The sequence below is a fragment of the Cervus elaphus genome, chromosome 12, assembly GCF_910594005.1.
Source record: "Cervus elaphus chromosome 12, mCerEla1.1, whole genome shotgun sequence".
NCBI classification, from domain to species: domain Eukaryota; kingdom Metazoa; phylum Chordata; class Mammalia; order Artiodactyla; family Cervidae; genus Cervus; species Cervus elaphus.
Window position 1 is genome coordinate 79,850,919 of NC_057826.1, and position 60,948 is coordinate 79,911,866.

At 52.3% G+C, this 60,948-nt stretch overlaps 1 protein-coding gene, 1 long non-coding RNA gene and 1 other non-coding gene across 4 annotated transcripts; 2 read left to right on the forward strand and 1 right to left on the reverse strand.

Annotated features, from left to right (window-relative positions):
- Positions 1-29,545: 29,545 nt before the first annotated feature.
- On the reverse strand, positions 29,546-40,141 carry LOC122705329. Its single transcript, XR_006344079.1, has 3 exons — positions 39,861-40,141; positions 39,647-39,782; positions 29,546-29,737 (listed from the first exon to the last, which is right to left on the reverse strand). It is a non-coding gene; the product is annotated as an uncharacterized LOC122705329 (long non-coding RNA).
- Positions 40,142-44,962: 4,821 nt separating this feature from the next.
- On the forward strand, positions 44,963-45,035 carry TRNAE-CUC. Its single transcript has one exon. It is a non-coding gene; the product is annotated as a tRNA-Glu (tRNA).
- A 1,726-nt stretch (positions 45,036-46,761) lies between these two features.
- Positions 46,762-60,345, forward strand: INSYN1 (inhibitory synaptic factor 1). 2 transcript variants are annotated; one of them, XM_043920686.1, is made up of 3 exons: positions 46,762-47,984; positions 48,416-49,122; positions 59,557-60,345. In XM_043920686.1, exons 2-3 carry the CDS (start codon positions 48,967-48,969, stop codon positions 60,277-60,279), a joined length of 879 nt encoding a protein of 292 aa, XP_043776621.1. In that variant the 5' UTR covers positions 46,762-47,984; positions 48,416-48,966; the 3' UTR covers positions 60,280-60,345. The 2 variants fall into 2 exon arrangements, with proteins under 2 accessions (XP_043776621.1, XP_043776622.1); XM_043920687.1 differs by having other exon boundaries at positions 46,855-47,965.
- The last annotated feature ends 603 nt before the right edge of the window (positions 60,346-60,948 follow it).

The following is a 60,948-nucleotide window of genomic DNA, read 5'->3' on the forward strand; positions in this document are numbered from 1 at the left end:
ATCCAAGCTGGCAATGGAGGAGGCACTGGTCAGAACCCTGGAGATGTAGCACTAGCTGGCACAACCATGCCATCCCTTGTCAAAAATGCAGGATGTGAAAAATCCAGGATGATGATGTTGGGGGCTTCCATCAGCCCTGGACTCTCTTTGAGTAAAGGGAAAAAATTGGCTTCCACTCTGAGCCCTACTGCATTCGACATCTGGCAGCTCAAAGTGAAGTGACTCATGCAATCCTTAGATACAAGGAAGTGGGGGGAGAAGGAGAAGAAAATCACACAGAGCAAGGAGGGAGGGAGGGAGGGCAGACGGGTGATGCGATGCTGCCCAGACAAAAGACTCAAGAGCCCGGGAGGAGAGCAAAGGCTGGTCCTGTTTCTATGTGCCAACGATGAGTTGTCCAGCCTTTATTCTGCTCAGCTTTGGACCTGGTGTCAGAATCTCTGGCACCAGGCACTGCTGACTTAAAGAGACACAGATGCTGACCGGCCCAGGCGAGATATGGAGTGATGCTACAGGTAGTGAGCAGCCTGTCACTGGAGGCATGTAAGAGAAACTGGATGAGCCCTGGTAGGGTTGTGTTACAGACTCTGGGCTAATAGCCACATGTGCCTGTCTGACCCTGAAGTGATCCATGAAGAGCTGGGGAGGGGGCTGATCTGGGGAGTGAATGAAGTGGAGGTTAAAGTCACCTAATCTCATGCCTAAAGCCTAGTGGTCCCACTGCAGGAGCAGCGGCCATCTCTCTGCCATGCAGGTGACAAGGGCAGGCAGGATGGAGCCGAGGGGGCCTGCTTTGGCTTTTCCTGCAGACCAGGGCTTGACGGCCTTCTTTCCAGCATGACTGCTCTGGGGGGATAGGGGAGGAGGAAGATCAGCCTGTGATAAACTCATCACCTTGGGGAGTTCAGGGCATAGCAGGAGAGGAGTGTAGGCCTGTGGAAGGACAGAGGAAGAAATCCTGATTTCACACCATCCCATTCCTTTCAGCAGAACAGACTCAGGCTGAAAATCAAGGAAGTGAGAGGTTGGCAGGTGGCGGCGATCTTGGGAGAATTCTTGGAGAAAGTAGAGCCTGGGGCTACGTCCAACCACAGATAAAGGTCCAGCCAATCCAAGGGACATTTGGAGAGACGGAGAGGAACAGGGAGGTCATCCCTGGTGCCAGGGCTGCTGAGCCAAGATGTGGACTGAAAAAAAGAGTCTGGCCTTCAAGGGGCCAAAGCAGGCAGTCAGGGGCCAGGAAGTCTGCCTCTGTCCTTTCTAGGCCTTAGTTTGTGCCTCTCTGCCAAGGACTTATCTTTTCAGGCTTCTTCCTGGATGGTTGGAAACCTCAGTGTTTCCTCCTGCTGTTGCCCTGGAACCGCCACACACCAGCAGAAGGAGGTAGGGAGGCCTGCAAGCTGCCCTTCCCTCCCCAGGCCTCCTATTTCCCAGGAGCACAAGATGTGTTGGGCCACCTGATCTGGGAAGGCTCTGTTAGCCCAACTATTCCCAGATTCTCAGGTCTGTGGACTCAAATCAGGCCAAAGCAGAGGTCGCTACTCGGCTGGCTTAGTGGCCTGACTGCCAGCATCTCCCTTGGCCTCAGCCAAACCAGTTCAACTTGACCCTGGTTTGTGGGTCTTGAGCACCCCTCCCCACCAAGTCAGTCCTTCTCTTCCTCTCTAGGAAGGCCCCAGCAGTCACCCTCACCTGCAGGCCTTAGTTCATGTTGTCCCCCTTCCTGGTAATGCCCTTGCTCTTCATCTCTGAGCAAACTACACACCCTGGAAGGGCCAGTGGCAGATCCACGTCGTGTTCTTTTGTTCAGCCTTTGAGAGAGAGCAGAGGCTCTGCAGGACCCCACCTGGGAACAGGTCACAGGCAGGGGTCTGCTCAGGGTGTGCCCATGGGAAGGATCCTCTCTCCCCTAGGAGCCTTTGCTGATTACCCCGTCCACAGGACCCCTGCCCTGCAAGCACTGAGGAGCTCACCTGCTTTCCTCCCCACCTTGCCCTGTTGCTGCCAACCTGCCTCTCAGGAGAGCACAATGTGGGCCTTAGGAGCGTGGGCTCCACAGTGAGATCCCTGGGCTTGTGAGCAAGCTCCCTGCCCCTAACTGAAGAATCACAGACAAGTCAGCGAACCTCCCTACACCTCAGTGTCTTCATCTGTTAAATGGGGATAGGACAAAACCTACCCCATAGAGTTTTCGTGAGCATGAATAGGTCATCTACATGAAGCGCCAATATTGCACTTGGCATGTCATACGTAGGGGGTCTCTGTTACTCAGGTGCAGTGCTCAAATGGTACCACGTGCATTTGAGGGCCCCAGCCTCTCCCCCCACTTGTCTCTGGGCTCTTCAAGGGCAGGGCTTTGGAGGCACAGAAAGGGGCAGCGTGCATCGTTGAGGAGTCCATCGTGAATGTGTACTTGATTGTTTCATCAAGCCCTTGAGCCCCATGGACTCCCAGGGGCCACCTGAGGGGAAGGGCCCAGGACAGGTAAGTTTTGACTGTATGGAGTAGGGCACTTGAGGCATCCCAGAGGGGTTCCTAGATAGTTGGGGTGCCTTGTTAGCTCTGGGGGTCAGGGCTACTGCTGAGGTTGAAGCAGCTTTGGCTATATAGGGCCTCATTCGGGACCAAGGAGATGCAAGGCATGACATCCACGGAGAGACAAGCCCCATCGCCCTCCTCAGGCTTAAAAGCCCCAGCATCTGCCTTACTGCAGACCTGAACCACAGATGGAAAGTTAGGGGTGCTGCTGGGGGGGAAGCCTGGCCAAGGGGGTCTGGGAACCACACTCTAGGGGAGACTGTCACCTGCTCCAAGGACAGGAATTCTGACTTTGGTCTGTTTCTTTCCTGAGATTCCCCCAACACCCAGAATGGGGCCTGCACGTGGTAGCTGCTCAGTAAGCTTCTGTTGAGTGAATGAGTGAATGAAGGGGAGGAGGAGTTATCTGGCAGAGCAGGCTTGTCAGACCCTCCCCCAAGTCTCCAAAAAAGCCAATGTTTCTCAATACTCTCACCCCTCTAGTCCCCGCCCCTACTCCAGCTGCTACCCCTAGCCCAGCTCCTCCCCAGGCCAGCGTCTGACCCCTTCCTGCCCAGCCCCCACTCCTGCCCGGCAGCCCCACGCAGGCTTCCAGGCAAACCCAGGGAGGAAGCCAAGTTGCAGGCTTTCTGTTGTCATTAACTGTCAGGTCTCAGGTAATAGCTCCCGTGGAGAACCAACTGCCTTCTCCGAAGAGTCTGCAAAGGCAGCCTGGGAGGGGCAGCAGGCACACATCGCAGTCAGCTCCATCTCTGGACACCCTGCCCCCATCGCCGTCTGGGTGGGGTGGGGGCTCTCTCCCGCATCCTGAGAGCTCTTCCCTCTCGACAGGCTTTGAGGCCCAGGCAGCACATCCCTGGCCTCCAACTGGCCTGGAGCTCCTCTGCCCAGCCACACCCCTACCTGGTCCTGGCCACTCCTGGGCAAGGGGGAAGGCAGATGGGGAAACTGAGGCTCAGCCCAGGCACGTGCCTTCCTCCTGATAAATGCGGGGCTGTTTGTGAAGCAGCAGGTCCAGAGCTCACGTCTGTCTCCTGCTCCGGGTGGATGAAGTGTAGGCAGTGGGTGAAATGCCCAGGATACTAGTGGCACTGACAGCCTCTGTGGGTCACGGTGTTGGCCGCTACAGGTCAAGGGGCCCCGGCAGGAGAAGGAGCGGCCCCTCCCTCCTATAGTTAGGAGGTCCCACCACCCAGAAGGAGCCACAGCGCAGCTACTCACCCCCCAAAACTAGTGCTGTCAAAGGCGCTAATTGTGTCCAACTAGGGTGACCACTCATCATAGCTTGCCTGAGGCTTTCCTTGTTTTAGCACCAAAAATCCCACATTCCAGGAAACCCCTCAGTTTCAGGTAAACCTGGACAACTGCTCAGCCCACTTCCAAGTTGCCCTGCATCCACCCACCCCACTGAGTACACTTTGGGCTCTAATCTCTAATCAGACACCTCCACCACCTCTGCAGGGTCTGGGTCTCCCTGGAAACAGCCTTGGTCTACTATGGAGCCCTTGAAGGCCTTCCACCCCAGAGAGTTTCTGCTTCTGGGTGCTGCTCCAGTAGAGGCCTCTAACTGGCCTGATGGAGCTTGCAGCTCTTTCCTGTTAGGACCCTCGACAGCCATAATGAGATACTGATAAAGGGGACTTTTCAGGTAGCCCTCAACAGAGGACAGGTCAAAGTGCCTGCCTCTAGCCACCAGGGGGCAGTCCAGGGCACTGGGGTACTACACAGCCACACCATCCTGCCAGGCTCAACCTGCCCTCTGGCCCCCTCCTCTGCTGGCTCAGCACCCAGTGTCCAGTGCAGCAGGGGCCGAGCATCTTTAACTGGGTCACCCCCGCCTCCATCCCCACCATCACGCTTTCACCAGTGATAGCATTTCAGCTGCAATTAAGAATTTCAAGTTGCAATTAAAAATTAATTGGAAACCATGGGTTGTTTATGTCTCTCTGACCTCCACCTGGCTGGGGAGGAGGGCTGCGGAGGAGGGAAGGACAGGTGAGAGGAGGAGGGTTTTTTAGAGGGCTCAGATGGTATAAAGAATCTGCCTGCAATGCGGGAGACCCGGGTTTGATCCCTGGCTCAGGAAGATCCCCTGGAGAAGGGAATGGCCTTCTGCTCAGTTCCCTGTAGACGCAGAGGTCAAGGTCTCTTTAGCATTGTTTTCTTAGCCTCTGCCTTCAGGTGGCCTCTGTCTCTCTCCATCTCTCCTCCTCAAGTCTTGCTGCTTGCAGGTGGCCCTTCCAGGCCCAGGGTTCCCTCTTCCTCCAGGAAATCCCTTTTAATTCCTTCAGGCTACTGCCTCCTCTGAGTCCCAGAGCACCTCCTGGCTCCATGGACCTAGATTATATCCCCTCTATACTGGTGATATAGGACTTCCCTAGTGGCTCAGATGGTAAAGAATCTGTCAGCAATGCAGGAGACCTGGTTTTGATCCTCTTAGCTGAGTTTATAGCCATGCAGGAGAGAGTGGGAGGAAGATTGGCCAGGTGAGGCCTGGGCCCTGACATAGGGAGACAGATCAGGGACTTAAGAGACACGACTGAGTGACTCTTTTACTTTCACTTTTGTACTGGTAATAAACCAGGCTGTGTGAGTCTATTTTCCCCCCAGGTCTTGGAAAGGGCAGGTCCTGGGTTCTCTTCTATTTCATGATACAGAAATTTGATCTAACAGCACTAAAAGCAAAAAGGCTGTCAATAAAGCAAATTATAGATGCCAGATCATGGGTTTATACCCCCAAGGCCCCATGAGCCACAGTGACTAAAACCTGGGGTGGTGGACTGAGGAGATGGTTGAACTCCTTGCTTAGAGAATGTTTGTGACTGCTTCTCCCCCACTAAAATTGTATGTGTGTGTATGTACACATATGTGTCCATGCCTTCTTGCAGATATATGTGCTTGTGGAGTGGGGTCCATTTATCACATTTTCAAAGGAGTCAGTGCATCAGTTAGGATTTGCATTCAGCTGCTAATAACAGAAACAGTGGCTTAAGCAAATTAGAGGTTCAGTCTGTCAAATGAGAAGTCTGGATTTAAGCAGTCCAAGGTGTTACTGTAGGTCCATGATGATTAAGGATCTGTGTTCCTTCTATCTTTTGACCCACTATCCTTAGCAGACAGCATTCATCCTCAAGAGTCCAAAATGGCTGCTTGAGCTCCAACCATCACTTCCACATCCCAGGCAAGGAGCAGAAATCAGGAAGATAGTGTAAAAGAGCACATGTCATCTGTCTATCTTCCCCTTAAGGAATATTTCCAAACATCCACACTACTGCTAATATGTCATTGGTTACTTCTAGGTGTAAGGAAGCCTGGGAAATGTAGTTTCAGCTGGATATATTGCTACTGAGAATAAAACTGAGATTCTGTTACTAAGAGAAAATGGAGAGAACAGGTATTGGAATGTAATAAGTGGGCCATGTCACATTCAGCAACCCAAACATGCCAAAGAAGTCCCAAGACCTTGAAGCTGGTGTGGGCCAAGATGTTATGTCTTTCTGGAAGTAAAGAGACTCCACATAGTCCCAGGGCCACCCCTGAGTCACCACCTTCCTGTCCGCAGAGAGTAGGAAGTCAAAGTTCACCTGAGCAGGCACTGGGCAGAGCTTCCTCTTAGTTGAGTTTATAGCCATGCAGGAGAGAGTGGGAGGAAGATTGGCCAGGTGAGGCCTGGGCCCTGACATAGGGAGACAGATCAGGGACTTAATTATTTTATTCTTGAATTTGCTGTTTCATTTTGCATCTAAATTGCAGGCCTCCAAATTACTTTTCTAGGAGGTAGTGGGCACCATGACTGCCCCCCTTCCTCAATTATTTTCTAATGAAACACCTTTGCCTGCCTCTAGCTCCTGCCAGGAGAGGTGCAGGATACTGCCCAGAGCCTGAAATCACCCTGCTGTTTTAATTAGGAAAGAGGTATCTTCTGAGGATGTCCATAGTGAGGCTGGTAATTAGTGAGCAAACTAACTGCCTGCCTTTTCAAAACAGACTTGGATACCTTGCAGGGACTGGCCTTGACCAGGGCTGTTTGGAGCCTTATTAACAAACTTGTTTTGAGCACCTAAGATGTATTAAGCAGGGGCTAGGTGATGGGGAAGACAGACTCTCCCCACCCCATCCCCCATGACACAAGTAATTATAAATGTGATATAGGGATTTTGAAGGAGAGTGCAGGATGGATAGGGACCAGTCATAACCTGATAGGTGGAACATGGGAGAAATGGAGGAGCAGGAGCCCTAAGCCACTCTTCTGGAGGTCTAGGCCAAGGAGAGACGGGGCTCAGCCTCATGGGACAGTAAAAGAAGCACATTTATTCAACCAGTGTTTACTAGGCCTGGGCATACCTCAGCGTATAAAGCAAAAACCTGCCCTTGTGGAACATACACTCTAGCTTGCAAAGACAGCAAACAATTGAGCAATTCAATACAAGTGCTATAGAGAAATAAAGCAGACTAAGGAAATATGGAAGAATGCAGGAGGGAGCAGGGCGGTTGGTCAGGAACTGTGCCATTTGCGATGAGATGGAAAAGCAGTCACAGAGTAAGTCTTCAGAGTCATCTAAGCGTAAGGGCTATAATCGGCAGAAGAAACCACAAGTGCAAAGGCCCAGAGATGGGGATATGTATGCCCAGCATTTGTTGAGAAGCAGCAAAGAAGTCAGTGTGGCTGTAACAGAATGAGGGAAGAGGAAAGGAACAGGAGGGGAGATCAGGTTGGTAATCAGGCAGGTCATCGAGGGCCTTAAAGGCCACAGTGAGGACACAGGGTAAAGTTGAGCCTGCTGCAGTGTGGAGAGAAGGCTGGAGAGAGCAAGGGGAGGAACAGGGAGATCAGTTGGGAAAATATTACAACAATCACAGGAGGTAGTAAGTGTTTGGGTCAAAATTGTCAGGATATATTTGATTTTTTAAAAAACCACACACACAAAAATAAATAAATAATAAAAAAACCCCACACAAAATGGTCTAGTTTCCAATTTATCAGCTCAGCAATTGCAGTGGAGGGCACCGTTTTTTCAGTGGTTCCGGCAAGAGTCCCAGAGCAGGATCTCATTGGCCTAGGATGGATCACGTGACCCCCATCGTGACTCTAAGTGGCTCGGCCTGAGTGATGTGCTCATTCTTATAAGGACAGGGATGAGGTAAACCCTACCCACATCTCAGACTGAAAGGAAAAAGAAGGGATGTTTAACAAAAGGAAAAGATGGTTATGATTTCCAGAAGAAGAGGGGAACTGATGGTGGGAGAGCAGAAACAACAGGTTTGCTTTACATGGCATATACAGAACAGCCAGGCTGGGTGCACCGCTGTTATTAGAGGAAAGAAAGGGAAGGAAAGAGGAGGAGAGGGAGGGAGGATGATTCAAACCTAGAGGACTTGTTCCAGGGGGTGATTAAGGAGAAAAGGGGTATCAGTGAGGATGTCCTGGAAGAGTAGAACTGATTCACAGGCAGGAGAAGACTGTGCATTTGGGCACGAAAGGGCCAGACTGACCCACTGCAGGGGCAGGCAGAGAGCCTGGCAGGCTAACTGCAGCAAGAAGACACAGTAGCGAGGGTGAGCCTGCCTGTGTCTACCCCATGCCCTTGGAATATGTCCCACCAACAGCCTCCCTGGCCACCTTTCTATTTGTGGAGCAGTCATCACGCCCCATGTTAGACACGGCTGCTGTTCCAAATGGATTATTGCGAATGATTTAATCACCCACATTAGCACTCCCTGGCTCCCACATGGGGGCCCCGGAGCATCTCCTCTCACATCAGCCCTGGCACAAGCTTTTCTGAAGGGGCTCCTGCCCAGATCACTGCAGTTGACACAGGCTGCTAGTACGTGAAGTGGTCTCCAAAGTACTTTCCTGCCCCTGGTGGGGGCACAAAAGGATTCACCAAGGTGTGGGAAGAAGCTTACAGAACCTCTATTTTTGTTTGATTTTTTTAATCTGATCCTGTAAAAATTACTATTTTATATCCATTTTATAATAAATAGAATATATGAGCCCAGAAATACATGCATATAATTTACAAATGAATCAATATCTATATATACTCGTGACATCCTTCAATTTTTTTTTTTCTGATAGGAATGAGCTGTCAGAAATGTTTGGGGTCTACTAGTGCAGAAAATGAGCTTCCCAGGTGGCACTAGAGGTAAAGAACCTGCCTGCCAATAAAGGAGATATAAGAGATATGGGTTCGATGGAATGGCAACCCATTCCAGTATTCTTGCCTGGAGAATCCCATGGACAGAGGAACCTGGTGGGCTACAGTCCATAGGGTCTCAAAGAGTCAGACATGACTGAAAAGATTGCACGCACACGCAGTGCAGATAATAAAGCTAATAATTATGCGAAACTTGCCGTGTTCTAGGTCCTGTGCCCAATGTCATTTTCTCTTCCCAGCAGCCCAGTTTTACAAATAAGGAAACTGGTGTACAGAGAGGTTAAGTAACTTGCTTAAGGCTACTCAGCCTGGAAGATGCAGGGCTGGAATTGTCCCCAGTGGTCTTGCTGGGAATCCATGATGCTTTTCAAATTAGAATGGGATCCTGGGACAGGAAGAGGCAATCTGGGATTATCGAGTATATCTCTTGTTTCTGACAAGATCATCCCTAAGCCATCCAAAATCAGTGACTCCAGTCCCAGAGGAGGCCCCCAGGCCCAGCCCATTCCTGCTTTTCCTAGCCCTTTCTTGCCAACCCACCTGTGCCGTTCTCATCACCCCTATTGGATTTCAACCCTTTTCTCCTCTTGGAAAATGGAGAGCTCATATTAGTTTTGTTGGCTGGAGCAGGGAGTGCTGGCCGGTGACTGGAGTTCTGTCCTCTTAGAAAACATCCAAATGGAGGACAGGGGATGAAAGAGGAAGCCATAAAATATGAATGAATCCTGGAGTCATGTGATGGAGGGACTGCGAAGTGAGCCAAGGGGCTGCTGGAAATGTGAGAAAGAGGATTGTCGAGCCCAGGCTCCAAGTGGGAGACGGCATGGGGGAGGGAACCCAGCTAATTGCCGTCCAGCAGCCTGGGGTCCTCAGCTCAGATGTGGCAACTCAAGGGGTCAGGGCTGCAGGGCTGATCGTCGCCCCCCCCCAGAGAGCACAGGGCCGCCGCCCAGCAGAGTTCCCGAAGCCTCAGAGAAAAATCAAGGTCATCAAAGGAGTGAGACTCCTGCCCTGAAAACTTCCCTACCCCAAGCCTGCCTCTCACTAGTTAAGATCCCCAGGACTCAGTGGCTCTCTTGACCAGGGCTGAGCCGTCAGGCTGGTCCTTTGACTCTCTGACCCTACTCTGAATCAGGAGGGCAGTGCTAGGGCCAGCCATAAAGTGGCGAACCCAGGAGCCTCCTGTTCAATGATGTGGGCATATATGTCCAGACACGTGTATCACAGAGGCTAGCATTTCCTGACAGCGTGTGCCAGGCCCAGAGCCAGCAGCTTTTCATCTCATTCAGCCTTCCCAGGCTATGAAGTCCTTCTCATTTACAGGTGAGCAACTCAAGGTTTAGAAGCCAGGACGTTGCCCAAGTGAAAGTTGGCAAGTGGTGAGCCAGGAATTAGATCAAGCCTATCTGATCCACAGCATCCTCTCTTAAGGATGACCTTACACTGCTCCCAGCAGGCAGTCCCAGACCCCCACTGGACTGGTTCCCCCACCCCACTGGAACCTTGCTCTAAGGAAGTTAAGTCCTAGAAACATTAGCTTCTGATAGCAGCCCCAAGCTGAACTCTGAACATGTTCACACAATGAACCATGGTCACACTGCACCCCACACCTGGTCATCCTCTGAGCCCCGATGGATGTCCACATTCAGAATAGCAGCCAACACCATCATTTTCTGAGCAGATCATTGCCAGTGGACTTGTGAGTGGACTTGGGAGAGTCACAGCCTTCTTAGGAAGAAGTTAGGATGTTCATGCCCTGTGAGATGCTGATGGGATGTTGGGAGTTTAGCTGGGGACTCAGGATTCAGATGGGGTTCTTCTTCCCATCAGGTTCTGAATCTTGGAAGTCAGGCCCTGGGAGACACACCAGGCAGGCAGCTGGCAGGAAGGATAACCAGGCTGGAGGCTTCCAGGATGGCAGTGACTGGCACAGTGGGGACATGGGTGGGAAGGGGGACTGCGTCTGTCCAACTGAGTCCAGGCAACTGGGAGCCTAGCCTATTGATCAGAGAGAGAAGGGTCCCAAGGACCCCTCCTCAGGAACACTGGGCATCTTGAGCAGAGAGAGGTGGTCTCCTGTGCTCCCCACAGGGAATGGCCTTCACCTCTCCCGGATAAACCAAGTGCATTTTCAGGCTTTGTGCTTGCCTGAAACTTCCAAACAGATCTTAATCACTTTCCAGCATACCCTCCAATACTCCTAGACCCTCCTAGAAGGAGGGAGCAGGGCAAGGATGCTTTCTGTTTTCCAGATGAGGCATCTTGGGTTCGGAGAGGGCAAATAGCCCACTCAAGGTCCCACCGCACTTCTCCAGGAAGCCTTTTTGATATCTCTGATCTTCCTCTTTCTTGCAGGTCAAAAAGCAGCAGTTTCCCAAATTGGGAAAGGAGTACGTCAAGGCTATATATTGTCACCCTGCTTATTTAACTTACATGCAGAATATATCATGTGAAATGCTGGACTGGATAAAGCACAAGCTGGAATCAAGATTGCCAGGAAAAATATCAATAACCTCAGATATGCAGATGACACCACCTTTATGGCAGAAAGTGAAGAAGAACTGAAGAGCCTGTTGATCAAAGTGAAAGAGGAGAGTGAAAAAGTTGGCTTAAAGCTCAACATTCAAAAAATGAAGATCATGGCATCCAGTTCCATCACTTCATGCAAATATTTAGGGAAACAATGGAAACAATGAGAGACTTTATCTTCTTGTGCTCCAAAATCACCGCAGATGATGACTGCAGCCATGAAATTAAAAGACGCTTGCTCCTTGGAAGAAAAACTATGACCAATCTAGACAGCTTATTAAAAAGCAGAGACATTACTTTACCAACAAAGGTCCATCTAGTCAAAGCTATGGTTTTTCCAGTAGTCATGTAAGGATGTGAGAGTTGGACTATAAAGAAAGCTGAGCACTGAAGAATTGATGCTTTTGAACTGTGGTGTTGGAGAAGACTCTTGAGAGTCCCTTGGATGCAAGGAGATCAAACCAGTCAATCTTAAAGGAAATCAGTCCTGAATATTCATTGGAAGGACTGATGCTGAAGCTGAAACTCCAATACTTTGGCCTCCTAATGCGAAGAATTGACTCCTTGGAAAAGACCCTGATGCTGGGAAAGATTGAAGGCAGGAGGAGAAGGGGATGACAGAGGATGAGATGGTTGGATGGCATCACTGACTTGATGGACATTAGTTTGAGCAAGCTTCGGGACTTGGTAATGGACAGGGAAGCTTGGCGTGCTGCAGTTCATGGGGTCGCAAAGAGTTGTACATAACTGAGTGAGTGAACTGAACTGACCTTCCTCCAGCTCTCCATCCTCCTCCCACAAGCACCAAGAGCTCAGGGCTTCTCCTTTCACAAGGTCGTATTCTATCTTTACAACTTCGCAGGCCTCAATGTTGGAATAAGTGATGTGTTCATTCCTGGTGACTGCCTTGCTGCGTGGCTACGGTCTGTGTCAACATCACAGATCATCCAAAAGCCTTCTCCATCCGTCATGCTCCATAGAGGTCTGGCCTCTATTCCCCTCTGCCCCTTTACTACAGAGATCAACTCATCCCCAGCTGTTGGTGTACGGGGTCATTCAAACTCTTGTGTGACCCTGGGCAAATCACTTGCCTCTCTGTATAGTTCCATCATGGAAAACTAGGATTCCAATAGTGCCCATCTTACAGATTTGCTGCAAGGGTTACATCTGGCAATGCATGTAGAGCAGCTTACAATGAGTGGGATCCAGGGACGCACCCGGCACTTGCCTGGTTTTAGTTGACAGTCAGTTCAGCCAAGTCTCAGTTCCTGCAGCCTGCCTACCACCTTCTCTATACCCTGGTTGGCAGGAGGTGGGGTAAGGTGTTCTTGCCTGGCCAAGGGATCCTGAAACCCCAAAACCCTATTCCCACTGGAGTCTCAGACCACCCTGCCTGCTAACTCATTCCAGCCATTTTTCCACTCTGTCTGCCCCCACCTCCTGCCTTTGCTCTGGCAGTTGTTGGTTTAATGTGTGCAATACAATTAGGCAAAATGACTTTTCCATCAAACTCCCAACAAATTCCCTACCCTCACCCCACCCCAGCATCACCAGAACCCATTCCCTCCCTCCCCTGGGGACCATGGAGTCTAATTTAAGGAAATCATTCCCTGAGTAACTCTCCTCTATGGAGACCCCCCCCCCACACACACACAGCCCCAGAGAACCCTTAAAAGCCAAGATGGGATTTTGTTGGACAGGAAGTCCCAAGAAACAGGGTCAGAGCCCGGTGAGAGATGGAGTCCACAGGCAAGACGTTTCTACCATGTGGCTCACTGCCTGGAGAAGGGCTTTCTCCAAAATAGAAGCTAAAACCAGAACTTGGAGAGCCAATGGGAAAGAGGAACAGGCGACATGAGGAGCATCCTCAAGGTCCCCATGGTGGAGAGAAGCCGCCATTCTGCCTCCACCCCTGAGAAGTGCACAGACTGTCTCCAGAACTGTCTGCCTGGAAGGCAGGGCTCTGGAGCAGCTACACACTGGCTCCAATCTCCCCTAGGCCGAGGGCTTTCAGGGGAGGTTAGGCTCCCCTGCACTTTAAGCCTGTGTTTGTTCACAGGCCAGGCAGGCTTTTCCCCGGCATTGCACAAGGCCCTGAGGCAGAAAGTGAACCTCTCCAGAGTATGCTGTAGTGGGGACAGTGCGGGCAGGGAGCGAGTCAGAGCTCACCCGAAGCGTGTGCTGCAGCTGTGGCCGAAATCGGAAATGAGCAGAGAAGATGCGCTGAGCACAGAAGATCCGCTATGCTGGGCAATGCCTTCCTGCTTCCTTTCATTGGTGACCCTACAAGAGTGAAGATGACAGCCTTCCTCAACTGGAACCATCTGGCACACTCACTCATTCATTCTACAAACATTTCTGGAGGCATGCTGCATGCCTGACCCTGTGTGGGGTGCTGGAGTCATGGAGGTGAATTGGCTATGGATCCTTCCCTTGAGGACATCTCAGGCCAGGGGAGGAGGTGGACCTAAACTTAAGTGATGCCACAGAGATTTGAGAAAGTGGGAGCACAGAGGAGGGAGTTAGCTAGGAGGAGTCAGGGGGGGCTTCAGTGGGGAGGTGGTGTTTGAATTGGGCTTTGAAGGAGAAGTAAGAGTTGAGCAAGCTGAGAAGGAGACAAGGATTATTTAGGTCTAGGGCCTGCCCACAGCACACCCATAAACAGTCAGCAGATCACCTTTCTAAAATCCACAACGACCCCTTTAAGAGTTCCAGCCCAGCTCTGTCTGCTCTCCTATCCCAGCATGAACTAGTCTGGGATCTGATTCAGCACTGGGGGAGGCTCCTCCTGGACCTGAGCCATCATCTCTGGTCCATCCTAGGGCCTGGATCTCGGGCTGTGCCAACCCTCACATCCATCACCTACCAGACCTCCCTGATGCCACCTTGTGGCTCCCAGCCCTGTGAACCCCATAGGGAGGCAAAAGGCCTTGGCGCTAGAATCCTGGGGTACAGATACCTAGATTTGGATCCTGGCACCAGAGTTGCCAGAGTCTCTCAGGTGGCTCAGGGGTAAAGCATCTGCCTTCCAATGCAGGAGATGCAAGAAATCAGGATTCAATCTCTGAGTCGGGAAGATTCTCCTGGAGAAGGAAATGGCAACCCACTCCAGTATCCTTGCCTGGGAGATCCTATGGACAAAGGAGCCTGGTGGGCCACAGTCCATGGGGTCACAAAGAGTGGGACACGATTGAATAACTAAGCATGCACGCACACCCGTTGCCAGATCTGCGGCAAAGGGCCACTTTCAGTGAGCTCACGTCCATGGGCTGCAGGTGAGGGTTACAGGTGACAACTAGAGGAGGAGGCGGGAAGCACCTCGGGCACGGGAAGACAGAGTGAAGGCAGGTGTTATCCTTAAATGAATTGTTATTTATTTGCCTGGGAAGATTGGGAAGGGGCACTGTCCCACTCCTGGGCCCTGAGCTGTAGGACCCACCCAGCTGCCGGGGGACTGGATACTAGGGGACCAGTCTGGAAAGGACCCTAGGGACCCTGGCCCTGTGCCCAGGGCCCAGGTTAGCGGTGGGTTTCTACTGTGGGCAATTTCCCCTTCAAGCTATTTCCAAACTCTCTCACATTAGCATGTGAATGGGCGCCGGCTGGGATCTGAGGGTTCAAAGGTATTTGCATTCCAGAGCGTTCCCTCTGTTCCCTCAAAACATCACTATCTGTGTTGGGAAGCTGGGCTGGGATCCAGAGGCCACAGCAGGGCGGGCAAAGGGAGAGAGGCGCCAAAGGGAGAGAGGCGCCCGCCAGAGGGGAGCCGCCCTGGGCTCCAGGCCTTCTGCCACTTTCCCTTCCAAAGCCCTTGCCGGCTCCCTCTCAGCTTGGCCCGAGGGCCTTGCAAATCCAGCCTGAGCTATTCGTACCTCTCCCACCCCCAAAGTGAGCCTGGGTTGTGTGTGTGTGTGTGTGTGTGTGTGTGTGTGTGTGTAGGGTGGGGGTGATTTTTAGTTTGTAAAAGTATATTTCATGTAATGAGTGCTTTGATTTGTTTTTGGCTTCAATCTTTTATTTCTTTGACATTTTCCATCCTGTACCATCAACAAGAAGGGTTTGAGGTTGCATGCTTATCACAGGGAAGCCTGGAATTCTTTAAAGTTGAGAAACACTGCCAGTAAGATTAATAATAACAATCATAATAAGAGCTAACAGTTGTGAGCATTTGCCCCTTGCCAGGCATTATGTTAAGCAGTTCACACACATTATCTTTCTAAACCTCATAACAACTCCATGGATACTGTTACAGTCCCCATTTTACTGATGAGGCTGCTTAGGCTCAAGAGTAGAAGTGACTTGCCCAGGACCATCACACCAGTCAATGGCAGAACCCCGTACCCAAGCAGTCCCAAGCCCCGACTCCTCCAGCTGCCTCTCTGGGATGGGGAAGCACTAAGGGCTGGGGGCAGACACTGTCCCAGGCAGAAGTTCTCCCTCAGGCCCCTCTCCACCCATCCTGCTCTGGAGGGGCCCACTGCCAGGAGGACCAGCCGGCCTCCGGCTCATCAACACCCTCCCCACCTGTGTGCAGCACTGGGGCTCAGGGCCCAGTTAGGTCTCTACTTTGGGCTGAACTTGGTGACATGTCCAAGGGAAGGGCAGAAGAGTGGCCCCAGCTCAAGGTACGGCATCCAGTGCCACTCACAAGAAAGAGTCCAGGATGCTGAGTCTGCCCTGCAAGGTTGATCTCTTCTCATAAGCCCAACTCCCTCTCCCTGTCTTCTTGTCATTCTTGTCCAGAGGCCCCTGACACTTTCTCTTCCCCCTTCCTTCACCTCCCCCTTGCCCACTGCGAGCCAAGTGCACAAAGGGTGCTGGGGCCCCTGGACAGCAGAAAGCTGCAGTCCCCACTGAAGGCATGCCCGTGACCCACCCAGACTCTCCCCTGAGAAACCTGTCTCTTGCCTCCTGTTCCAGGATTTAATCACATGAACCGGAAGCCCCCATGTCTGGCTTTGTCACTTCCTCATCCAAAGGGTCCAGGATCTAGGAGATCCTGGCCGCTCCTTCCATATTGGGTAGGGCACCTGTTATGACTCCACAGGAAATGCTAATGGGGAATTCCAGGCACCAGGAAGTCCTTGTGACCTGGGCATCCCACAAGGACCATGACTTCCCAGATCCTACGGCAGACTGGGGTACAAGGTCTTCACTTGTGCCAAAGAAGCTGAAGGTGGGGGTGGGGACAGGCTGGGGGCTGAGGCAGGATCGGGGAGGGACTAGGGAGGTACAGCCTTGCCAGGCTTTTCGTCTGCTCATTATCCTCTGCCTGAGAAGGTAATTAAGTCTTCCTCCCATCAAAGGCTGAGGGCTGGCTTCACCCCAAGGCTAGCTTGTATGGAAGGGAGATAATGAGCCCTCTCCCAGGGCTGGGGAGGGGGCAGGAGCCCAGCGCATCTCTCACACACACACACACACACACACACACACACACACACCCAGGAGGTGGGTTTGCTGCCCAGGGCTGGGGAGGAAGGCCCACTCCCATGGTGTTCTGATGACCAAAGGAGCCAAGCTACATCGTCCTTGGCCTTGGAGTTCAGGAGAAGGCGGTTAAGGGAACCAGGAGGAGAGGGAGATCCCCCAAGTCACTCTTCTAACGCAGCAGAGCTCAGGACAGGGACCAGGGATGCTCTGGGAGCTGGAGAGGGAGAACCAGATTCCCAACCGGAGAACGATGGATGAAGGGGCTGACGCTGCTCCCTCTGCTTGGGCCGGGCATGGTGCTGGGCCCTGGGGAGGTGGGATCTTATTTGGTGAAAGCCACACCACACCCTTTCTGAAGCAGATTCTTGTCATTCCCTCATTTTTCCCCCAATCTGAAGCTTGGAGAGGTTAAATAACTTGCCCCGATCACAGAGGAATTCTTCCTGGTGGAGGGGCCTTTGAAGGATGGGAAGATGACAGGAAGGCCAAGATGAGCTTGGAGGGGAGGGCGTCAGCACACGTGCTGAGATGGTGGAGGGGCTGGTCAGGCTGAGCCTAGTTACAAGGGGAGGGTGAGCAGAGGGAAGGGTGATAGGGAACCCCCAAATGTTTAGGAGCAGAAAATTACCAATAACAGGAATAGGCCTTAGGAACAGTGTCAGGTAGGGAGAACAGGCCAGTCTGTAGCAGTGCCAAGAGCGTGGTCTGACCCCTGACCTCAAAAGCCCGCATTCCTGGGCTTTCCCAGGAATTCCCGAATTTCTGATGGCTGTCCTCCAACAAGGGAGGTGTTTCCCAGAGTCCAACACAGGCTATTCTGACCAGGGATAAGGTGTGTGGGGGGTGGGCTGTGCCATGACCTCGGAGAGCCAGCTGCCCTGACACTTGACCTGGCACAATTGGAATCAACCACACCTCTCTGAGCCTCAGTCTCCTTACCTGTGGGATGAGATAATAATGATGTTCACCTCAGGAGGCTGGAGAGAATTAAGCAGCACAACATTTGTGTCATAACAGACCTGGTCTGGGTTACCACAGGTTTTTTCCAGACAGAGGAGGGCCTGGATATGCTCACTGCCTTGTGAGGGATTTTCAAATCTCGGGGATGTGCACATTTAATAGGAGGGTTTCAGGCCAACCTCCAATTTTCGAGTAGTAAGTGCCTTGCCCAGAATAGCTACTCAATTACCCTTAATCTTGATGATGAGAAGCTGGGCCACTGAGGCCCCAAACAAGTCACCAGACAAGTCCCCAAGCCCTATCCACCAGTTACTCACCCCCCACCACCTCACCACCAAGTCTCCTCTTCACAGTCCCCAGGTGATTGGGTGCCCATGTGGACTGCTCAGGACAGCTTTTCTCTCCTGCCCAAAACCGCCTCCTTGTGCCAGCGGGTCAGACTGCCAGGCTGGAAGAGAAAATGCTTTGGGCCACAGAGACCTGGTTTGAAACTCCACCATTAGCACTTGGCTCTGGGCCTAGAAGGCCCTTCTCAACCTGTCAATCCCCTTCGGGTACCCTTATTAGTCATGAACAGCTGCCTCTAGGAGTGATTTTATTAGATCCCTTCTAACCAGGAGATCTCTAGGTAGGAGCAGGTTTGGATGGTGGGAGAGCACAGTAGAGGGTGTCCACCTCCGGAGGCCGGAAAGGAAGCCAAGAAGGCTCTGAGCCTGATAACCAGCTGGACTGGGGACTCATCTCAAAGGCTGAACACAAGGGGCCCTGCTTCACACAGGATGAAACTATGTTACTACAGGAGCCCCAGAAGGAAGTTCCTTAGGTGTGTGATAACACAACGGCAACTTCTGTGCTGAGTGAGATCCCTTCGGCCCTCAGAAAAGAGAAAGCAAATGGAAGGCTGAGGCTGGTATCTCAGGCAAGGTCCCACTTGGCTATGGACTCACTTTTTATTTCTGGAAAATGGGGAGATTTTCTGACTTCATGTGAGCAGCCTGTGTCCCCCATCCCCTTGTCCAGACCTGATGAAGGTACCACACAGCACTGAGCTCTGGGACCCATAGCTCCAGATGCAAGGACTGAGCTCCAACGGCTCCCTGGAGAAGGTGGTTCATTTAATCATGGATGAGAAGGGCTGGATCAGATGTTTTGAAAGAGGTGAGACAGGCCTGGGCATGGAGGATAAGAATGTTGGGAGGAAAATATGTTGTTTTTTTTTTTCACTCAGTTACTCTGGTTTCAAGAAGATGCTGCCACAAGGTGTCACTAAAGGCCCAGAGAGGTTGCCTGACTTCCCCAAGGTCACACAGGCCTTCGGATGCCCAGTCCTGGGCCTTCCTTGCCAGACCCAGTGTGAATCTCTGCTCTCCCTCTGAGGTTGGGTGAGGGAGCCTTGCAGAGAACCTGTGCTATAACACTGAAGTAGCCTCCTGGGCTCAGGGCTCTGAGGGGTAAGGATGTGTCAGATAATTGGTGGGAAGAAGAGCTCTTGGGTAGGGAAGTGGCCTGGGTCCTCTGACACTGTGGGGGGCTGACATTGCTGAGAGAGCAGTGACCCACCCCTCATGCCACAACCAGTTCATGGGTAACTCTTACCGCCCCCCCACCACGCCGCCCCCCTGCTGGTCTGCACACCTTCTCCAGCCTCCAAAGGAAGCCACTTCATAACTGGCCAGGTGAAGTGGGGTTTTGGACCTGGTGGTATATAGTAGGACCTTATTGTTTATCCTAACCTTTCCATCTTTTTTTCTGCCAGAAAGGTGGACAGAGGTCTGGCACTGCTACAGCCATCTTGCTATTTTGAGGCAAAATTTCTAAGACAAAAGCTTTCACACTAAGAATGGGTGAAGGGGATGATGGAAGGAGCCTAGAGCCTCAACAGCCTAGTGGAGCTTTCACACTGGCCCTGGACTGTCCACCCCTGAACTACGAGTTATATGGAACAAACACCCTCCTGCCTGCCTTATGTGTTAGGACACTATCAGGATTTCTTTTACTTCCAGCCATCCTTAATTGTTGGCTTCCCAGGTGGTGCTTGTGGTAAAGAATCCTTCTGCCAACGCAGGAGATGCAAGAGACACAGGTTCGATCCCTGGGTTGGGAAGATCCCCTGGAGAAGGAAATGGCAATCTACTCCAATATTCTTGCCTGGAGAATCCCATGGACGGAGGAGGCTGGCAGGCTACAGTCCAGGGGGTTGCAGAGAGTTGGACGCGACTGAGCACATCCTTAATTGCTATCCTACCCTCCAATTGAGAAATGCTGAGTCCAGCTAGAAAGGGATCTCTTTCCTCTGAGCTTAGTATTTGCTGGGGAGGTCAGGACCCTGCACTTCCGCTGCACTTTGAGTCTAGGACCCTCCTGGAGCAGGAACTGACCTGGAAATAAGACTGAGTGTTGCGTGTCAGTCACTCCACGAATGGCCTGAGATCAGGGACCACGTGATCTCTTACTCCCCGGTATCATTGCACGTGCATTTCCTGCTGCCTGCACTCTGTCCCAGCTCTGTCAACCTCCTGATAGCTCCTATTCATCTTTCTAAACCCAACCCTTGCTCCCTCTTCCAATGCCGCACCCCCATCCACCGCACCTTTACTGCATCCCCAGACGGATTAGACATTTTCCTTTGTGCCCCCGCAATACCCTGATCCACTCTCAGCACTGCATGTATCACCCAAAGATGTGATGCTACTTGTATATGTTGGCGTCCCTCACCAGACCAGGTGTCTTTTTACCCTTATAGGCCGAGAACATATGGTAGGGGTTCCAGTCATCCAGGGAGCCATGGTGCTTTCGCTTGTGCCCCTGTTCAGGGTTTACTGAGCTCTCTTTGTGATCCTGACGCCACATGGAGCGGCTCTGCTGTGCCAGGCTGTCACAGGGCCTAGAACATCCCTGCGTAGGGGATCCCTGGGAACAGCCCCCAGGGGGCTGGACTGCGGGATGGGTACTCCCAGCAATAAGCCCAGCTGCTTCCAGCTTCACAGAGCAGGGAGGGGATGGAAGCCTGGAGCCGAGAGAGCAAAGCCTGTTCGCATTCTGAGCGTTCTGCCCCACCCCCACTCAGCCCTGCGGTTCAGTGGGGAAGGAGAGCGAGCGCAAAGTGTCAAGGGCGGTATGTTGCAGGGCCCCACCGTGCCTAGGTTCTGGAGCTGGAGGGGTGGTCCTGGGGTGTCTTGCAGGGCCTGCAATTATAATCACTCCTCTAGGATTCAGATTTAGAAGTTAGGGATCAGGGAGGAGGCAGAGGCAGGGGTTTGTGACTGTAACCATCTGGCCCTGAAAGCTTACTGGACAGGGAAGGCCTTAAAACTCACCTCTCACTCCTCTGGACCAAAAACCTTCTGCACCCCTCCCCCGTCTCCTGGTTCCCTTCCTCTCTCCCTATATGCATTACCTGAGTACCTGAGCACCATTCAGCTTTCCAAACCAGAGCTGCTGGGCCCATGGATGTGGAGGTCCTGGGGCCTCTGCTTCCCCTGGCTCCCTGGGGTGGGCAGTGGGGGTGGTCCGAGGCCTTGGACAGCCCCTCCAGCCTCAAGTGCCAGTCTCACAGAGCCTTCCTGCCCTCATTCAAGTCTCTCTGGCATTTTAGAAGATTTCAGGTCCCACATCCAATGGGGAGGCACTGGCCCCCATCCCTGTCCTCTTAGGGTCTGATGGAGGGAGTGGTGGACAGCAGGATGCCCAAGTGCAATGTCAGGAAACCTAATGTTCCAGGCCTAGGTGGGCATGCTGCTCAGTTACTATACACAGGGAGTAAGTAACTCCATCAATATGCCCAATAATCCTGCCCGGTAGGAATTGTTATTATCTTCTTAAGGAGAAGGAAATTTATTAAAACTAATATGAGAAGAAATAGAAAATAGAAATGCTTCTAAAATTCTTAAAGACATTGAATTTGTCTTCAAAAACTCTTATTATAGAGAAAACCCTAAGCCCAGATGATTTTCCTGGTGAATTCTACCTAATATTTAAGAAAAACAAATAAACCTTATTATACAAAATCTTCTGAATAATAGGAAAAGGGGGAATTCTTTCCAAGTTCATTGTAAGAGGCCAGCCTAACCTTGATACCTCAATTCCCACATCTGTAAATTATGCCTGTCTCAGAGGTAGAAAGCAGGAATAGGATTAAAGGAGCTGTATGTACAGCCCTTGGCATGGTCTGGGACACCCAGCACATGTTCAGTGTATGATAGTTGTTTCTACATGGCCAAACCAGGATTCAGATCAAGGCCTGGGTTTTTTCTGTGCCATGCTGAGACCAGAACAGCATTTCCCTTTGACAAAGAAAGAGAGAAGAGAGTTGGGGGACCACCATGAAGAGAACCTGCTGGGTGACAGTCACTTAGCAAACTTGATCTCATTCAACTCACAAAAACTCTTCCAGGTAGGTGTATCAATCCCATTTTACAGACAGGAAAGCTGAGGTTCAGAGACTCTAGGACAGACTGTGTAAAGTCTAACCCAGGTCTGTCTGAAGACAAACCTCATGATTCTCTGAGCCTTGCTAACCAACCAACTCACAGCTGTGGAGCTCTCTAAACTTGGACTAAGCTGACTCTGAACTTCAGGGTCCTGTCTATAAATGGGGGGTGGGGCGGCTCTCCGATTTGTTGAAAGACAGATGAAGCCCAGGGAGTCCCCTGCGCTGCCATGTCTGTTTGAAAAGTTCCCATGAACTAGCCCATCTGGGCTGTCAGGCTCACGCCTACTAACCACAGCCTCCCCCGCAGGTCACCCCTTGCCCCAGTCCTCACACCACACTGCTCCTGGCATGAGCAGACGGGTCACCAAGAGCAGGAGCATTCCTCCGGAGTAGCATGTTTTCACTGCACAAGCAATACACAGAGACACTGTATTAGAAACTGAACCAATTCAGAAATATATTGGATGATGAAGGAACAGGCCCGCGTGCCCCATCTCCGCCCCCCACTACCCAGAGATGAACACGGTTCCAGCAGCAGCAGAGGTCTCCTCCCAGGCCTACTTCTGTGCATTTCCTCTCATACACATGTATACACATTGGCACATGTCATTCGGAGGCTGTTTTGCACACAGCTGCAATCATCCTGTGTGTATGGTTCTGCAACTTGCTGTTTTCACTCCCCAATCCCACGTGCTATTTATATCTTCTCTGCTTCCCGAAGGATTTGAGGAGGTTCACCAGAGTTCCTGAGGGCGGACTGCAGAGCAGCGAGAGAGCCTGGGCCCTGGAGTGACGCTGACCTGAATTGATACCCCAGCTCTGCCACCTGCACCTGGGGCACCTGGGGCCAGTCCCCAAATTCTCTGGGCCACAGTATCCTTCTCTGTGAAATGGGGAGAATGATAGTATTTACCTCCCAGGGTCAGTGTGACTTTGCTCCGGGACAGCAAATTAAGCATCTTGGCTCTCCAGCCTCCCTAGGGCTTAAAGAAAAGGACCTAAAGGGTGTGGAGGCCAGAAGTGGACCAGACAGTCCTTAGAACTCAGGTTCTAGACCTCCAGTCCTCCTGTTTCCCCACAGAGAAAAGACAGAAATGTGGGGTGAGCAGCAGAGGGTGAAGGTTGGGACTGACTTTGCTGCCCCGTGGCTGTGGGTCCCTGGGGTCCGTCCAGTCATGCAGGATGTTCCGAGGGAAAGGGTGAGGCTCCTGCTCCCCTGGAGCCCACAGGAGTGGCCGCTGTGACATCAGCCTGGCCCTGCTTTCCCTAAGCAAGAGGAGAAACAAGCTGTGCTTACTCAATAACTGTCCGTGTCCTTTTTTAAAAAGTATTTGTTTACTTATCTATTTTCGGCTGTGTCGGTCTTAGCTGCGTCATGTAGGATCCTCTGTTGCTTCTCTCTAGTTGCGATGCTTCTCTCTAGTGGGCTTCTCTCTAGTGGGCTTCTCTCTAGTTGCGATGCTCGGGCCTCCAGAACACCTGGGTTCTGCAGTTGAGATGTGCTGGCTTAGCTGCCCCAGGGCATGTAGGGTCTCAGTTCCCTGACCAGGGATTGAACCCGAGTCCCTGTGTTGGAAGGTGGATTCTTAACCACTGGACAACCAGGGAGGTCCGTAGCGATGTCCCTTGAATGATTCCATGACCCTTTCTTTTGCTTCTGAGACCTGGTGGCAACTTTGTTCTCCCTTTTTGGAAAACGGGGAAAGTGAGGACAGGGAAAATCAGAGCTGTTGGGTCTCTGAACATTATCTAGCCCAGCCTCTTCATCTGACACCAGGAAACAGACTCTGAGAGGAAAAAAGTAACTGGTCCGTGGATTGTTCCGTTATCTAATTAGTACAATCAACGTTCACTAGATTGGGGCCAGATGCTTTCTTTAATTCTCGTCCAGCACAGTAAGGTAGATGTTGCGGTTTCCCATTTTAGGGGCCAGAGAGCTTAGGTCGCTTTCTCAAAGGGAAGCTACTAATAGGAGTTACAGTCAGAGGTTCATGTGTGAGTCTCACTAACCCACTGGCCAGGGGTGCCCATCTGCACAGAATGTCCTCTCTGCCTCCTGCCAGCACCTCCCCTACCTGGCCTCATCCTCCTGGCATCACCACGAGCTGCAGCTCCCAAAGGAAGGCTCTCCTGGCCCCAGGGGTGAGCAGGGGAAGCTCTGCCCATCCTCCTGTGCCCCGCCTCTCCAACCTGATGCTTAGGACCCCTGAGCTCAATGACCCGATGCTGAATCTGTCTTCTCCCCCAAGACCGTGAGCCCGCAAGAAGAAGGGTCTGGTTCTGATTCATCTCAGCACAAAGCCTGGCACAGAGGGAGCAAATGTGGATCTTTGTGGAAGGAAAGGAGGGAGGGGGAGGGGCAGAATTCCAAAGCCCACACTTTTTCCTCTGACCCACAACTTCTTTTGAGAGGGTCAAGATCAGGAGACAAGTCCCCCAGGTTTTACACCCAATTTGATCTCTTTCCCAGCTCTCAGCATCACTGCCCCTTCCCCCCTCTTCCATACGCTGGTGCTCCCCACTGCCAAGGGCAGCAGCTCCTCCCTGCCACCCTTACCACACTGCCCACAGCCCCCAGGAACCATCCTGCCACCCCACTCCCATGAGGGCCCAGGTTTCAGTAAGGGACCTTCCCACCAGGCCACTCGCCTTGAACAGACGACAAAGCCTTGACCACAGACCAGCAGGGGAAGGACCTGGACACTTGGCCTTGCCTTGACTTTGGAAGCAGCGCCTCCTCTGTCAGTGGCACCCTCCTGCTCGGTGGGAGCCCTTGTGGTCCACGCTTTTCCTCCAAGGTGGGTGGGGGGCTGGGGAGACTCCCAGTGTTTATCAGCCAGAGTGCTAGAGTGGGGAGGACTGTGTTTCCATGGATACAAGCCATGGGAGCTGCTGGGAGATGGGGCCATGGTGTACACAGACACAGATCCACACGGACCTGCAAGAAAAATAGCAACAGATTTGCTGAGTCATTGGCCCCACATATTTATAGTCTCTGGCAAAGGCAGACCTGCCTATCAGAGGCTAATAATACTGCTGCAGCGTGTTAATTGCAAAGACGGAGTCTTCAAGCCTCCATTCAGACACCTGAAACTGCTCCTTGAATAAAGAGTGGGCCCTCACAATGAGAGCTGGCACACGTGTGAGGATGTGTTTTCAGGAGTGCGTGTGTGTGCAGGTATGTGGAACCAGGGTCTAGCAGATTAAGAAAGTGAAAGTGTCATGACAACTGGTCTGAAACTACCCCACAGCAGTGTCTGTTAAAAAGCATTCTGCAATCCCCTAAGGGATTCTAGGACTCAGCCCAAGTGGAGGGGTGGACAGGAAGAGGAGAGGAGCCTATCGACTGTCTCCCTGGGATGGGGGTGGGGGACAGGATGCTGACATGCAGATCTGAGTCCTTCATCCCACAGCCCGTAGGGATAGCCCTGCTCCTCCCGCTCTGGGCAGTCGGTCAGTTAGAAGAAAGGGAGAAAAAGCCCTCTGCCTTCTGGGAGGTCAGCCCCAGGGGGCCACTTGACACATGTGAGATCACACAGGGGCTCAAATATGGGAAGCAGAGTCAGGGATGATGGGTGCCCAGGAGCCTGTGCGCCGTCTTGAATAAACACCCAAGGGCCAAACTCAACTCGGGAGGAAAGTCTTTGCACTATCACCTCTGGGAACCAGGAAATCAACCCACCTAGCTTTGATTCAGACAAATCAAGCCCTCGCCTCCTACAACTTCCATCTGGACCTGATGGTTCTGCCCCCGAAGCCTTACGGTGGTATGAGTTATGTTCCCGTCCATCACCCCTGCCGCTTTGGCAGCTCCATAGAGACTGGGCCACACGTCCCCAGGGCCTGGCAGAGAAGGGCCTTGCTAAAAATTGTGGGTGAGAAACCAAATCCCTCCCCTTCTTTGAAGGCAGTTCTCAGATCCCCGGAGTCTTCTGAACTCCAAGCCAAATAGTCCCCTGGCAAGGGTTCAGGTCTCCTCTCTGGCTCTGTTCCTCTCTGGATGTGCTACTCCTTACACTACATGCCCCCCCACTGAGCAAAGAGGGCAGAGGATAGGGCCCCATGGGGTCGCAGCTACAGACCCTGCTTTGGCTTGGCTTGGTTTGGCTCCAGCTGGGACATAGCCCCCAGCCTCTGCCCCATCCATCTGAGGATGGATGCCATCCATACTCAGGGGTCTGACAGCGCGGGGCGTGGGGGGCCTCCGGGGACCCACAGAGGAAAAGCAGAGCAAGGCTATGCGGGGAGGAAGGGTAACTGGGTTCGGTATGGGCCCCGATTCCTCCTACTTTAACCCCCCAAACAACTCATTCATTCGTGACGGCGTCTGCAGTTTTCTGAGGGAGGGAGGGAGGAGGGGAGGAAAGAGAAGGGCCATTCTTTCAGTTCTCTAGTCTCTTCAAGAGAAGGTTGACTCAAGAGCTATTATTAATAGTAAATTAAATAGTGTGGTTATTCTGAATAATAAAGAGCTCTCCTGTTCCAAGTTGCTGTCCTCTCTCCAGGGAAATACCTTCTGTGGCCCGAGATGTGGTGTCAGGGATGGGCATCTGTAGGTCAATGCTGAGGCTCTGACTGAACCCAGTCACAGGCAGCCAAGTCGGCCAGGAATGCCTCTGCCAGCCCAGTGTCAGCTGTAGGGGAAGACGTTCTAGGTACTCTCGATGAGTCCACCTTGGAGCCCAAAGTCTCCTCGTCCATGACACCCCTGCTGGCAGAAAGTTAGCCTTCCTGCTTGCTAGCTGGTGACCTCAGGCAAGTCATGAACTGTCAGCTCCCTCATCTATGAAATGGGGATAATGATAGTACTACCTCATGTTGGTTGGAAAAATTAAAGTTATTAACAATATTGCTATCATATATATAAAGTTAATAGACATAAAGGGCTTGTAATTCTGTCGAGCACTCAGTAAGCACAATGTAAATAAATTTGTTTATTTTTTTTATATAATTAAGAACGTGCCAGGATGTTCATGTGGGCTTTCCTGGTGGCTCGGACGGTAAAGAATCCACCTGCAATGCGGGAGACATGGGTTCGCGCCCTGGGTTGGGAAGATCCCCTGGAGGAGGGCATGACCACCCACTCCAGCATTCTTGACTGGAGAATCCCACAGACAGAGGAACCTGGCGGGCTACAGTCAATGGGGTCCCAAAGACTGAGTGGACTAAGTTCAGCACAGGATGGTCAGAGCACCGAAGCTGAGACCCAGGACTGCAGGCATCGAGGTCTTTGTGATTGAAATTATTACTCCTTGCAGCAAGTGTGGGTGCTCCATCACTCAGTTGTGTCTCATTTTTGTAACCCCATGGACGTTAGTCCACCAGGCTCCTTTTTCCATGGGATTTCCCAGGCAAGAATACTGGACTGGGTTGTCATTTCCTCCTCCAGGGGAGATCTTCCCGACCAGACATCGAACCTGCATCTTCTGCGTTGGCAAGGTGAACTCTTTCTCACTGAGCCACCTGGGAAGCCCAATATTCCTTGCAGAGAGCTCCTCAATAGACACAAGTCCAGGCTGAGGAGGGGCTTCAGCAACCTAACGTCTTACGCCTCTCTGGGACCTAGTTTCTCTATCCACTAGTGAGTGAGGTCTCAGTTTATGAGGTCACAGCTACACCCCAGCCTGTTCTGACCTGTAATGTATTGAGTTGGCCAAAAACTTTCATTCGGGAATTCCCAGAACATCATACAAAAACCGGAACAGATTTTTTGGCCAACTCAATATAACATCAGCTAACATTAATGGAGCAAGTACAATGTGTCCGACACTGTGCGTGAGTGCTTTCCAGTCAGTCGGTTTCATTTCATTTAATCTACACCATAGCCCTGCAGGTGGGCACTCTCTGCCTCAGATGAAGAAACGGAGGCCCAGAGAGGTTAAGTAACATGCCCAAGATCACACAGCTAGCAAAGGGTGGAGTCGGAATTGGAACCCAGTCTGCCACCACCGGACCTGACATCCTTTAAGCCATGTCACCTGACTTTTCATCAGATTCTTGTCCAGGACTATGTTATATAACTCAGGATTGCTGGGGAGAGGGGTTGGAGGAAGTTGGGTGCAAGAGAAGAGTCAGGTCTGGGCTGCCCCCACCCCAACCGGGGCTTAGTAGCCAAGCAGTTCTCTACTTGATATCAGTTTGTCCCAAGGGGTAAAAACTCCAGCTGGCCACCTGGTGGCTGAGGGAAGGAGGAGGGTTGAAAATGGATCCTCTAGAGCAACGGGCCTCAACTTTTTTGGCACCAGGGACTGGTTTCATGGAAGACAATTTTTCATGGACCAGGGTGAGGGATGGTTTCCGGATGATCCCAGAGCATTACATTTATTGTGCACTTTCTTTCTATTATTATTACATCAGCTCCACCTCAGATCATCCGGCACTAGATACTGGAGGCTGGGGACCTCTGCTTTGCAGAATGGGCAGAGGAGACCCCAGGAGGATGAGCCTGAGGCCCGGTGGAGAGATAGAGGCAGCACTTTTGCAGAGGCCCAGATTATGTGCCAGCATCTAGGCTGCAAGGAAACCCAGGGGAGGACAGCCCATCAAAGGCCCTCCCGCCCATCTATCCCCAGTCATCTGGTCCCGCCTGGGCCCACTTGGCTTCCCCCGCCTGCATCTCCAATGGCAGCAGCTTTGGGTGGGGGCACTCTCCCCTGGGGCCCTGACGCTCCGCTAAAAGTTGTTGTTTATGAGGAGGAAACAAGGCTGACTGCATTTTCTAAAGAGGCTCCAGGGATCTGCTGCTGCCTGTGAGGCTGACGACCAGGGCCTCTCAATGTTCACTGCTGTCGGAGCTGGGATAGTGAGCCCCGGGACTCACAGGTGGGATGGGGGGCTCAAGCGGTGTGCATTCCTGAGTGTGAGCATATTGAGTGTGTTCCCAGGTGTGCTCACTCTAGGGCTGATGGAGTAGCGCGTAGTGGGGCTCGGGTTTGGGAAGTAGGACCCTAGGTGGAGCAGGTGGGTCTTTGGATTCCTGGAGCTGCCGGAGGTAGCGGTGCACAGAGAAACTACCTTCCACCTGGTGAGCACCGAAGAGCCAGCGAGCTGGGGGCTGTGGCCCTGGGGGCGGGGCCCCTCGCCCAGCCCTCTGGGGCAGGGCGGCTCCCTGGAGGAACTGGATGGGTCTGGCCTGGGGAAGGAAGGTGGGAAGGGCACTTCAGGCAAGGGAACAGCATGTGAGAAGGCCCAGAGGCCCAGGGCACACGGGTTTGCCACCTGCCAGGATTTCCACGTGATTAGCGGGGAGAAGGTGGGGTTATGGAGGGGGTTGGTGGGAGAGGGACAGAGGCTCACTGGAAGAGGCCTGAGCAATGTACCCAGGTTTTCAGCTGAAGGCAACGAGGAGCCGCTGAAGGGAGTCATCTGTTCTGACTGATGACTGGTGTGGGGGACCAAAGCCTGAGCAGGCTCACAGCCATGGGATTCAGGGCATGTATGCTCAATTGCTTCAGTCGTGTCTGACTCTTTGTGACCCCAGGGATTCTCGCCCGCCAGGTTCCTCTGTCCATGGTATTCTCCGGGCAAGAAGACTGGAGTGGGTTGCCATGCCCTCCTCCAAGGGATCTTCCTGAGCCGGGGATCGAAATGGCATCTGTGTCTCTTGCACTGTAGGAGGATTCACAATACAGATCTGCTATTCAACCAGATTTCTTTCAGGCAGTGAATCTCCTCCCCATTCTACAGATGCCTAAGTTAGAAATACAAGGGGGCAAAGATGATTACATATCAGAAAATCAGTCCACATAATTAATTATGTCAATTACCAGAAGGGGATAAGTTATGTGACAATGTTAATGGACACCGAAAATGCATTTGATAAAACTGAGCATCCGTTCTGATGAAAAGCCTTAGGATAATAAAAATAAAAGAACATCTCCTTGACATAATAAAAAATATTCATCTGCAACCAACAGTCAACATGATTTTTAGCAATAAAATACCAGCAAGAGGTATTCATATTTAAGTCAGAGTGGGACAATTACCACAATTAGTTTATATTGTTCTGGAAGTTCTAGCCAACGGAATAGTACTTAAAAAATAAAAAGCATAACGTTTAGGAAGGAGGGGAAATTGCTATCATTATTTGTTCATGATATGATTGTTTATCCAGAAAACTCAAGAGAATAAACTGAAAAACTAATAAGAGACTATGAGAGAGGTCAGTAAGATGGCCAGAATCAAAACAAATACAGCTAGCAAAATCCAGTTAGAAAATGTAAAAGAAAAGAAAAGAGAAGTCCCCAACACGAGTTCTTTTGTGACTTCCCATGTCCTGAGAAAATGGAGTGAGGAAGCAGCCCAAGGGTACTCAAAGGCCCCCGGTGGGGTGGAAGGAAAGGGGGCACACTGGGTGGAGCTGGAGAGGCTGGGGAAAGGAGGAGGAGGGAAGCAACAGTTAGGCTGGAGCTGGAGCTGCCCAGCCCTTGGGCCTGGTTTCCAGCAGCCCTGGGACAATGAGACCTGGCAGTTCCCAATGGGTCAGTGAGCCTGGATTCTCCTGGGGGCAGGACCTGCCCACTGGTGGCTCCAGGCTGCACTGGGTATGGAGGAGGAAGGTGCAGTCCCTGATGGAGAATTTTCATCTACTACAGGGTACAGACTCCCAGCAAGTGAGATTCTAGCGGAAAAGAGTGTGTCTGAACATTTGATGGGCTGAATTGCAAATTGCTCCTCTGAATTCATTAAAGCAGATTTCTCAGAAAAACCTCTCTGGGGCAAAGAGAGAGACCCAGCCAATGTCCAAGCTCCACTCCAATGTCGGGGGTTCACTCCCAGCTCTCTGCCTCCAGACTCCCAGCCTCGTGGCACTGTCTTGCCTGGAGTGGCATGATTCACCTGGAGGCAGCCACCAACCAGGACTGTTGGTGTGAGGGGACTGGCTACTTTGCTCCCAGGGGCCATCTTCAAAAGGTAAAACTTGTTGATTTCTCCTCCTTTTCCATGGTATGAGTATGCCAAGATATGCATATGTGGCTTCTCTCAGATGATGAATAATCTCTGGGTTGCATCACTCACCATGAGGGAAACCCCTCAGCCAATGGCATGACAGCTGGCCAGCATTTCAGTGTAACAAACTCTTTTGTCCCCACCCCCTTACTTTTCTGCCCTCACTCCCTTTCTCTTCTGTCCTCACTCACAGGCTCTATCTGCACTAAAAAATAATCACTGCTCCCACCTCCCAGCACTACTGCCCTTGCCTGGAGATGGGACAGTTATGTCCCCAGTGAGATGTTACTAGGTAAAAAGAGGTTTTGTGCAAAGCAGTGGTGCTTCCATGCTAGGATTTTAGGCACTGGGACAATGTACAGTGGCCTTTAAGCCACCAAGGATGTGAGGATCAAATTATTCAGTGCCTGAAAGCACTGAAAACTAATGAGGGGCAGTGTGGTGCTTCAGATGCCTTTAGGAAGCTGTGGTGGCCGCGTGGTGTGGGGGAGGGAAGGGCAGGAGTGAGGAAATGCACACTTTTCGAGCACCTACTACAGGCTTTACCCATGAAAGTGAACGTGAAAGTGTTAACTCTTTAGTCATGTCTGACTGTTTGCGACCCCATGGGCTGTAGCCTGTCCCCAGAATTCTCTAGGCAAGAATACTTGAGTGAGTAGCCACTCCCTTCTCCAGGGTATCTCCCCAACCCAGGGGTCAAACCTGGGTTTCCTGCACTGCGGGTAGATTTTTTACCGTCTGAGCCACAAGTGGAGCCCACATGCTTTACCCATGTGTCCCATGACATCTACAACCACAGGGCACAGGTGTTATTTACACCTGGATTGAAGCCCTGGTCACGTGGATTCCACAGCCCATGTTCTCAGGCGCTGGCCCCTGGCTGATCCTTAGAGGACCAAGCTTCACAAGGCAGATAAACCCCTGATTCCTCACCAGATGATAATCTCCTTCTCCTTGCAAACTCAGCCCTCTGCTCTATTGCCCACCTACTTCCGTCTCCTCACCTGCCTTGGTGCCTAGAGTTAGGAGTTTCCTACCCTTAGGATCAGAACACCTCCCTGTGGGTGCTCTGCGACCATTTAGATCTCCCTGTGAGGGGCCACACTCAGCACCATGACCTCCAGTGAAGGAAGCTTTTCAGGAAGGACAAGGGTTGGGACACAGAAAGGAAAGAGGATCACAGATTTCTTTTTCAGGCTCCAAAAAGAGCCTGAAAAAGAGTCTTCGTGCCCCTTTATTTTCTTGGAATCCAAAATAACTGTGGACAGTGACTACAGCCATGAAATTAAAAGATGCTTGCTCCTTAGAAGAAAAGCAATGACAAACCTAGACAGCATATCAAAAAGCAGAGACATTACTTTGCCTACAAAGGTTCATCTAGTCAAAGATACGGTTTTTCCAGTAGTCATGTATAGATGCGAGAGTTGGACTATAAAGAAAACTGAGCACCGAAGAATCGATGCTTTTGAACTGTGGTGCTGGAGAAAACTCTTCAAAGTCCCTTGAACAGCAAGGAGATCAAACCAGTCACTCCTGAAGGAAATCAACCCTAAATATTCATTGGAAGGACTGATGCTAAAGCTGAAGCTCCAATACTTTGGCCACCTGATGCCAAGAGCCGACACATTGGAAAAGACCCTGATGCTGGAAAAGATTGAAGGCAGGGGGAGAAGGGGATGACAGAAGATGAGATGGTTGGATGGCATCACTGACTTAATAGACATGAATTTGGGCAAGCCCTGGGAGATGGTAGGGAAATCTGGTATGGACAGGGAAACCTGGCATGCTGCAATCCATGGGGTTGCAAAGAGCTGGACATGATTGAGCTACTGAAGAACTGCATGCTCCAAACCCCATCCTTCCCACTTCTGTAAACTCATGGATTATATCCAGCCCCCTCCCCTCCAAGTCCGGGAGATGACTTGGGGGTGGGTTCGTTTTCCTAATTCACCAAGTCCCCCTGGTTCCTTGGTCTTGTCACCATGGAAACCTTGTGAGGTCACCAGCATCATTAAATAGGGAGAAAAAAATCTCTCTCCCTCTCCCAGAGTGAGTGCCCAGTGGGTTCCAGTGGCTTTTGTGCAGAAGTGAGGAAGATGACGGAGGGTAGGAGGGGAGACCTAGCACCGTCCTCAGGGATCGATTAACCCCTGAGGCCCAGGTGCTGGCTGCTCAGACATAGGTCTTCTGCCTCCCTGAAGTTTTTCACTTTTTCCCTTACCAGCAGCCTTGAGCATGTGCCCAGCGGGCTTCATGCTACACCAGGAGTGGGAAAGGGCTCTTTGCAGGCAGTGCTACTGAGTAAATGCTCGTCTAGCAGACTTGAGGAACTGCTGCTGGGGACTAGAGAGGGAGCCAGGGTTCTGGACCACTGTTCTGGGCCCTTCTATCTATCAAGGCGAGAGCGGGATTGCCGGTTGGGGCTGACACAGGGCAAAAGCAGGTCGGGGTCCGTGGGTTCTGAGGTTGGATCACGCACCACATACCCTTCACACCGTCTTCCTCCACGCTGCCAGTGGCCCTCAGATGATTGCTTGCACTGGGGAGAGCCTACTCTGCCTGCTGCTCGCCTTTGAGGCCAGGAGTGGGGCCAACCCCTCAGCTCCTCACACTCTCCTCTGCAGGCACACTCTGTCCTGCCTGCTACTCAGCTCCTGCTCATCTTCCTCTCAGGATTCAAAAAAATCTCTCTGGGCTGCTGTCCTGGAGCCCACAGTCCTCCTGCCACTTTCAAGACCCTTGGCAGCACCCACCACCGATTTGTTCTCTGGCCCTGCAGTGGGTCTCCCTGCTGTTCTAGGCACTAGATTCATGCTGCTTCCTTTATTCACATTGTTTCTCATCCTGAAGACAATCTGTCTCTCTCTTCATACCCATTTAATCCTATATTACATTCCTCATCATCACTTACACCATTTTCACCTTCATATTTCCATAGCACCCAGTACTATCATCAAAAACTTGTCCAATACTCCACCATCACTGCCCTTGCCACCACCAACACCCACTCTCAGCACCACCAGACTACCCCCACTGCCCCGTCTATCATCCACGCTGCCTCTCACTGCCATCATCACACCTTATCACCACCACCACTGCCCCACTGTCATCGCCACCATCACCATCTCCTTCAGCAAATCTCAGCATCATCCTAAATCGTCACCACCACCGTTACCACTGCCCCCTCCATCCCACTGTCAACACCAGCACCCCCATCGCCATCATCACTGTGGTACTCACCATCATCACCACTGTTATCTCTCACCACCCTGTCCTCACCACACCGCTCATCATCGTCATCACTACCACTGCACTCATCACCATCACCATCATTTGAAGGGAAATGATGTCTCTCTTCAAAAAAATATCAGTCAATCAATGTCAAATCCTTCAGTGGAGGCCTTGGAAGAATCCATGTAGGGAGGGGCAGCTGGATCCCATAACCCCATTCTTGCTTTCTGGGAGAGTCTTTATCCTTTGGGGAACGTCTCACCCGTTGCCACTGTTGCCACCAAAGCGTTCAGAGGGGCCCTTTCTTTAATACTTCAGGGCATAACTGAAACAAACTATTTCATTTATAGTAAGCAGGACAATAATACAAGCTGCTGATGAGAGTATAAATTGGCACAAACTTTCTGAAAAGTAGTTTAACAATATGAAAAAGCCTTTGGAAAGTGCATTTTCAGAAATTTTACTTCTAAGAATCTATCCTAAGAAAATAAGTAGATAAATGTGCATGGATGATGTGTGGGTGTTATAATAGCAAAAATTGGAAACAGCCTAAATGCAAAGCAGAAAAAGAGATGGTTTAAAGAAACCATATAGACTAATATGCAGCCATTAAAACAGAAAATGTAGATATATCTGTTGACATAAAAGTATGCTGACTCTATATCGTTAATGAACACAAGCAGGTTTCACACCAGCATTTGTAGAATAACCCTCATTCCTAAAAATATAAATGTGTTCATGAAACAAGGTGAAAATATTTTATCTGAAAAGCTGGCACCAAAATTATTCTTAGATAGGAAACTGTTTAGAAAAAAATACTTGGGGCAACTGTTCTGACAAATGATGACAGCAACCTGCTCAGTGTGAGACAAGGAGAGGAGTTCCTTTTGCTCCTGAGGAAGATGACAGAGAGTGGTGCCTTGATTCAGGAGGAAGGGAGAGAAACAGGGAAGCCAGCCTGAAGGAGAGAAGCAGGAAACTCCCTGTGATGTGGAGGAGTGGAAGAAGGCTTTAAGAGCAAGATCCCTGCCCTTTGCCTTTGGTCTGCAGTATGGGCCATTTCTTCTTCTCCCCTGCACCGAATATTTAGTCAAGTCTTTTAAGTGCTCAAGAGTTTCTGAATGGAATTGGAGAAGGGGCTGAGTTTGGAGAAGGGTAGATCAGGTCTGATCTGCCCCAAAGTGATTATAGAGATGATGGTGGTGGTGGTGTATGCCACCCTGCTAGCGTGTGTACGCATCTTTGTATGGGTAATTTACTTTACCCAAAGTAAATTATGAGTGGTTTATGTAGTTTTTAGTTTTATTTGCATTTTCTGCTTTTCTACAGTTAAAAAAAAGTAAGTTTTAGAAACCATCCATTGGGAATACACCACAGAGTCAGATGGAACTAGCTAACCCAGGTTAAAAAGCATAGCCTATGCCTGCCCACCAGAGACCCCAAGTTTCCTTCACACTGTGGGAATGGTCTTGAGACCCCCCCCCCCACTTGGGAGCTCCCATCTAGATGTCTCAGCACCTTGAATCTTGGTCCCAAGATTCTCTCCCTGGGGAGACACAGGGAAGCCCCACTCTAATGCCTAAGACCCTTGTTCTTATTCTGGTCTGCTTAGAGGACCTTCATTTCCTGCAGAATGATCTCTGCCTTAGGGGGATGTCCTGACACTCACAAGGACTTAGACATATGAACTTTCACAAGATAATATCTTAAGATAGTGTTAGTCACTCAGTTGTGTCCAGCTTTTTGCAAGCCCATGAACAGTAGCCTGTCAGGCTCCTCTGTCCATGGCATTCTCCAGGCAAGGATACTGGAGTGGGTTGCAATCCCCTTCTCCAGGGGATCTTCCTGACCCAGGGATCAAACCCAGGTTTCCTGTATTGCAAGCAGATTCTTTATCATCTGAGCCACCAGGGAATCCCAGTATCTTAATATCTTAAGATAACACCACAGCAGTTCTAACAATTATACAAAAGATGCACACACATACTAACTAGTAGGGTGGTACACCACCACCACCATCATCATCACCTTCACCACCATCAGCATGATAACCTCCAGCCTCCTTTCTATCCGAACAGTGTACATTCATCCAGTTCCACCTACACTGAGGGTTAGCTTGAGGTGGGCCTGTGGGCACACAAAAAAGAAAGTGGGGAGAGGCAGATTTGTCCTCATCTTCTGACACCTCCCTGATCCTCACAAAACCCTGTGCAGTTTATTCACTTGGTATTCAATGGAATGATGTGGCTGGTAATGAATTTGTTTTGCATTCAGTTGGATAACACTGTTAGTTATGAATTTATAATTTGCAGAGGGATAAGGCGTTTTTTTCCCTTTGAGGCGTCAGAGAAGCTGTTGCTTATAAACTTGTAATTCGCCACTGCAAATCCATCTGTAAATGACACTATTGCAAACTGAAAATCTCCCAGGCACAAGGAATACAGCCTTAGAATTAAATTGTGTGTTTGACAAGAAGCTGCTGTTCTGTCCGGCCCCAGCCTGGTTGGCCCCGCCCTTCCTCCTGGGTTCAGCCTCAGCCTTGCCCCCACAGCCCTCATATCCCAGCAGCCTGGCACCAAGCCCCTGCTCCTCTCCTTGCACATCCAGGACGGGGTCAGCGGCCGAGCCAAGGTTGCCTGGCTCTCTGGGGGAAATCCCAGAGTGGCTCAGCCAGCACGGTCATCATCTGGGTCTGTGGCATGAACACAGAACCCCACGGTCCACTTCTCCTAACTCTCTCTGGGTCTTTGTTTCCTGTCATTGTTGGGATCCCAATTCCCTTAGAAGTGTTTTCCCGGATTTATCAGCCAGAGTGTGGATATGCAGTCTACGTCTGCTCAGGAAAGCAACCTCTTAACCAGGATTGAGTCCAGACCGGGGAGGGGATGAGGGTGGGTGAAGAATTGACCCAAGGCCCCAAAGGGAAAATTGTGTGGGGGCCAGTGATCTGGGATAGCTCAGTCCACAGATTCTATGGGGCCAAACCTCTGCCTCAACTATTTCCAGGCTCTTGTATTTTATACTTTTTGTCTTATTTATTTTTGTGCTTCCCTCAATTATTGGCTCATTTATTCTTTATTTTTTTTAGTAAAATTTCTTTTAAACTTTTATTCTTTAATTTAGGATGAAAATAAAAAGGGGGCTCAATCCATAACTGAGCTAAAGAATGAAACTGGTGCTTGGCAGAAAGGCAGAGCTAGAAAAGAATCTGAGGAACTCATCAAGAGAGAGTCAAACCAACAAGGGTACACAGTACTCCAACCCAGCCAAATGTCAGATGCTGAGTGAGAAGGCAGAGGTGTAGGAACACGTAAGACAGCATGGCCTCTGCTCAGAGGCTTGGCAGAGAGAGGGGCATTGCCCAAACAGCTAGGATCATGTGTCATCTACTGCTTTGATAAAAGGAATGTGTGTGTGTTGGGTCCCCTGGCAGAGGCATCAGAACTAGTCTAAAGGGGTTTAAGATGAGACCTGCTACTGATAAGCCGTGTGACCTTAAGCAACTTGCTGAGCCGCCCTGCACTTCCTCAGTTGTCAGTATTTGCTGAGCACTTCTATTGTAGTCAATAACAGGGATTTACATTCTAGTAGGGAATGCAGGTATGACATAAAAAAAAAAAAAAAACAAAACAGGGGGCATGGGCTAGTTTGAAGGAAGGTTCTGGGAAGGGCCTGAAGGGTGAGCAAGAGTAAGCTGGGTGAAGAAGGGCTAATACCTCTGGGGCACAGGGAACACGTGTGCAATTCCAGAGGCACTGAAAGGAGGTCTGTATAACTGAAGGGCGGAGGAGAGGTGAGGAGAGAGCGCAGCTGGGACGTATGGGCCAGACCACCCAGGGACTTGCCAATGTGGGGCGAATTTGGACTTTGGGACAATGTGAAATATGTGAGGGATTTTAAGTAGGAGAATGATATGCCAGACTCAAAGTTCTTAAAAATCCTTTCAGCTGCTGGGCAGCGAATACCTTAGAGAGGACCAGAGAGCAGCACAGGGTAGAAGGTGGATTTCATTGTCTAACGGAAAGATGACGGTGCTTCAGACAAAGAGGGTAGCAGCAGAGAATATCCAGATAGAAAATATTCAAGAGGCAGAATGAGCAAAGGTGGGCTCAACGTGGAGAGGGAGGGGAAGGTATGAAGGAATATTCCCAGAGTTTCTGTAAGAGCAGCTGAGACAGTGGACACACGGGGAAGAACTGGTTAGGAAATATCTGAGCTCGGTTTTGAATCTGATGACCAACTAATGGCCCAGGAGTCAGGAGGATCTGCAAGTCTGGAACTCAGAATCTGGAGATGCTTAGGGCTGGAGATGCTTATTCAGAATGAGAGCCTCACAGGTGGTAACTGCAACCACAGAGAGGCACACAGCAGAGCAGGAAGAGAGAGGGGTGGGAATGAAAAGGACACAGAACTGAGCACTGAGCAACTCCAGCATCCGAAGACGGGCAGGGTGGAAAGCAGTCAAAGCAAGCAGAGGGACAGGGGTGAAAATGCAGCCAGCAGAGATCCAGAAAGGCACAGTGTCCCTGCAGCCTAGGGAACAGAGGTGGTTGACAAAAGAGGTTGTGGCTGAACCAAATGCAGTGGGAGGGCAAGGGAGATCAGGATTGTGGGTTGAGCATCTTGGAGGTCACTGGTGACCTCAGCACTTAAAGTTTTGTTGGGGGAACAGTGGAGGTGGACCCCTGACTGCAAAGCGAGGAAGAATGAGTGAGAGCTGCAGGAGAGCAGGCAGGGAATGGAAATGACTCTTGGGGCCACTCAGCTTGTAGAAAGCAGAAAGATGCGACAGCACTTGGAGAAGGAAGCGGGATCTTACTTTTAAGATTTTTGAGTTTAGAGAGCAGGTTCAAATACTAATGTAAAGGGAGCAGGAGAGAGAGGAAGAGAGAGGGAGAGGGAGGGAAGGAAGGAGGGAGGCAGGGAAAGAGAGTGACCTGACCAGAGAGTGTACAGTAAAGGATAAGGGTCAGCCTAAGAACCCCCACCCGATGTGAAGAGCCACCTCATTGGAAAAGAGCCTGATGCTGTGAAAGATTGAGGGCAGGAAGAGAAGGGAGTGACAGAGGATGAGATGGTTGGATGGCATCATTGACTCAGTGGACATGACCTTGCGCAAACTCCTGGAGATAGTGAAGGACAGGGAAGCCTGGGTTACAGTCCATGGGGCTGCAAAGAGTCAGACACGATCGAGCGACTGAACAACAACAGGAACAAGAACTCCCAGAAGGCAGGAGGGCTGCTAACGCCACCCTCCTCTCCCGTGCTGTTGGCAGACTGATTGAGGATTCTTCGTGTGAAAGCACTCTGCAAAATATCATCTTCCTGGAATACTCCAACATCCCATTTTTAGAAGAGGAAGCAGAGACACAGAGAGGATATGTGATTGGTCTAAGTCACACATCGGGGTTTGACTTACAGGTCTTTCTTGAGGAGAGCAATATTGAGTGTTAGAGGTTCATTGGAGGGGAATGAAGGCTCCGGTTGTGTGTTGGGGGCGACTCCTGAACTATGTGCCATACCCCTTCTCTCCAGCTCTTCCCATCTCAGGTCACCTTAAAATATTAATATTTTGTTTAATAAAAATATAAAACAACTAAGTACTTTTGAGATTTAAATTAAAAAAAACATACCTTGAGAACTGACTATAGCAGACTCTGCTGGACTTTGAGGGCATGAAGGTGTCTGCTCTCCAGTGGCTCGTGGTCTGATGGGAGAGAGTCAGGCTCACGGTGACAACGTGATGTGGCAGGTGCTGAACTTGAACTTGAACGGGGGCTCTATGGTGGTGAAGAGGAGGGACCTCACACACTACAGAATATTTCAGGAGGGTCTGGCAGTTGGCCTGGAGGAGAAGGGTGAGAAGGGGAGCATTCCAGGCAAAGAGGACAGGAAGTAGAAGAAGGTAGTAAGGCAGAAGCTGCAAGTCGCTCAGCCTGGCAAAGACATCAGGAGCAAGAGGTGAGAGAGAGGAGCTTGGAGAGACAGACAAGGGCAAGCTCATGAAAAGTGAATGCAGAACTATGGGGACCGGACTTGCCTTGCAGGGATGGGGGAACCATGGAGGGTCATGAACAGGTAGCTCTGAAAGCCGATACCATCAACAGTGAACTCTGCAGGGTAAGTCTAAGGGTCGGCAGATCCATTAGTTGACCATGGGTGCCAGAAAGGGCCTGGTCATCAGTAGACAGACAAAGAAACCTGTCTACGTAAGGTCAAGAGGGTAGAATCCACGGGAATCAGTGGGAGAATCAAAGTCTAAGGTAATCTCAACTCTCCGGCTTACATGGAAGGTTGTGTCATTCTCTGAGATGGGGAAGATAAAAGGGGACACATTTGAGGGGAGAAACAATAGGTTGATATAAGCACATTGAGTTTGAGGTGTATGCAGGACTGCCTCATGGAGATGTCCAGTAGGCAGTTGGCAACATGGTCTGAAGGTTTGGAAAGGTCTCGTCTGAAAATAGCAAACTGAAAGGCAAGAACTGTTGAGGAGTGTGAAAGAGCTCCCTTGGGGAAGGTGCATGGAGTGACGAGAGAGCCCGAGGAGCCCACGGATCACCCACACTTAAGGGACCAGAGGGAGGAGACACTGCGCCACATGAGAAGCAAGCCTCAGAGAGGCAGGAAGAGAATCACGAGAAATGAGACATGATGCCACAGAGGACAGGGTGCCTGGAAGTAGGATGAGCCTCAGCAGGGCTGAGTACCACAAAGCCACTGCCTTAGCAAGGGGAGGAAAAGTGTCCACTAGTCTTAGCAAGATCAGAGTCTTGCTTTGTGAGGGTGATTTCAGCCATGCAGTGCCGACTAAACCAGGTTACAAGGTTTGAGGGTGGTGAGGAGTGAGGAAGAGGAAGGAGCCAGTGTAGAAAACTCTTTTGAGAACCTTGCCTGAGCTGAGGAGATTACAGTGGGCAGGACCAAGACAAATCCCCAGACATCACTTCCCCAAAGTGAGGCCCACCACCATCCAGTCACAGAAGGACATAGGACACCTAGTTGAAATGGCCTTTTCTGGGAGACTCAGATACAGACTCTCCTTGACTTGGGGACATTCTACATGAAAAGTTTGTCTATAGAGTTAGCCACTCACCCCACCTTTATGTTCAAAAAATTTCCTGAAGCCATAAATATTCATAATAATAGCTTGGGACTTCCCTGGCGTTCTAGTGGTTAAGACTTTGTCTTTCAATGCAGGGGGTGCAGGTTTGCTCCCTGGTAGGGGAACTAAATCCCACATGCCTCATGCCCAAAGAAACCAAAACATAAAATATATATATATATTGTAACAAATTCAATAAAGACTTACAAAAAATGGTCTACATCACTGAACACTATTAAGCCCTGTGCTGCATATGTTACATGGACTGCTTTATTATGTCCTCAGGACGACTCTCAGGAAGGGATTTACAAAGAAGGGAAACTGAGGCTTGGAAGATTTAGTGAACCACATGGATAGTGGATAAGCTAGCTGATGAGCCAGATCCTTCCAGCTCCACTGCCTAAGTGCTGGCTGTTCCATTATCTATCTCTCTCTCACTGCCTGAACACACTCACTCTGGCCCTGTCACAGCCTCCCTGGTGCCAGGACTCACTCCTTCTGAGAATCCAGTTTGCAGATTGAATCTTCATTCCCTCCTGATCTGCATGCCAATCTCATGCATTGCATGCTCAGTTGCTCAGTCAAATCTGACTCTCTGGGACCCCATGGGCTGAAGTCCGCCAGGCTCCTCTGTCCATGGGATTTCCCAGGCAAGAATACTGGAGTGGATTGCCATTTCCTACTTCAGGAGATCTTCTTGCACAAACCACCACAATGGATTGCAGGCTAAGAAAAACAGCTACTGGTTTTCTAGGTCCTGTCTCCCCTGCCCTCGCTTTGGGCACTAAGGTTGGTGCTTCCTGTTCCTTTTCTCATTCCATCCTCAAGGCAATCCTGTGTAGTCACTATCATTTTGTCTACTTCACAGATAAGGAACTTATCCAGAGAGGGCATTAACTTGCTTAAGATCACATAGCTGGTGAATGGCAAAGCTGGGACACAAATCCAAGCCTGCCTGATTCTGTGTCATTCCAAACACCCTCCCTCCCTTCCATAGCCACAGGGCAGCAGCTCCCAACTCTCTAGCTTCAGGAACTTTAGACATCCCATCCCAACTGGGAATCCAGTCATTTAGTCAATCATCTATCCGTTTAGTATTCCCTGAGTTTGTCAAGTTCCTATTGGTTTCATGAGACTAGAACCCAACAAAATGAGCTGGAACAATAAAGGAGCATATTGGCTCTTTTAGATGGAGAGATTGTTGTTGTAGCTCCCAGGTCTGAAAGAAGGACTGCAAGAACCAAGGCCATGAGAGCCCAAGTTGGGACCATCAGCAATGCTACTAGCATGCTCTCTAAATTCCCCTTCCTTCTGTTGTGTTGCTTGGATCCTACATTTAATGGGAAAAATGACTTGTTCATAGCCTTGAGACTATAGCATTCAACCTTGTGCCTCAGGAGAAAGAATGCTTCCTCCTCCTGGCATCCACATATCAATCCCAGGGAAAGAGTCTGATTGGCCCTGCTTGGGAATGTGCCCACTCCTTGAACCAATTACTGGTGCTGAAAAATAGGGTTCTATGATTGGTGGAGTCTGGATCACACGCCTACCTGCTGGCAATGGGGTAGGGATGGGTGGGAATATTGGGCATTTTAACAGACATCTCACCAGGACTATGTGGCAACAGGGAGGAATTTCCCAAAGGAAAGGGATGCCTGAAGTGGGATGATGGAAAACAGGCCAAAGTAAAAGTCACTAGCTGTCAACTCCACTCCACTCCATTGGTCCATGTGAAAGACAAGGGCAGACAGTGTCTGGGAGTTCACAGCCTCACAAGGAAATAGGCTTATGGACACAAAGCCATTAATAAGAGCTGATAGCAGCTACAGTCTATGGAGTACCTACTAGGTCCCAGGCATTGGGCCAAGTGCTTCCATGGGCTCACAATGACCCTGAAAAGTAGGTACTATTATCATCTCTATTTTTCTGAGTCAAAGAGACAGTAGAAAATGACCCTTCCATCCCACTTTTGGCAAGACAGCCAAAACAGGAAAAAAAATTAAAATGTTTATGGGCTCCTTATCCCTGTTCAGAGAGGTTAAGTGACTCTCCAAAGGTCACACAGCTAGCATATTAAGTGAATACCCTGGGAAACATTTGGTAAAGGGCCAAAAGAGTACTCTGCTTCTCCCTATTGACTGAAGGACTAGGGAAGGCTGCCTGGAGGTGAGGGTGGGGGTGGATCTAAGCAGAGATCTGAAGGATGGGATATCTGGGCAGATGGCCAGGGAGGCTGAGGGGAAGAGAGGATAGGTCAGTCTCCAAATACTAGGGAAGGTGAGCCTGAGCATCACCTCTCCCTGTGGGAGTCCTTTGAAGATTTACACCCAGAGACCCCTGCTCCTGAGACTCCTCCAGCCTTCCCTGACTAGCCTAACTCTTCTTCACGGGACATACACACAAGTCCTCCCCGCTCCCCGCACATACCTTCTCCATCCTGGTTGCCCTCCTGTGGACATACCCAGTGAATCCGGGTCCTAGACATAGTTTAACCCACACAGAGGACAAGAAATGTCACCTTCCTTCTTCCAAACACCACACTTCCACTAATGTGCACGCGTGCATGCCCAGTTGCTTCAGTTGTAACCGACTCTTTGCGACCCTATGGACTGTAGCCCACCAGACTCCTCTGTCCATGGGATTCTCCAGCCTAGAATACTGGAGGGGGTTGCCATGTCCTCCTCCAGGCTATTAATGTGACCCAACATCAATTAGGTATTAAGTAGTTGCATCCTATCCTTTCAAACTGAGTTCACTGTCTCCTAACACACCCAAGTTCAAGTACACCTCCCCCATCCAGGATGTGGGCAGATGGTTCCATGGACCCAAGATGAGAAACTCACTTTATTTTCTCAGGCTTAGTCCGTTTTTCACTTTGGCTGTCCCTTTGCATCATAGCTTTCAGGAAAGTGACTGGGGGGGGGGGGCTGTACAAGTTCACTTACCTGAGGTATCTAAAGTAGCCAAACTCAAGGAGACAAAAGGCATAATAGTAGTAGGTGCCAGGGGCTGGGGGGAGGGGGATGGAGAGTTAGTTACTGGGTACAGAATTTTGGTGTTGGTTTTGTGAGATGAAGAGAGCTCTGGAGATGGATGGTGGTGATGACTGGATAACAATGTGAATGCACTTAATGCCACTGAACTGCACACTTAAAGATTAAGATGGTACATTTTATGTTATGTGTATTTTACCACAATTTTTAAACGAAGTGATTTGTGAGCCCTCTAGACCCACCTTCCCAGGAGAACATTTACCCCATCCCAGGCAGCTGGATTCATACTTCCACAGCTTCTGGAGGACCCAGTGCCTCCAAAGGACTCCTCTGAACACACCTCTGAGAGAACTAGGAGAACAAGTGAAACTGTTAGAACTCACAACACATCACTGTCCCTGGAATTCAAGCCTCCTGTGGGCCAGACTCAAACCACCACCCAGCTCTACCTCCCTTGACCCCTCATCTGCCTCTAGTTCAAGACCTCTACTCCCTTGTCATCTGAACTTTTGACAATGTTACCTATATTTACTAACTCCTGTTTCTTACCACCCACTCAGCCCTCAACACCTGACAATCTGCTTCCTCCCACCTTTTTCCCACCAAAACAACAACAACAACAAAAACAAACAGGACTTCCCTGGTGGTCCAGTGGCTAAGACTCTGCACTCTCAATGCAGGGGGCTTGGGTTCGATCCCTGGTCAGGGAACTAGATCCCACATGCCACAACCAAGAGTTCCCATACTGCAACTAAAGATCTGCATGCCACAGCGAAGATCAAGGATGCTGCATGCTGCAACTAAGACCTGGGGCAGTAAAAACAAAACAAAACAAAACAAAACCCTCTCAAGCCCAGGCATAGACCATATACTCAACTGTCTTCAGGGTGTCTCCACCTGTCCCAAATCAGACTCCTCATTTTCACCCCAGATCTGTTCCTCTAACTCAGTGGGTAACACAACTATCTACCTAGTCTCTCAAGCTATAAGCAGAGGTATCCTTGATTACCACTCCCTCTCCAAGTTCATCTTCCAAGTCCTCCCATACTCTCCTGAATGATTTCTTGAAGCATTGCCTCCTCTCCATCCCTACTCCCATGTAGACCCCCTCCTCTCTCAGCCTCCTAACTGGTCTCCTGTCAGGGGCCTAGCTCTCAGATCCACCATCCACGACGCCCTGGAGGGATCTCCTGAGAGGTGAACAGGACCAGGTTCCTCACTAAGACCACAGCTTCCCACTTTGTTGTTGTTCAGTAGCCCAGTCACGTCTGACTCTTTGCGACCCTATGGACTGCAGCACGCCAGGCCTACCTGTCCCTCACCATCTCCTGAAGTTTGCTCAAGTTCATGTCCATTGCATTGGTGATGCCATCCAACCATCTCATCCTCTGACATCCTCTTCTCCTTCTGCCCTCAATCTTTCCCAGCATCAGGGACTTTTCCAATGAGTCTTCCCTCTACCTCAGTATAAAATCCAAGCTTCAAACCATGGCCTCTGGCTGAGTCTCTCAGGATCCGGTCTTCCTCTAATCCACTTTCCACAGAGCTGTCAAAATGATATCTCTAAAAGGCCACAGTTGGTTCAAACTCCGCCTCCCCTCACTTCTGCTTTTGAGCCTCTGCTCCCACTCTCCTCCCTGCTTGGAAGGCTCACCCCCACCTCCTCCTCACTGACAGTCACCTGGGTAACTCCTACTTCTCCTTTGAAATTCAGCTCAGGGGTTGCCTCAGGGACAGCCTGCCAACCGCTGGCCTGGGTTGCTCCCACCCCCCTTATCGTTGCTTCTAGAACTTGCCTTTGCTCTGCGTTTACCACCTGTGAGTTTACTCAGGAATGTCCCCACAAGCTGTGAGCTTCCTGAAATGCTGCTTTTCCTTCCTGTGACCCCAGAGTCAAGCGTGGGGTCTGGTACAGAGAAAGTGCTGAATAAATGTTCAGTAAATGGATAAGGAACTGAACAAAATGACCTGTGTCTAATGTATCTCTTTCATCCATCTGCGGAATCTCCAACTCCAGCCCCATGCAGCCCAGACAGAGCCTGGCATACAGTAGGTGCTCAGCAAATGTCGTCGGTATTCCATTTTCTTAATTAATCTGATTTAAGGCCATGTCTGGGAGTAGTTTGAGGTATGACAGGGGGAAGGAGGAAGGTCTGATGCGGGAAATTTAGCCGAAAGGAAGCCCGGAGCGCACCGCAGTGGGGGCAGGGGTAATGGGGGCTTACGGAAAGGTAAGACTGGAGTAAGCCCCTAGCCCGCTGCCCCTCCGCACTCCGAGGTCAACAGGAGTGCGCTCGGGAGAGTCCGCCTCCAGCCCCGTCAGCGCTGGACGCTTCCTCGTCCCCCGGGTGGCGAGACCCCCCGGCTCGCGCGCTCTGTGCTCGGCGCTGGGAGGCGTGTGTGTCGCTTTAAAAGCTCCCTCCCGGCGCGCCGGGCCGGCCCCTTCCCTTACAGCGCCGAGGCGAGCGGAGCCGAGCCAGCCGGGCGGCCTTTGAGGGAGCCAGCGCCCGCCCGGGCGGCCAGTTCGGCGGGGGGCGGCGGGGCGGGCCGGGGGCGGCCGGGGCGCGGGCGGCGCGGCGCTCGGGGAGCGGGCCCAGGCCCGCTGAGCCCGGCGGGGCAGGGCGGGGCGAGGCGGCCGAGGGAGGCCCAGCCAGACCCGGCGCCCGGTGGCCCCACCGGCAAACCCGGCGCCCGGGGGCCGGCCAGGAGGCGAGCCGAGAGCCAGCGGGCGGGAGGCGGCGGAGCGGAGGCTGCAAGCCCCGTGCGCCCCGGCCCGCCAGGCTCGCTGCGCGCCCCCTCCCCTTGGCTCCCCTCGCCTCCCCTCGTCTCGCTTCCTCCTCTCGCTCTTCTCGCCTCCTCCCCTCCGCCCGGCGGCCCTCCCGCCCGCGCCCGGGCCGCCAGACCCAGCCCGGCCGGGTTCCCTGCCCCGCGCGCTCTCGGCCCGGCCCGGAGGGGACCGGGTCCCCACGGCCAACACCGCCCCTCCCCCCGGCACCCGGCGATTCCGGACCGTTCCGGCCGTGGACTGAGCCGCGAGAGCGTTGTCGCCCCGGGAGGACCGCGGGGCTGGACTGAGCGGACCCTCGCGGCCGCTCTGGACGCCGCAGGTGCCGGAGCGCCGTCGTTCTGGGTCCGGACTGAGCGTGTCCCGGGCGCCCACGGGTGCCAGCTCACTCCCGGCAGGGCAGAGACCACGGTGGAGCCCGGAGCCGGCCGATCTGGACTGGACAGAGCGGATCCCGGACGGTGCCGAGCCCGGGGAATACCGGGCGTGGGCTGAGGGGATCCCGGCGCCCTCCGATCCCTCCGACTTTGGCTCGCGCGCTGGGACCGGCCCGCCGTCGCCTCGGTCGCCCTGTGCCCGAGTCACCTGTGGCCTCGGAGCCCCGGACCCGCTGGAACCTTGCTCATTCCCCCCCCACCGGAGCCCGGCGGGGGTTGACGGAGATTTTTCCTGCCCCCTTCCTCGGAGCGTGGAGGCCCCGCCCCCTCCCACCGCCCAGATGTCTCCGGTGACGGCTCTGAGGACCTCCTTGAGGCCAGGGGCCGAAGGGTCCAGAGAGAGAAGCCCGCCCTAGGGAGCCTTGGGGGCCCCCAACCTCGTCTTGGGACTTGGCCCCCGACGCTGCTCGGAAGGAAGGTCGGTGCCCCCACCCTTGGTGAGTTCGAGAGCGGAGTGGGGGTTCTGACGGAAGGCGGGGCTGGGGAGGGGAAGGTCCAGCTGGGAACGAGAGCACCCCCGGGGCACTTGGAGTGGGCCGGGAAGACTGGAGGGGCCCTCCAGTGAACCAGCGGGGCCAGGCCTGGGTGGGGGTGGCGGGAGCCAGGGCAGGGTGCCCCATGGCAGGCTGAGGACTTCTGCTTCTAAAGCAGGGGTTCCCTCTTTCCCCTCTAGAGGAGAGACTGTGCTCTAGAGCATCTGCCTCCACCATCCCTCCCCACAAAGGAAAAAACAAACAAACAAACAAAAAAAACTCCAATCCCCAGCGAGGAAGGGTGCAGGCTGGGGTGAGGAGGGAGGCAGCGGCATTGCATTGCCGGCTGGTGCTGCAGCCTGGGAAGGCTGACGCCAGACTCGCTCTCTCTGCAGGGGGCTGCCCTCCTCCAATCCGGCTCCCTTTCCAGAGCCACCCACATCTGGAGCCCCTTTCACATCTGGAAGGCCCTGGCCACCATCCCTCTGCAGGTGTCTGTTGCATCTCGACACCTCGGCCTTTGCAATTGCCTAGGAGTTGTGAGGGGATTACTGCTGCCTTCTGTCCATCCCAAGGGCACCTCTTACCCTTAGTCCCTGCAGAGTCATCCCCCTGCCTCTGTGTCCAGCTCAGCATACCCACAGGCACTTCAAGTCCTGGAAACCACTCCTGAGACCCAAGGCCCCTCCCCCTGCCCTCCTGTGTCCTCACCTTGACCCCCTCTGTCAGACTGTCTCCCTCTGGGTGTCCCATTCTCCACCCAGAGGTAGAGGAGCGGGGTGGTGGCAGGGGGCTGGGGCTGGGTGAGGGCCACCCAGGGCCAGGGTGGGCTGGGGGGCCGTTAAGATGTGGAGCTCTGCCCTGCTGAGGGGGGCTCCGTGGAGGCAGACGCAGCGTGTGCTTGGCTGGGGGGAGCATGGGCAGGCCTGCGGCCACGTGGTGAAGGATGAACATTCGGGGCACCCCGGACCTCGGGCAGCCCAGTGACGACCCCAGCAGTGGTGGCGAGCGGGAGCGGATTCGACAGCGCATGAAGATGGTCATCGGGCAGCTGGAGGACATCCTGCGAGAGCTCAAGGAGGTGGCCAAGGAGCTAAGGGAGGTGAGTGAGGGGCTGGGCAGCCCCTAGGCCAGGTTTCCTGGGCCTGGCACCAAAATATACTCACATGTGTGTGTTTGTATGTGTGTGTGTGTGCATGCACACACACATGCAACGAGCAAAGCTGTATGCACCTGTGTCACTCTGCTTGGCACTTCCTTCTTGTTCTCCTTTCCCCACATCTGCTTTGCTAAAGATGTCACTGTACCCCAGGGCTGGAGGGGCCTGCTTGATCCAGGGACTGCTTAGGCAGCATGTCGTGGGTCCTTGGCTCAGAGCTGCCATGGTGGCCAATAAAAGACGGAATCCCACCACAGTCTGTTAGTAGAAGACAGTCTTCTGGGACCCAAGCTGACCTTTGACCCCACCATCTGCCTCCCAGTCTCAGACTGGCTTACAGAGGGCACGGGGAGAGCGTGGGTGGCTTTACTGAGACAGTCCCTACCACTCGAGTCCCAGCTCTGAGCATGCCCTGGTGATCACACAGATACTTAGAACCCTGATCCTGGAAAAATGAAAGCCGGCTTTGCCTTCTGCGCCCCGAAGCGGGTCTAGGGGCTGCTAGTGGATATCATGGTTTCTGTGTGTGTTGGCAGGGGCAGGGAGCTCTTCTGAAGGACGCATCCCTGTCCCATGGTTCTGAATGGTTTTCTTTTTTTTTTTTTTGCCAAGGGTGAAAAGTCACTGACAGATCCTGGTATGTGTGTCCCTCTCTGCCTCTCTAAGCGGAGCTGGTTTAATTACCGCTTCCCACATCGCCAGGGTAATGAGATACACATGTCCTCAGCCCTGCCCCCTGGGCTGTGTTCGAGCCTGAAATGCATGACCAGCGTTCTGAGCCGCTGGCCTGAATTTGCCCACTGGGTGCCATTACGCCAGCCAGGTGGGCTTTAGGCAAATTTCAACTCCTTGTAACCAGGGTCCCTGCAGAGACGGCAGGGAGAGTGACTGAACTGGAGTTATGGGCTTGAGCTCTCCCCAGCCAGCTGTGTGGGGAAGATGGGGGTGCTCAGAGGGTTTGGAAGAGGGGGTGATGGTGGCAGACCCACTCCCGACTGGCAAAGTGGCATTCCAGCCTGGCCTGAGAACCGAGGAGCAGAGGGTGTTTGAAGGGAGTCATGTTCAGAACAGAGGGGATTGTAGAGATTCTGGGACAGAAGCAGAGGTTGGGCAGGGCAGCCCCTCTACCCGGGGTCAGCCTAATGGAGCATCCTTTCTCAGGAGGTAGGAATGGCTATTGCTGCAGACAGACAGAAGTGATGTGCTCCTTCCCATGGACTGGGCTGGCCGCGCCTAAGCCAAACATCTTTGAGGAATAAGCCTGGAGGTCAAAGACCAGGTGCCCCTGAGCAACCCCTGCTCTCCCAACCTCAGTGGTCCAGAGGACTGCAGTTCCCACTTTGACTCGCCCCCCACCCCCACCTCCCACCAATTTTCAGATGCTCTGTGGTCCCATCGGGGTCATGGGCACTATCCAAAGTCTCAGTCCTGGGCAGGAGCATGGGACCTATGCCTCAGCAAGCCTGCTGAGAAAGAGCCAGGATTGACTCTAAGCCAGGAGGCAGCTTTGATAAGCGTAGAGCCTCCTCCCAACTGAGCATCTTCCAGGCACCTACCTTCATCTTCCCCTACTGCGTAGCCATCCACAGTTTGAAGGCATCTCACAGGTCATCCAGACTAGCCCTGTTTGTTTGCTGTTGAAGAAACTGGGGCTAGAGAGGGACAGGGGCTGGTGTAAGGTCACATAGCCTACCAGTGGCAGAACTAAGCCTAGAACTCAAGTTTCTGATGCCTATGCTGGGGCTTCAGCAGGTGGACTAATGATTGTCTTTGCATTTTGACAGGGGCCTTCTAGAGGGGACACCTTATGCTCATGCTGCAATGCTCTGAGGTGTACCCTTTATGGGTGAGGCAGGGAGCTTAGAAGTGCGACAGTTCATTTGCGGATCTTTTAGGTGTTCCTTACCAGCACACACACTCACCCGCTCTCATGTCTCAAACAGCAGAGCTCCAGATTCCCAGGCTTTGCAGCCCAGAGGCCTGAGCTAGGATGGGGAGAGCTGAGTCCCCGCCCCTCATACACCCCGTAGGCCATGTGCCTCCACCCAAGACTTTGGCAGGTTGCTATGGCAACCAGAGTCTACCCCGTATGCCTCTGCCTGCCCGCTGCCAATGGCACCCAGCTGGGAGAGGGGCCAAGCCTCAGAGCTCCCCCATCCCCCAGGCAGGGTCTGGACATGGGGTGATGGGCAGAGGAAGTGGAAGGCAGGCGAGGCTCTGAGAGGCCCAGACAGTGGAAGATATGCCATAACCGACTTCCTGTAGGATGGGATTTGTCAGGAATGGGGTTACTGGGTTGGGGCGGGGAGTGCCAAGCTCTGGTTTGGAGTAAAGTGTTGCAGTCCCCCTGCTCCCTGGAACCCATGATCTTGGCTCTTGGTCCTCCAAGGGGACTGTAAAGCTGGATCTGTCAGCCTCTCCTTGCTAGCTTGGTGTGGCATTTTCCCTCGGGGGTGTGGGTGGGCCCAAGGTCAAGACAGTGGCAGACACTGGCTTCCTCACCTTATCACACCCCACTCCCCAGGCAGTACCAGCTCAGAGCTCACCAATGGGGTTCTCATGTCAGAGGGGGAAAGCACTTAGGTGTGAAGAAAAGATTCACAAGCAAGACTGCTGGGAGTAGCAGGAGATGCTGGACGAAGGAGCAAGGGCCAGCAGAGAGAAAGGGCTCAGTTGTATTACCCTCTGTCATCCTGTCTCTGCTGCTCTTCTTCCACAGCCCTGGACACTACCCTCCATGGCAGACTCTCCTCCCTATTTTGAGCATACAGCCCGAAGTTCATCAAAAGACGAGGGACACTAAAGCCCTCCCTCCCCAGGCCCCTGAGCCTCAGTTTGCTCATCTCTGAGATGGGGATGATGATCATTTGCACCTCAGTGTTATCTTAACACTTCATCAGGGTTTGGCATGCAGTAAGGGGGCCAACGTGCTTCCCAGATGATGCTAGTGGTAAAGAAGCCACCTGCCAATACAGGTAGACATTGAGACCTGGGTTCAATCCCTGGGTTGGGAAGATCCCCTGGAGGAAGGCATGGCAACCCACTCCAGTATTCTTGCCTGGAGAATCCCAAGGACAGAGGAGCCTGGTGGGTTCGGGTCCCTAGAGTCACAGAGACTCAGACATGATTGAAGTGACTTAGCACGCACATATGAAAGGGGACCAACACCTACTCACTTCCCTAAAGGATTTGGAGTTTCCCGTACTATATCTCCCCTACCCTGCCAAACCCCTTCTGCAGTTGGAGCCGTTGGCCTCCCAGGTGATGAGGAACAAGTTCTGTCCCATGCATGGGAAGAGTAGTTTAATGGACTGAGTGAGGTGAGGAATGTAAATGCTTTGAAAGCTAAAATTGTGCTGCAGAGAGATGTGATGGTCAATCATTAATTAGCCCTCAGCTCCCCTAGGTTCCCCAAAACTCCAGAGTGCCAGGCCAGTCCCAGCGGGCTCTCTAAGCTCCTCAAAACTCTATGGACCTTACTTTAGAGATAGAGCGCAGCCTCAGGGCCAAGATCATGGGCTCTGCAGCCACATGTCTCTGATTCAGATCCAACTCTGCCCCCTACCCAGCTGTGTGAACTTGGGAGAGTTACTTTGCCTTGCTGTGCTTCCATTTTCCATGTAAATGAGGATAATGAATTTTCCACTCCCCATCCCACTCCTCAGCCTCAGGGTTGTGATGAGAATTAAATGTGTATTATATATAAAGTACTTAGCAGCAGGGCACAAAACTTACTCTGCATTTGTTAAATATTACTAATGAAATATTCAAGCACTGGCCTGCTCCTTATTCCATGTATGGCTTTTAGAATCACATCCACTTCTCAGCTATCATCAGAGAGGTCAAAGTCAGGACACTGACCTCCTGGCTGGCACCTTTATTACCTCCGACAGTGGGCAGTCCCACCCTTGTGCATCAGGGAAAAGGGACAGAGAGTGACAGTGATGGGGGTAGGAAGGGGGTTTCCAATAAGATGGCTTTTGAACTGAGAACCAAAGGAAGTGAGGGTGGTATCTAGGGGATGAGCTTTCCAGGCAGTGGGAACAGCCTGTGCAAAGGTCCTGGGGAAGAAATGTGCTTGGTGTTTTCAGGATTAGCAAGGAAGGCAGTGCAGCTGAAGTGGAGTGACCTAGGAGGAGAAAAGCAGAAAGAAAGGTCAAAGAGGGAGCAGGGAATCGGGTTACACAGAGTCCTGCAGGCCACGATGTGGAATGTGGATTTTGTTCTCAGGGAAAATCCCGCCTGCTCTCCAGGAATCTCCTGGCTGTGTTTCTGGGTGGGAGTCTGCCTCCCCACTGCTCTCCCTGCGCTGTGCTTAGTCACTCAGTCATGTCCAACTCTGCAACCCCATGGACTGTAACCCACCAGGCTTCTCTGTCCATGGGACTCTCCAGGCCAGACTACTAGAGTGGGTTGCTATGCCCTCCTCCAGGGGATCGCCCCAACCCAGGGATCAAACCCAGGTCTCCAGCTTTGCAGGTGGATTCTTTACCAGCTGAGCCACCAGGGAAGCCCCTGCTCCCCCTGATCCCTGCCAACTGGGAGCCCCAAAGGCCAGGGGTAAGGGCCTTGCCTTTGGCCTCCTGGGTGGTGAGCTTACCTTGGACAGGTACCTGGCCTCTTCCTCCTCCTCAGTTCCCCCCTCCCCAAGATGTCACTCAGCATATAGGGGTTCAAGGGTACTTATTGTGTTGGTCACTAGTGTCTCTCACATCATCACTGACTCTTGGGTAGGACATAACTTAAGGGCACAGTTGCCCACCTTGGCCCAAGCACCTCAGGAGGATGGAGGGGTGGGCACAAACCCTTCACAGCCAGGGGTGGTGGTGGAGGATGCCCCATCCAGTTTTCAAGGGGAACAGGCCTGGTGGTGACTGTGCAGTCCCCTGGGCAAGGCGCTGCATATGAGGTGGCAGGGAAGCCAAGGGCTGTGCAGGCATGAGATAAATGTGGCCCAGCCAGGAGGCAGCTGGAGCAGGAGAGGCCGGGGACCACAGAGCTGTGCCGAAGTGGGTCAGTTCCATCACCCGCAGCTCAGCAAGAATTGTGTGGATTTTTTCTTATTATTTTTTTTGTCTCACCTTCCTTTCCTCCCTTTTCCCTTCGAGCTCTCCTCCTCCAGACAGATTCACGAAGCTCCTTGGCCAATTAGGCCAGATTGCTGGTTGAGAATCATATATCATGGTCAACTCACTCCCCACCCGTTTTCCCCAGCTCCACAGCCCCCCAGGAAGACAATAAGTAACATAATCAAGAATTAAAAAATAATCAGTGATCATAAATAATGCAGAATCCCCAGTTATGTAACCAGCTGCCCAGGGAGCTGGGAGGGTGGGAAGGAGTAGTAGCTTGTCAAGAGAGTTGAAGGGACCAGAGGTGAGCAGAGAGGGGATAAACGGGTTCCAGGGCTCCCTGGGTCCTCACCCTGGGGCCTTAGGGAACACATTCATGCTTTCCTTGGAGAGGGGTCTCAACCAGGGGTGGAGGCAGGCTAGGGCAAGCAATATTGGTGTGTCTAAGACTGTGGAACTTTTTCTCGTAAAAGAAGCCCCAAGTGGTTTTTATTAAGTCCTCTCTCTGAACTCATGCACTTAGTCAAAAACTGTGTCTGTAAAGAATATGCCAATCCCTGTACTAAACTGGGGCTGCAATGCTGGGCAAGACAGATCTAGTCCTGCCTTTCATGGGGCTTCCTGTCTAGTGAGGTCACAGACATCAATCACATGTGCACATAAAATGGTAGCAGTGAGAACTACTGGAAAATCAGGAGAGGTGCGGGGTGCTTTGAGATCCTTTCACAGGGAAACTGTCTTCAACTCGGGGTCAGGGAAGACTTCCTTATGGAGGTGAGAAGGAATGAGTAGGAAAGAAAGGAGACATGCCAGGTGAGGCGCAGGGGCCCAAGTGAGCTCTGTGGAGTGAGTCGGGCTGGTGGGCCCGGCAGGGTTGGAGACTGCTTGCTGGAGAAAACAGGACCTGTGATCAGATTTGGTGTTGGGTTGTGTTTGGGAGGCTCAGGAGTTTGGGGAGCCAGGAAGAGGGGGAAGCAGATGGGTGACATAGTCCTGCTGGCTGACTAGGAAGGTCCTTGGATGGAAAGGGAGCTGGACTGGAAGTTGCTGTCAGTGGGGAGACTAGATGGGTGCAGTGTTCAGGGGGGTAGCTGAGGCTATGATCAGGACATGGGTTGTGGACACCCTTAGGGACAGGGTTTGGGACCCGGCAGGTTTTGTTGCAGCCCTTAACCCTGCCCTTCCTATCTAGTGTTTGCTCTTGCCCCCTATAGAGCAGGGGATTCCTGTTCTGAGCTCCCCACTTCCAGTCTCAGTTCAACTCCTGGCCTCTGGGTCTCAGTTTCTTGTCAGCAAGCACAATGAGAAAGGTGGTCTCAATGGTGGCTCAAAGGCCCTCTTGGGTTCAAGGGTCTGTGGTTCTGTGATTTCTATTTCTCTCTCCATTCTCTCTCTTCCCCTTTCTTTCCTTCTGTGTATATAATTATTTCCCGGCACTCCAAGACAATCCCAAATTACATGTAGGCAAAATGATTATTAAATCTCAGAGAGAAATCATAGATTTCAAGACAGCCACAGCAGAGAGGCAGGTAGCCCGGGACCTGCCCCATTCCTGCCTTCCACACTGGCCCCGTGAAATGAGGCACCAGGGATGGGCAGCAGGGGTTGTGGACTGACCCGGGCCCTGCAGACCATCGGGTCCCCATGGCGTGTCACTCCCTTCTGACCCTCACTTATGTCATTCATCTGGTGAGTGTGACATGTCTCACCCAGCGGAGCAGACCAAGATCTACCTGTGAGGCTCAACTATTTGACCTGCAGTATCTCTTCTCCTATACTGTCTGTAGACAGCTTTACTTTAGGGAACATAGGTGCCACCCGTGTGCTGCAGTTTGAAAGGTCTAATAATGTCCCATTATTCTGCCACAGGCCCTGGAAATGTCCCTGTTACAGTGGCATTCCTTTGGTAAAGAGCTGACTCCCCTTTGCTCCTGGACCTGATGCCAGGGGCCTGGCCACATGTTAGCACCCATAGGTGCACAGTGGATACTGGGGGTCTATGTTGTTCTATGTGCTCTCTGAGCATCAAGTCATTAAACCCTTACCAGAGCCTTATCAAGCAGGTACTACTAGAATTCTCCTTGGATGAAGAAATTTAGGCCCAGAGAAGTTGAGTAACTCAGCTAAGGTCACACAGCCTGTAAGTGGTGAGGTTGGACCCTATGTCTAGCTTCAGAGGCCAGATTCTTAAGTGCTTGTTTGTGCGGACTCTGCAGTTTAAAGCACATGCCTATCGAATCTCTAATATCTGGCAAATAGAGGTGTGTCATCCTATTTTACAGTGGAGGAAACGGGATATGGAGAGGGAAATCACTTGCCGCTCAAACCTCTTAGCCAAGATGGGGCAGGCTTGGGACCTGAGCCCAGACCTCCTTCCCTCCCTTCCCTCCACTCTCCCAGAATGGAAGCAGAGAAGGGCGTTCTGATAGAGAAGGAGAAGGGCCCCAACCTGAAGGCATGCTGAGCAAGGGGCTGGCAAGGTTTCCTTGGGCAGGGAGAGCGTCCTGGTCTGAAGGTTCTAGGGCTCTTGCTCTGTGGACCCTGCATCTTCCTCCCAGGGGGTTAGGAACCCAGCTTCGGGGCCCGGCTTGGCCTCAGCCAACCCTGTGAGCTCACAGCCAAGTCATTTGACTCCAGATTCCTACAGTCATCCTTGCACCCTCAGGTAGCAGCAGACTCTCAGCAGCAGTGCTTGATCAGGGGAATCTGATTAGAGGGTGTGGCTGTCCCACAGGCACAGGGCCTTTCCTGAGGATGGCAGTGCCTGGGCTGCTCTTTTTCACCAGCTTAAATCCCCAGTTTGCTAGGCCTATTGCATGCATGTTCAGTTGTATCCAACTCTTTGGGACCCCATGGACTGTGGCCCACCAGGCTTCTCTGTCCATGGGATTCTCCAGGCTAGAATGCTAGAGTGAGTCCATTTCCTACCTCAGGGGATCTTCCTAACCCAGGGATCGAACCAGCTGTCTCCTGCCACTCCTGCATTGGCAGGCAAGTTCTTTACCACTGTGCCACCTGGGAAGTCCAGTCCACCAGGCCAGTAGTCCTCCAAGTCTGTTCCTGCACCAACAGTAGCAGCAGAACCATCTTGAAGCTTGTCAGATATGCCCCTCTCGAGCCCCACCGGGACCTCCTGAATAGAACACTGGGAGTTGGCTGATACACATCCGGGTTTTTTGGTCTGTTTTTATTAGAGTATAATTGCCTTTCAAGGTTGTGTCATTTTCTGCTTTATGACAAAATGAACCAGTTATGTGTATACATACATCCCCTACTTCTGTGCATTTGGGTTTGAGAGCCCCTACCTTTGGGTTTGAGAACCCCCACTCGAGGCCAGGGTTCCCACTAGCTCTCAGGTGGAGGTGGGGCTTGGTTTACGCAAAGGCTTCAGGGGGATGCGAGCTTCTCTGAGGTATGGGAGTCATTCTGGGCAGTGGAGGACATAAGAAGGGGTGACCAGACTGGAGGATGGAGCTTATACTCGTTGGCTGTCCAGGCCCAGAAGTCAGGGCGGCACTTGAGCCGTGTGCAGTGTTGCAGGGCCGGTGGGGGTAGGAATCTCAGGTCCCCAGTGACTGGTCACCTGGGCGTGTCATCTATAAATCCAGGCATTGATGATCTCGTGGTAGAAAGCCTGACACGTAGTAGGTGCTCAGAGTTGGGAGATGATGTCACTCTTATCACCGGTGCCCCCAGAGAGCCCTGGGACACTGGGAGCAGTGGCTTCTCACTGCTCCCCAGGAAGCTCTAGTGAGGTTGGCAGGGCCGGGATTATCATTCCCCCTTGGCATGACTGAAGCTGAAGTCCAGAGAGGTTATGTGAGTTACTCAAAGACACATAGAGCATTTTATGTCCAAGTCAAATCAGGAACTCGGGTGTCTTTATGCCCCCAGCTCTTCCATAGGCCTCTGCCAAGAGTTCTTCCACCCCTAGTCTGGGGCTGTGGGAAGTGGGCATCCCTAGGCACTGACTCCCCCGAAGAGTGTCTCAAGTCCTCTAAGCACAGAGTCCTAGAACCTTAAAGATGGAAGGAAACTTGGAGATAGATAAGCCACCCAACTCCCCGTTCACAGATTGAGGAACAGACCTAGAGAGGGAAAACGACTGAGCAGGTCGCCGGCGTCAGAGCCCCTGACTCCTGATGAGGTGGACGCCCCTCTGAGCCGGGCTCCTGGCCGGTCATCTTCACCCTGACTTTCCTCTTGTACTTTGGAGCACTCACCAACCCCACTCCTTGCCGAACCCCTAGCACATCCCTGAACAGCCGTTGTCTTCAGTAAAGGTTTGTTGAATTAGGGACTTTGTTAGTTAATGAACTGGCTGACCGCTGCGACCCCAGGGAGAGAGCTCTGAGAGGGCTGGGAGCTGTCTCCGGGGCCTGATGACTCACTGTGTCTGTCTTTGTCCCTGGGTCTCTGGTCCTTCCGCTTTGCTATTGTTGTTGTTTTGCTGGTTTGGATTCTGGCCTGCATCTCCTCTCCTCCCGTTGCTGTATCCTCTCCCTGTGTCTCTGACCGGGTCTCCCTTCCTCCCTCGCTGTCTTCACTGCGGGTGTCTGTGCTGACCGAGGGGCTGTCCTGAGGCGGGGCCACCTGCACGGACCAGGGGCAGGCGGGTGCGCTGACCTCTGCAGCCCGCGTGCATTTAACAAGCAGCTCTGGGCCCAGGATGGATGGTTTTCTTATTGCTTACCAAATAATGCTTGCTTTATTCCTTCCCCCACAAGCCGGGATTGATCTCCACTCATCAAGCAGTGGGGAAGGGGAGGAAAGAGGGGGCTCTGGGGCTCTGTAGGGGTGGGGCGGTGGAGACCCATGGGGGCCAGTTTCTGACCTGCTGCAGAGGCTGGTCCAGGATGTTTCAGAAAGCCTGGACAGAGTCTTTTTGCGGTTCTCACATCTCATTTCCTCTCCGAGGGTGGGTGGGCATTCCGCCACTGAGTGGACTCGCTGGAGTCTCTCAGCCCTGTTTGAAATGGTCCCCAGTCAAAGGAAGATCCAACTCTGAGAACTAGGGCTGCCCCCCAAAACAGCAGCTGGCTTTGGGGCAAGAGGGGGTGTGTGTGAATGGATGGGGTGCAGGGCTGGAAGGCACCCTCCCTCTCCCAGAGGCATTGAGGAGTGGAAAACAGGCGGATGGCCCGAACCAGCTGTGTTCACCCTGGTCCAGCTTTGGCCCTCAACAGGGCGAACAAATCTGTGAACTCAAGTCCACCTGTGTCCTGTAGGGTCACCAAGGGTGGGACAGGGCACACTCGCACCTTGGTGATGCTGGCCCCTCACTCCTCTCCCCTTGCCCGGCCAGGTGGTGAGCCAGATCGATAAACTAACCTCGGACTTCGACTTTGAACTGGAGCCAGATGACTGGACCACAGCCACTGTGAGCAGCACCTCCAGCAGCGACAAGGCGGGCGTGGGCGGCCCCTTTGACCTTGGCCACCTGGACTTTATGACGGCCGACATCCTCTCAGACAGCTGGGAGTTCTGTTCCTTCCTGGACATCTCCACCCCCTCAGACTCCGTGGACGGCCCCGAGTCGACCCGGCCGGGGGCCGGCCCGGACTACCGGCTCATGAACGGTGGCCTGCCCATCCCCAACGGGCCCCGGGTGGAGACCCCGGACTCCTCCAGTGAGGAGGCCTTCAGTGCCGGCCCTGTGAAGGGCCAGCTGCCCCAGCGGACCCCGGGGACGCGGGAAAGGGTGCGGTTCAGTGATAAAGTGCTCTACCACGCTCTGTGCTGTGACGACGAGGAGGGGGACGCCAAGGAGGAGGCCGCAGAGGAGGAGGTGGGCCTGTCCCCGGAGCCTCCCCACACAGAGGCCCCTGCTGGCCCTCTCAAGCCCTCCCCGGCTCCCTACAAGCCCAGGCGCTCTCCACTGACTGGACGCCGCTCAGGCCCCACCTCGGTCCCCGAGCAGACCCGCAGGGTCACGAGGAATAGCAGTACCCAAACGGTGTCAGACAAGAGCACGCAGACGGTGCTGCCCTACACGGCCACCAGACAGAAAGCCAAGGGGAAAAACTAGGGCTGGGGAGGGGCTGGGGGGCGGTGGGCACATAGAGCTATAAATATATATATATATTTAAACAAACGCAGTCATAATAAAATTTTAAAATGCTAAGGATCCAGCCCCACAGGCCCCAAGGCTTTCACAGAGCTCATCTTCGACACGAGATGCCTGCTCACCTCTTAGTTCCCAGGAAGCGTGGTCAGAACCACCCTCCCTTCCTTCTCATGGCAGAACCCCTGAAGGGGGTGTCCAAACTTGTAGAAATGAGGAAGGGGAAGTCTGACCTGGGACCCCCACCCCCACCCCTGCAGACCCTTTAGCACAGTAGTGGAGGCTGGCTGCCAGTCTGGGCCTTGCCCTGAAGGAGATTTGTGAGCGAGAGGCGAGCTCTCAAGCAGCAGGTCCGAGGCCGGGGCTCGTGGTTGGTGATTCGGAAGAGACTGCAGGACCGAGAGTCTGGGGGTGGCGTCACTCCAGCTGGGCTCGGTCACTCACACGCCCGTGCCTTTTATGTCTTTTACTCCGAGGCTGACTTTTGCTTCTCCTTCCCAAAGGCAAACTTAGCTGGGTGCATCCAGACCCGCCCCTTCTCCCATCTCAGGGTTGCCCAGCACACAGAGAAGGAAAAAGACACTAGCATGATCAGGCCTCCATGCTCAGAAACCTGCAGATCCTGGAGGGCCA

What these genes read in the sequence shown, in the direction of transcription:
- INSYN1 (XM_043920686.1), top strand. Translation starts at nt 48,967, where the DNA reads ATGAACATTCGGGGCACCCCGGACCTCGGGCAGCCCAGTGACGACCCC. An exon ending in TGGCCAAGGAGCTAAGGGAG is followed by an intron (nt 49,123 to 59,556) that starts GTGAGTGAGGGG and finishes TTGCCCGGCCAG; the next exon opens with GTGGTGAGCCAGATCGATAA.